The sequence below is a fragment of the Passer domesticus genome, chromosome 10, assembly GCF_036417665.1.
Source record: "Passer domesticus isolate bPasDom1 chromosome 10, bPasDom1.hap1, whole genome shotgun sequence".
NCBI lineage: Eukaryota > Metazoa > Chordata > Aves > Passeriformes > Passeridae > Passer > Passer domesticus.
The window spans coordinates 1,891,084-1,962,128 of NC_087483.1; the positions used below are offsets into that span (position 1 = coordinate 1,891,084).

At 49.9% G+C, this 71,045-nt stretch overlaps 1 protein-coding gene across 1 annotated transcript; it reads right to left on the reverse strand.

Annotated features, from left to right (window-relative positions):
* Positions 1-29,589: 29,589 nt before the first annotated feature.
* On the reverse strand, positions 29,590-42,950 carry LOC135308439 (neurofilament heavy polypeptide-like). Its single transcript, XM_064433340.1, has 9 exons — positions 42,897-42,950; positions 38,533-38,765; positions 37,635-37,735; positions 36,254-36,389; positions 35,643-35,807; positions 34,674-34,765; positions 33,999-34,161; positions 32,479-32,705; positions 29,590-30,616 (listed from the first exon to the last, which is right to left on the reverse strand). The coding sequence occupies exons 2-9, from the start codon at positions 38,695-38,697 to the stop codon at positions 29,776-29,778; spliced, it is 1,890 nt and encodes a 629-aa protein (XP_064289410.1). The 5' UTR covers positions 38,698-38,765; positions 42,897-42,950; the 3' UTR covers positions 29,590-29,775.
* Between the last annotated feature and the right edge of the window lie 28,095 nt (positions 42,951-71,045).

Consider the following 71,045-nt stretch of genomic DNA (forward strand, 5'->3'; position numbering starts at 1 on the left):
TGTGCTGCTGCAGATTTTGGAGACAATTGTGCATAAGAATGGGCACTAGAACCAGACTTGGAGCTGTCATGCTCTGCATTTCCAGGATGGCTCATGGACAGGGTAAGGTGCTATCAGTGCCCTCTGGATCAAGCTGTGATTCTATGGACACTTCAATAAGAGAGGGTTTTTCAGGGTGATTAAACCTTCATCCTTGCTGTGCTTTCTATGACATTTGTATCTCTATTTTGTAAAACTTCAGAAATCCAAATCATCTTTGGCCCTGTGAAATGTTACAAACATCAGCAAAAGTCATCATAGTTTGCATGCGAAAATACATAATTTTTGATATTTGGGAATTGGAAATTCTGATAATTTAAAACTGATTTCTATTGCTGATGATACAGAAAGGGGGCACGTTGGTGCCTTGGGGCTTATGTCTGCTACTGTTGACTGAAAAAAATAATTTGAAGTAGCACCCTATGACTGTGGATGGCCAGAACGGAGGCTTGACTAGGTGTTTACTACTGATTCTTTGACCTTTCCTGCCAAGTAAAAATTATAAATTCTTGGAACTATGTATTTATAAAAGAAAAGTATAAAGGAGAGATGTACACTCTGTGTGTATCCCACCTTGAACATATGACATTATAAAAACACTCTCCAAACATCCATTCTTTTGTATGACTATTATCCATTAGGAAATGCCAGGTAAAAGTGATTTCTTTGTTCAGAAGTATCTCACCTACTGACAACAATTAGAATTGCTTACAGGGCCTCAGTTGCAAATGCAAAACATTCAAAACTCAAACTAACTGGTTACATTAGAAAACACACTTTGCTTTTCTCAAGGGGCTGATTGTGAGCTATTTGATGGGCTGTTCATGAACATATCCTGGGGCTGTTTGCATCAAACACTGGGATTTTGTTAGCAGTAAAAGAGGGAAAGTGCACTATGTGTGGGAAAGTAATTCCTTCCCAAAATATGTGCTTGGAGGCTACTTGGGCCAAAAGAATTTATTTTTAATTCCGTGGGCTGAAGAACTGCCCACCATCTGCTTTTTCAGAAAAAGAGGGTTGAGTCTTTGGCCCCTTGCAGAGCCTTAAATGAGCAAAGCTGAAGGGATTTGCCCCAAAAAGCAGGGGTGTTTGAGGCTCATGGCCATAGCTGTCTGCAGAAGTGAGCATGGGCCAAGGGAAGGTCCTGCTGCCCAGAGCCAGCCCGAGGTGTCCCTGAGGATGTGTCACATCCTCTGCCTCCTCTGGCAGTGCTGCCACAGAGCACAGCAGGAGGGATTGCAGGGATTTGTCAGCACGGGGAGGCAGAGCATGAGCTCCTGCTGACATTTCCATCCAGGGCTGGCACTTTCAGGCCAGCAGTGACAAATTCTGCAGCTCTGGCTGCACAGTTGCTGTTGGCAGTGCTGTGACAGCCTCTGCCACCAAGCCGGAGCCTCTGCAGGGGTTCCCACGATGTGCTTGGCATTTGGTTTCATCTGGGCACAATGCTCCTTCTTCCTTGATGTATCTGTTCGAGGTACCTTGATGGTCTGTCTTGTTCTGGGGACAGTACAGAGTAACTCTGTAAACTGCAGGCCAGGTTGTCCAATTCCCACAGGACAATGTCATGACATCGTTCAGCCAGCAATCCTTTTACAGTTTAGTGGACCCATTTTCTGCAAGGTCAGAGGCTTTTCCTTGTCACAAAAAAAAAAAAAACACAAAAAACCCCCAAAACAACAACAACAACAAAAACAAGAAGCCTAAATAATTAGCTCAAGTAATAATAAAAGAAAAACTACTAAGATTTGGGATTCCTTGAGTCCTTTTGGAATGTCATCAGATACAGATTCTCATTTCAGAGCTGAAACTGCAAAAGTTATGTAAAACACTCCCAGTTAAATGGGACCTACTCAGCCCCTGGAGGTCATTCCCAGCAGCAAGGCTGAGAGAACAAATCAGAGTCTAAAAGCAGAAATGAGTAAAAGTGGCCAGGGAAACACACTGAAATAGCCACCAGTGCTTCCCCTTGCTCTCTTGAGGTTCAGAATTCCAGTGGCTTCTAAAGAAAAAAGTGAGCCCATAGGAAATGCTCTATGGAAGGCACTACAAATTCCAATCCTTTCTAGAGAAAGTCTTATGATAGGAATAATTTCAGTCCCTTTTTATCATCTTTGTGGAAAGTGCTCTCATCTTTCCACAAATTTCTGACCATCCCTAGTGTCTCAGGCACTTCCTCATCAACCTGGGAACAGTGTCTTATGTCAGAAAGCAGAGTAAAAAGGCACTTAAAGAAAAGTGGAAAGGACCATTTGAAGTGTTCCTAAGCACTCCTGCAGCAATAAAAGGGGATGGGATCAATACATTGATACACCTGTCCCCAAGGGAAGCCAGCCCCAACACATAAGGGACTGGAGGGAAAATATAGATGAGAATTTGAAGCCTCAATTTGTTAAGCATGGAAATAAAACTTTCTAATGCAGTGTAGAGTGAGTTAGAAGAAATCCCATCAAGGGAAAGATATGTCATGAAGGGGTAACTATGAAAAGTCCTCAGTGCCAGCCCACCCTGGGCAGCAGCACTCTGGCACGCTCTGTCAAGCAGCAGCAGGCAGCAGGCCCAGGGGAGGCACCCCAGCACAATTCACCCCATGCCCCCCATGGCAGCGCCCCTGGGGCTGCTGCACTGCAGAGCTGGAGGAGCACCCCTGAGCCAGGCAAAAATGGACCCAAGTCTCAGGGTGTAGGAGGTGACATTTCTTGAACTTGGCTTGAAGGAGAGCAGAAGGGCAACAACAGCTCAGGTGTTCAATCACAAAACACCCCAAGGGCTCTCAGGTACAGGGACTCAACATCGTTGGCTTGGAGACAATGGAGGAATTTGTAGAATGCTCTGCAAGGAAGAAAGGGGCATTCCCAGCCACCTTTGACTGTTCCCAAATATTATCCTCTCTCAGACAATTTCATATCTCTCCATAAAACAAGGTTATGGCATTGTTGGTAACATCTTCACCTTGTCTGCTGAATAAATAATTAAATGGCAGGAAACTTAGGAAAAGGACTAGTCTTCAAAATCCCCATAGGTCTGTGCAGGAGTCAACATCTGTATCTCTCTAGAAAGACTGGTGTTACAGACTAGTTTTGAAAGTGCTAAACAAGGGACAGTGTTTACATAGGGACACTTGAACCCAACTTCTCTTTAAAACCCATTGAAGGACCTTGCCTCCAACACTTGTAAATGTGTTTAACATACCACTCGCAAAAGAACTGGATATTCCTCTGCTCACTGGCAAGGGGAGGCCATGATTTACAAGCAGTCCTGGGAGCTGCTTCAGCTGACAGCTTAGAGCAGCCCATGTGAGCTCCTCTGCAACCCTCCACAACAAGGTCATTTGGGGACAGGGTTGTACAAACTTCTAGACTTCCCACCACTTTAGGTAAGGAGTTTGAATTAACAAGATCCATAAAGAATTCTATAATATCATAAAGAATGTCCATTTGCCACAATCTTTTCTTAAAATGAGCACAACTTCATAGTAGAGGTAGTGCCCTCTACTGATCAATTTATTTCAATGAACAAAGTTAGGACTTGAAGAAAACAAGTGACCAGAAGAAACCCAATCCAAATATGATACAAGCAACAATGAGAGAAGGAATTACCAATAGTGACATTTCTTTATTGTTAATAGTCAATACTATCATCTTTCAACTTCTTAAACTTACTAAACTTCTTTGAACTAATCCTACATTTTTAAGAAATAATCTACTCCAAAGTGCTAACATAGCCTATGAATCTGTACTAACTTAAATAATCCTAAAAACCTAATATTCTCATTGAAATAAAAAATCCAGATGTCACAGATTTCACCAGGCTGAAGCAGATGTCTGGTGCCAGTACTCCACTCACTGCTGGTCCAATTCAGAAATGCGGCTCTGAATATGGGCCAGCTTCTTGTGGAGGTACTGGCACCTGCTCCTCATTTCAGAGTAGCTGGGGCTACCCTGTGAAGGAGAAAGCAAAAGAAAATCAGGGCATGCAAACACTTCTGCAGAGTTTAGAATCTGATGTCCTTTGCTTTAAGAAAGCCCTGAGGCAGACTCAGCAGTTGCCATGGCCCTGCAGGTCTGGTGTCACACGTACCTGTTGTAACTGCTGATAATCTGCTAGGATTCGATGACACAGCATCTTCAAGAAAAAAAAAAAAACACAACCAAAAAAACCAATCAGAATGTTTCACTACCACCTTAAAATGCAAACTTTGGTAAAACAGTAAAAGCACACTCAGTCTGACTCTAGAGATTTTCTTCTCTGTGAGCCACCACTCTTCTGGGAGGTTTGCGAAACAAATCTCCATCTCCCAGCATCACCCAAGATCTGTAATTAAGCCTCTCCATAGGCAACAGAAGCAGCCCATGCTCTAAGACTCTGCTTGGGACACCTCTCGTGGACAACTGTTTCTTCATAGACAGCTCAAACCGGGGCTTTTGGGCAGGGTCTTGCCAAAATCAGACCCAGCCCAAGCAGTGTCTGAGCATATTTGCCAGTTCCACAGTTTCCCTCTGTCTCACTGAGCAGCTCCAGGGAATCCAAAACTCTGATATGATAAAGCTTCATGGTTTTATCCTTCTTTACCTGATAAGCTTTGGAGCCTGGAGTCAGAGACTTCCATTGCTCCTGAAATTGTCTGAATTTCTTGATGATCTTGTCAATCTTAAAATATAAATTCCGATATTCCTCATACTCTGCATTGAAGTCGTCCTTGTAGCGCTGGCGTTGCTCCAAGGAGACAATGGCTCCGTATTCTCTAAAGGACAAAATGAGACCATTTTTCTCTGAGTGAACTCTAAGAGAACATTTGAGTGTGTTTCAATTCCATAAAACACACATATAATTTGACACCAAGCACAGGGTAATGTCAAACACAGACACCCAAGCTTTGAGTCAGTGGCTCTGGGACAGACAGTTTCTACTTTCAAGCTCATGTGCATCAAGAGAATGTAGTCAGGTAACTCTGGGAATCTGCCACATTTCTATGTGGCCCATTTCTAGTTACTCATCGCTTATATTGTAGAGGTTTCCTTCATGAGCAGGAGCACATTTAGAAATTATGTGTCCTCATTTCAAATGTCAAAGGAAAAACAAACACAGCAGCTTCATGAAGAGAAGAAACATAACTAAATTATAATCTCTTCCTATGCTGGAAAACCTTAATTAAGTTACATATGACTGCAAAAATTCATCTGCAAAATATTTTTGTAAAGGAATGTATTTATGGAGTTGAGTGCACAGAGTTGGACTTTTGAGCTACATTCTTGCTTGTCTAAGGGCAAGCAGAGTTAATGATAATATTTGATTCTTCTAGTGGACAGCAGTTACATCACTGACCTGGGAACTGAGGCATTTCTAACACACAAAAGAAAACAAAGCCATAAAAACAAACTCTAGACAAGTCAGAAACTACAAGAAGAAATACTCAAAGCACATCAGCTCCTCAGGAGGCCAAAACTCATTAATGCTTAAAGCCACTGATGGGAGTCAAGCCTTCTTCATTCCCTTCTCTCTCAAATCAGCAGGTGTGACGTTTATCAAGCTCATGATAGAAATCCAAGATGAAGTGGCAATGAGAACAATAGATGCCACTTGCCAACACTCTCACACCAATGCTTCTGCTCCTCTGGGCCTGAAGGTCTGGTTCTTATTGGATGACAAAAACTCCCTCCACATCAGAATCAATTCCTTCAAACCACCCTGAGATTAATATTGACAAGCAATAAATTGCTAACAAGTTGAAATTCAGTAGTAGGACAGACAACAACTTGTGCCAAGGATGCATGCCAGGCCTGATACACCTGACTAGCAGGATAATTTTGAAAAGAAAACCACAGATGCCTTTCCCCATTTTGGGCTGTCTCGGAGCAATGTGAGCCGGGGCCCTGCCGCGCCTGCTCCAAAGGCCGCAGCTGCCCCAGAGCCCCAGAGCTGCAGGAGGCCTGGCTGCCCCTGCCAACACCACTGCCCTGACACAAGCTGCCAGCAATTTCCAGGGCTTTATACCACACACACACACGTCTCCCTCCTCTCCTGCAAATGCCATGAGGGGAGGCAGCAGCACTGCTGCAGCTGCGCCTGTGCAGCTGCACTGCAGGAAGAGAGGGCCCGTCCGGGCCTAACCCACCTTGAAATAAATGGGCAGGAGATCTTTCTCTTTTTTAATGCCTTTATTAAGAAGAATCAGCTCAGGTGGGGAGAAATCGACGGGTTGCGCCCTCGCCGCCGTTGCTCCCAGGCGTGGCACGAAGGAGGAGGATGATGCAGCTTTGTCCGCTGGTCTGCAGACAGAGCTGGGGACTCTGTCCTCACGGGAGAGTCGTTGAGTCCTTGGTTTGTTGGTTTAAAACGCCGGGGGGGTCTCTTTAATCAGTTTCTTTTCAGGTTAGGGTGAGAAATAAAAAGGTCCAAGCAGGTACGGGACTATGCTCCCATCTTTAGACGTCACTTAAGTCACTTGTTGGCTCGTGATTTTAGGGGTTTTTCTTGTAAAAACTGTAAAACTGTAAAAACCCAAGGTGCACTGCATTTCTTATTTGCATACTGGATCCGATGTCACTCCTATTTTCTTTACCTCAGAGGGGTCTGTCCTGGTGTCTTTTTTTTTGGCAAGTGGCCAGCATCAGGGAAACAATCAGTTAATCACCGGCCATTAACGGGTGATTAAGGGCTTTTCTTTGGCAGCACACCTAAAGAAGTCTGACCGGTTTGACTTGCTTTTTTTAACTCTGAAACTAAAAAAAAATACAATTTTCTATTCATAACAGCTCCCCCCTTTTTTTTCTTTGATCAGGCTTAAGCTTAAGCTTGCATCAACTTATAATTTTTGGCTCATTAACATAGAATTTCCTATATTTTTTGTATTGATAATACATTTCTTCAGCACTCGGGTGATCATATTTACTAAACTTCATTACCCTTTTTGGTTTTTTCAGGTTAATTCCTTTAGAGATCCTTAGGTTATTCTGTACAGCAGATGTCACTGTTTTTGTTAAACATGGAAATAAGAACAGACTAACAAGTGTACCCACAGTGAAGGTTATAGTTTTCCAACTTTTTTTGAAAATCCATAGATTATCCCACCAACTGGAATCAAGTGTAGGAGTCTTTTGATTTCGTAAATATGCTAGTTCTTTTATTTCATTTAAAGTGTTTCTAATGACTGCTACAATTAATTTGATTTGATAAACTACTGTTTTGGTTTGGTTGAGTTGGTCATTAATATGATTAAGAGCCAATGCGGTCTGATTAGATATTACTTCTAATTCTGATTGTAGTTTCAAAATTTTGTTTAACATATCTTGTTTCTTCAGTTTTGTTTTTCTCAAATCCTCATATATAGGAACTCTTAAACTTGATCCAGATTCTTTGTGTATTATAAAGACAGTTTGTTTTATAATTTTAATGATGCTACCACTAGACCAGCCTCTTGGCAATTCAGTGGATGTTGTGGTACCATTGACCCAAAACAGGTGTTTAGGGGTTTCCTGAAAAATATTAATTTTTGTCGTGCCCTCCCAATATTTAGAAATACTTTTTCTTTTTACTAGATTTACCAGGTTTGCTTCAGTAGCATCACGTTCAAAGCACCACCAGGTTTCTCCTACAGGGTGCTCTCCCAGGAGTGGCTGCCTAAAGGTGGTGGTGTTCCGGGTCATCCAATATATTTTCTTATTCTCTTGATAAAAGATCAATTGGGAGAGGTTAACACAATTGTTGTGGACTCTCAGCAAGGAGCTTACTTCTTTCTCATAGAAAGGTTGGTAGTACTCATTGCACAGCTCTCCTGGGCTCTCCAGAGCACCACCAGCAATCAGAGCCAGCACTACTACCCTTCCCAAGAGTCCGGTATGGGTCATCCTGCACAGCCTGCCCACCCGGCCTTGCCTCTTGAGGATTTTACTGAGAAGAAGTCTCCAAGTTCTTTAGAGTCTCTGGTTCCTCTGGTTAAACCTCTCTTGATCTGTCCCTGCTAATTTGGTCCCTCCTAGGGGAGCACTCTGGAGAAGATTAACCTGGGGTCTTTGGTACCAAGTTGGGCCGACTTAACCAGAATTACTTATTAACAATTTTTAACTTTTACAAATTTCTTAAAACACTTCAAGACATGTTATGATTCTAAACTTTTTTCTTGCGCAGTTCATCAGTCTTTTTGAATGTCTATTTTAAGTCATTTGGTCCTTTTATAATAGTATACTCAGCTGAATTAACTCCTGATGCAGTTGAATCTTGTCCTGAGTTAGAGTGTGAGGGTGGTGTAGAATCTGGTCCAATACCAGAGGGAGACACTGAAGAATCTTGTCCAATACTCGGGGGTGGGACTGGCCCTTTAATTCTCGTAATGTGAGTCCAACCTTTTTCTCTGGTTCGCACGGCCGAATTAGCGATGAGGAGTACCTGAAAGGGGCCTTCAAATTTAGGCATTAATGGTCTATAATTCCAGGATTTTATTAAAACCCAATCTCCTGGGTTGATGTCGTGTGCTTTTGTATCAAGAGGGGAGGTTTGGGGGAGGTATCCTCTTTTTCTAAGTCCTTCTAGAGTTCTTCCAATTACTTCTAAATATTTCCTTGTAGCTTCTTCTCCTTCCAGGTAGTCTCCTGTGCTATAGGGTGTTAACAAGAATGGCAGTCCAAAAATCATTTTATAAGGTGAAATCCTTATATCAGACCGGGGTTTTGTTTTGATGCGCAAGAGCGCTAGGGGTAAACACTTTAGCCAATTTATTTTTGAGAATTTTGTTCATTTGTTCCACCCTCCCAGAACTCTGGGGGTGCCACAGAGTATGCAATATCCACTTTATTCCTGAAGCTTCAATTATAATTTGCAATGTTTGGGCCACAAAATTTGGACCTCAGTCTGAGTCTAAGGTATTCACTATTTCATTCTGGTTCACTTTTTTGGCAAGTTAAACACTCTTTTATAATTGTTTTTGCTACGTCATATCCGCTTATGCACAGGTTATTTCTTAGGAAATAATCACATAGTCCTTGGACTCCCCAGTGGGTTAATTTATGTAGTTCTGTTAGCACCATCCTAGCAAGTGCTTTGTTTAGAAACACCTGTCCGTCAGATATTAACCACTCCCCCATATCCCTTGATGTAACTTTAAATTTCACAAAATATGAGTTCTTTTTTTCTTTTTCCCTACTCGGGTGTGGTTTCTGCTTAAAAAAACTTTTTACCAGATCTTCTGGTCTTAAAGCTGCTTCCTTTGCTATCTTGATCAGCTAGCAAAGGTTTCACAACTTTAGGCTAAACAGTCTGGGGGGGGTCCAGTTGCTCCACAGTAATAGCAGCAGCTTTCACTCAAAGGGACTCGAGGCCTCTCCATGCCTCCTGTCCCTGACAGTACTGGCCTATCCTTGCCTGCTCCTGGTGGTGGACCCCCCCACTCTTTTGTGGCCTCGTACTGTAGGAAAGAGTTTTTTGCTCCCACACTTTCTCTGGCTATAGCAACCATGATCCTAGCTTTGGCCTTTGCTTTTTCGTCTTCTCTATTTTCTCGGGCCGTCAGATAGTTACTCAGCTGCTGACACATCCACTTGTCTTTCGTCCCACACCATGGCCATCCTCCTTGCACTTCTAATTCTGGCCACACTTCTGAACAGTAATGAATCATCTTAACTTTATCTAATCCTTCTGTGCCTTCTATAAAGTCCCATTTCTCTAATAGTTCACCTAGGGGACTGTGGGGAGGTATATTCTTCAATCTTTGGCCACTTTTCTTACTACCGCACCCTCCCATTATTTTCTGCCTCTAAACAAATCACAAGATGTCTTTTTCTCTAAAGGAAATATATCTTATTTAAGAAGTCTCGACCTCCTGCCAAAACTCCAATTTCACTGACCCTTTTCGTCAGGACTTTGTTAAGACCTTGGCTTTCTTGCCAAGACTCAACAAACAACCAAAATACAAAAAAAACATCCTCGAGGTCTTGACCTCTGAGGTTTGCCTGACCTCCTTCGTCAGGACTTAGAGAGACCTTGGCCTTCCCTTGCCAAGGCTCAAACAGTCAAACCTCGAAACCCTGGTTTCTGAGGGGTGCCTGACCTCCTCTGTCAGAGCCAAAGTGCCTGATATCCTAAATCCTAACTTCCTTCGTTAGGACCTGTATCAGAGCCTTTGGGGTGCGTGCCACTCACACAGCTATTTCCTCCGCACGCCCGGAGGGGGGTCCTGTGGGGTGCATGCCACTCACACAGCTATTTCCTCCGCACGCCCGGAGGGGGGTCCTCTTTACCCCTCTGGAGGCGCCTCAATCACCAGTTCCACTCGCTTCCCCCTGTTCCCGGCCGGCCCCCTCGCGGGGGTGCGGAACCGCGGTACTGAGGGGTCCTCACTCGCTTCGAGGGGCCGAGCTGCCGGCTCTCGTCTCACTCACACACACTCGCTCGCCTCCCTCTCCCGCCGCCAGATATTCTCACCTATCCAGCGCTGCTCCGTGTCACTGTCCCAAGCCGATCTTCTCTGGTCCTGATAGCCAGCTGTCCTGCAGGTCCAGGGTGGGCGGCCGTCCCAGTCCTGGTGTCCTCTTCAGGCGTGGCTATCCCGGACGAGTCCCCCAAGCTGAAATAAATGGGCAGGAGATCTTTCTCCTTTTTAATGCCTTTATTAAGAAGAATCAGCTCAGGCGGGGAGAAATCGACGGGTTGCGCCTTCGCCGCCGCTGCTCCCAGGCGTGGCACGAAGGAGGAGGATGATGCAGTTTTGTCCGCTGGTCTGCAGACAGAACTGGGGACTCTGTCCTCACGGGAGAGTCGTTGAGTCCTTGGTTTGTTGGTTTAGAAACCCGGGGGGGTCTCTTTAATCAGTTTCTTTTCAGGTTAGGGTGAGAAATAAAAAGGTTTAAGCAGGTACGGGGCAATGCTCTCATCCTTAGACGTCACTTTAAGTCACTTATTGGCTCGTGATTTTAGGGGTTTTTCTTATAAAAACTGTAAAACTGTAAAAACCCAGGTTGCACTGCATTTCTCATTTGCATGTTGTCTCTGGTGTCACTGTTCATTCTCTTTACCCTGGAGGGTTTCCCTTGGTATCTCCTTGGCATACGGCTAGCATCAGGGAAACAATCAGTTAATCACCGGCCATTAACAGGTATTCGAAGAGCTTTTCTTCGGCAGCACACCTAAAGAAGTCTGACCTGTTTAACTTGCTTTTTTTTTTTTTAACTCTGAAACTAAAAAAATACAATTTTCTATTCATAACACTCCCCGCTCACCTGCGCGATGGGGGCGATGATACCACAGGTGGGGGCTGCGAATGCATGGAAGGCTCGACCGCGTGCTTCCTGCTGCTCAGCCTTGATCTGCCTCTGTCCCTCCTTTTCCTCTTCCTGCCCCTCCTCCTATCCCATCCCCCCGCCTCCTCCTAATCCTTCTCCTCCCTAACCACACCTCCTTCTCCTTCTGTGGCTGCTCTCTCTCCGCCTTCCCCCTCCTCTTCCATCTCCCCTCCCACCCTCCTCCTCCCTAATCCCGCCTCCTCCTCCTCCTTCATCCCTCCCCTTGGCTCCCTCCTCCTCCTCCCGCAGCAGCAGCGACCCCCTCGCTGCCCCGTTCCCGGAGCCCTCGCAGCCCGCGGCAGGAGCGGGGCTGGAGCCGGCACAGCTCGGCACGGGCAGCGCGGGGCTCTCGGCTGCTCCCGGCCGCTGCGGAGAAGGGGGGAAGCCGGCCCGGGCAAAAGGAGAGGCAAACTGCGACAACTGGGGGCCCCACATCCAAACTGGGCCTTGCTGGGGAGCCTGCCTGGGCACTGCCGGCCCTTGGGGCTCCTCTCGGCACAGCCGGGAGCGGGGAACGCACAGAGGGCTGCGGGATCCCAGCGCTGGCAGCACTGCCAGGGACTGGGCTCTGCTGGGACCATACTGGGATCATACTGGGAGTGACTGGGACTCTACTGGGTTTGTTCTGGGACGATGATACTGGAATCATACTTGGACTGTACTGGCTTTGTACTGATATCATTCTGGGATCATACTGGTAGTGAGCAGGAGCCTGCAGAGGCAATTGAGACCATGTTAGGGGCAAATGGGATCTACTGGGAGTGACTGGGATTATGCTGAGGGTGACTGGGAGCAGCTGGGAGCAACTGGGATCATGACAGGAGCAACTGGGAGTGGCTGGCGGCATGCTGGGAGTGACTGGAAACAACTGGGCATCTACTGGGATCAGCTGGGATCACGCTGGAGGTGACTGGGATCATCCTGGCAGTGAGTGCCACTGCACTGAGGCTGACTGGGAGTGCTTGGCAGCAAATGGGATCATACTGGGGAATAATGGGAGGGACTGGCAACATGCTGGAGAGAACTGGGATACACTGGGAGATACTGGGAGTGACTGGAACCAAAGGGAGGGTGAAAGAGAGCCACTGGAACCAGGTGGAGCACAACTGGTTCATACTGGCAGGGACTGGGAGCACACTGGGCTCATCTCTGGATCATACTGGGAGGGACTGGACTAATACTGGGAGAATCTGAGAGTGACTGGGAACACATCCTGCACATCATCCCCCATACTGGGCCTGACTGGGAGCAACTGGGATTATACTGGGACCACACTGGGAGGGCTGGCATGTGACTGGGATCCAACTGGAGCTTACTGGGATCATATTGGGATTGAAAGGGAGTGACTGGGATCACACTTTGGGCTACTGGGAGCACCTGAGAGAAACTGGGATCATGCTGCAAGCAAACTGGAGGAACTGGGCAGGACTGGATGCATGCTGGAGGCAGCTGGGATATTCTGGGCGTGACTGGGGGATCACACTGGGAGAACTGACACCTTCCTGGGGCCACTGGCAGCGCCTGGGAATGACTGCAGACATGCTGGGACAAGGTGGGAAATGTTGAGGGTTTTGTGGATTTTTGGGGGGTTTGGATTTTGGGGGTTTTATTGGCGCTTTGGGGGGGTGTTCTTCTGGGGGTGTTTGGGGGTTTATTGAATTTTTTATTTTTGTATTTTGTAAGGTGTTAGTGGGATTTTCCTTGTTTTTCTGGGATTCTCAGAAATTCTGGAAGTTTTATTGGGATTTCTAGGAGATTTTGAGGCGTTTCACTGGAATTGTGGGGCTTTTAGTGGGATTCATTGGGGATTTGGGTTTTTTCAGAATTTTCGTGGGATTTTTGGGGTTTTTTGGGTTTTTTGGGTATTGCCATGATTTGTTTGGGTGTTGGGGGGAGATTTTATGGGTTTTTTTATTATTTAAGGGACATTTTTAGGGGAATTTGCAGGGTTTCATCGGGATTTTGGGGGTTAGTGAGATTTCAAAAGATTTTTTGAGCTTTTATTTGGATTCTAGGGTGTTCTAATGGGATTTTGTGAGATTTGTTTTGGATTTCATGAGTTTTATTGGGACTTTTGGGGCTTTTAAGGAGATTTTGATGCCTCTCAGCCCTTCCGCAAACCCTGGGACAACCCCAAAGGCCCCAGACGCCCAAATCCCTCACAAATTCCACTAAAAATCCCAAATTCCTCAAGAAATTACAATAAGATCCTCCAAAACCCCAGAAAAACCCACAAAATCCCAGTGAAACCCACCAAAACTCAAAAAACTCCCCAAAATTTCACTAAACCCCCTTAAAAATCAACCCCCCCAACCCCAATAAAACTCCCAAAATCCAAAACTCCCCAAATCCACAAAACTGTCAAAGTCCCATAACCCCCCAAAACCCAATAATTCTCTCCAAAACCTCTATAATTCCCCCTCAACTTCCATCAAATACCCAATAAAGCCCTAAAAAAGCCCCAACATAATCCCCCAAATCCTCCCAAAACTGCCTCAAAACTGCCCCAAAATGCCCCAAATCAGAAAATTCCCCCAAAATTGCCCCCCAGATCCCCCCAGACTCTCTGGGGCTGTCCTGGGTCAGGGGCACCGGCCGGTGGAACAGGAGCCACCTCAGGGGCCCTCGGAGCTCTGTGGGGAGGGGGCACCATGGGAGACCCCCAAAAACGGGAGGGGGGGAGCTGGGAACCCCCAGGATCCCCAGATCTCCCCCGGGAACCCCAAATCCCCCTGAAAAGCCCCCAAGGTTGGCCCAGGACCACCCTGGAACCCCAAAGTGCCCCCAGCACCCCCAGGACCCCCCTCGAGACCCCTCTCAGGACCCCTCCCCACCCCCAGATCCCCCCACAGTGCCCCAGGACCCCTCCCCAGACCCTCCCTGACACCTCACGATCCCCCAGCCAAGACCCCTCCCCAGACCCCGCCCCACACCCCGGAACCCTCCCCAAAGCCCCCCCAGCCCCCCGGACCCTCCCACGCCCCCCCGATCCCCTCTCAGCCCCTCCCGGCCCTGTCCCGGCCGCCTCAGCAGCTCCCGGAGCGCTCCGGCCGCTCCCAGCGCCGCCCCCGCTCTCTGCAGCGCCCGGCACCGGCACCGCCGCTGCGGCTCGCCTCTGATTGGCCGCAGCGCCGCGGGGAGGCGGGCGCTGCTGAGGGGAGCCGCGCTCTCATTGGTTGGTTCGGGGCGGGGCGCGCCGCTATTGGCTGGGGAGCCCGTGCAGGCGGCGGAGGCGGGAGATTCAGAGGCGAGCGCGGCTGAGGAGGGCGCTGAGGGGAAACTGGGGGGGTTTGGGGCGGTCTGAGGAGAAATTGGGGATTTTGGGGAGATCGACGGGAAATAGGGGGGTGTGCCGTGGGTTTGGGGGTCTGAGGGGGCTTTGGTGGGTCTGAGGGGGCTTTGGGGATCTTTGGTGGCAGCTTGAGAGGGTCTGGGTGTTCTCAGGTGGGTTTAGGGGGATCTGAGGGGAATTGGGAGGGTCTGAGGGGATTTTGGGGGGTTGTGAGAGGAGCTGGGGGGCTCTGGAGGGTTCTGAGGTGCATCTGGGGGGCTTTAGCGGAGTGTGAGGGGATTTCCCAGGGTTTGGGGGGGATTGAGGGGTCTGAGGGGGATTTGGGGCAGTCTGATGGATTTGAGGGGGGTCTCAGGTGGGTCTGGGGTCAATTTTGTGGAGAACTGGGGGGTCTGAGGGTCCCGGGAAGGTTTTGGGGGTCCAGGGTGATCCTGGGCCAACCTTGGGGGGGTTTGGGGCTCCCGGAGGGGTCCCGGGGGAGATTTGGGGGTCCCGGGGGGTCCCAGGCCCCCCCTGAACCGGGGTCTGGGGGTTTCGGGGCGAGGGGGCACAACAGGGGTTCCACCCCCCCCTCCCGTTTCTGGGGGTCTCCCATGGTGCCCCCTCCCCACAGAGCTCCGAGGGCCCCTGAGGTGGCTCCTGTTCCACCGGCCGGAGCCCCTGACCCAGGACGGCCCTAGAGAGTCTGGGGGGATTTTGGGGGGCAATTTTGGGATTTTGGGGAATTTTGATGAATTTTAGGAGGGTTTTGGGGGATTATCTTGGGGCTTCTTTAGGGCTTTATTGGGTACTTGATGGAAGTTTAAGGGGAATTATAGAGGTTTTGGAGAGAATTATTGGGTTTTGGGGGGTTATGGGATTTTGGGGATTTTGTGGATTTGGGGAGTTTTGGATTTTGGGGATTTTATTGGGGCTTGGTTTTCAGGGGGTTTAATGAAATTTTGGGGAGTTTTTTTGAGTTTTAGTGGGTTTCCCTGGGATTTTGTGGGATTCTCTGGGCTTTTGGAGGATCTTATTGTAATTTCTTGAGGAATTTGGGATTTTTAGTGGAATTTGTGGGGGATTTGGGCGTCTGGGGCCTTTGGGGTTGTCCCAGGGTTTGCGGAAGGGCTGAGAGGCATTAAAATCTCCTTAAAAGCCCCAAAAGTCCCAATAAAACTAATGAAATCCGAAATAAATATCACAAAATCCCATTAGAACACCCTAGAATCCCAATAACAGCCCACAAAATCTTTTGAAATCCCAATAACCCTGAAAATCCCAATTAAACCCTGCAAATCCCCCCAAAAATGTCCCAAAAACCATAAAAATCCCACAAAATCTCCCCCGAAGACCCAAAGAAATCATGACAACACCCAAAAAACCCCACAAAACCCCAAAAAGGCTACCAAAATTCTCAAAAAAACCCCAAATCCCCAATGAATCCCACTAAAAGCCCCCACAATTCCAGTGAAATGCCTCAAAATCTCCTAGAAATCCCAATAAACCCCCAGAATTACTGAGAATCCCAAAAAAACCCCAACAAAATCTCAGTAAAACCTTCCAAAATAAAAAAAAAAATCAATAAACCCCCAAACACCCCCAGAAGAACACCCCCCCCAAAGCGCCAATAAAACCCCCAAAATCCAAACCCCCCAAAATCCACAAACCCCCCAACATCTCCCACCTTGTCCCAGCATGTCTGCCGTCATTTCCAGGCGCTGCCAGTGCCCCAGGAAGGTGTCAGTTCTCCCAGTGTGATCCCCCAATCACGCCCAGAATATCCCAGCTGCCTCCAGCATGCATCCAGTCCTGCCCAGTTCCTCCAGTTTGCTTGCAGCATGATCCCAGTTTCTCTCAGGTGCTCCCAGTAGCCCACAGTGTGATCCCAGTCACTCCCTTTCGACCCCACTATGATCCCAGTAAGCTCCAGTTGGATCCCAGTCACATGCCAGCCCTCCCAGTGTGGTCCCAGTATAATCCCAGTTGCTCCCAGTCAGGCCCAGTATGGGGGATGATGTGCAGGGTGTGTTCCCAGTCGCTCTCAGATTCTCCCAGTATCGGTCCAGTCCCTCCCAGTATGATCCAGAGATGAGCCCAGTGTGCTCCCAGTCCCTGCCAGTATGAACCAATTGTGCTCCACCTGGTTCCAGTGGCTCTCTTTCACCCTCCCTTTGGTTCCAGTCACTCCCAGTATCTCCCAGTGTATCCCAGTTCTCTCCAGCATGTTGCCAGTCCCTCCCATTATTCCCCAGTATGATCCCATTTGCTGCCAAGCACTCCCAGTCAGCCTCAGTGCAGTGGCACTCACTGCCAGGATGATCCCAGTCACCTCCAGCGTGATCCCAGTTGATCCCAGTAGAAGCCCAGTTGTTTCCAGTCACTCCCAGCATGCAGCCAGCCACTCCCAGTTGCTCCTGTCATGATCCCAGTTGCTCCCAGCTGCTCCCAGTCACCCTCAGCATAATCCCAGTCACTCCCAGTAGATCCCATTTGCCCCTAACATGGTCTCAATTGCCTCTGCAGGCTCCTGCTCACTCCCAGTATGACTCCAGTATGATCCCAGAACAAGCCCAGTACAGTCCCAGTCACTCCCAGTATGATCCCAGTATGATCCCAGCAGAGCCCAGTCCCTGGCAGTGCTGCCAGCGCTGGGATCCCGCAGCCCTCTGTGCGTTCCCCCCTCCCGGCTGTGCCGAGAGGAGCCCCAAGGGCCGGCAGTGCCCAGGCAGGCTCCCCAGCAAGGCCCAGTTTGGATGTGGGGCCCCCAGTTGTCGCAGTTTGCCTCTCCTTTTGCCCGGGCCGGCTTCCCCCCTTCTCCGCAGCGGCCGGGAGCAGCCGAGAGCCTCGCGCTGCCCGTGCCGAGCTGTGCCGGCTCCAGCCCCGCTCCTGCCGCGGCTGCGAGGGCTCCGGGAACGGGGCAGCGAGGGGGTCGCTGCTGATGCGGGAGGAGGAGGAGGGAGCCAAGGGCAGGGATGAAGGAGGAGGCGGGATTAGGGAGGAGGAGGGTGGGAGGGGAGATGGAAGAGGAGGGGGAAGGCGGAGAGAGAGCAGCCACAGAAGGAGAAGGAGGTGTGGTTAGGGAGGAGAAGGATTAGGAGGAGGCGGGGGGATGGAATAGGAGAAGGGGCAGGAAGAGGAAGAGGAGGGACAGAGGCAGATCAAGGCTGAGCAGCAGGAAGCACGCGGTCGAGCCCTCCGTGCATTCGCAGCCCCCACCTGTGGGATCATCGCCCCCCATGGCGCAGGTGAGCGGGGAGGGGGAGCTCGGCCCAGATATCCCGGGGGGTCCCTGGGCTGGGATGTTTTGGGGGGATGTTAGGAGAATGAAGAAGTGCAAGGCTGAGCGGAAAAGGCCCCTCGGGGGGACATCGGGGGGTGGCGGTGGCGGCTGGCGGCAGAGGCAGCCTGGAGGAGCAGAGCCCTGTGTCCCCCAGGAGCCCAAAGTGGGGAGCCCAGAGAGGGGGGAGCGCCGCCATGGGCGGGAGCCTGCAGAGGCTGGAGAGGGGCAGGGGGGACTCCTTGGAGCCCCTGCAGCCCGGAGCAGAGAATGAGGGGAGCAGGGAGCCCAAAAGGGAGCCCAAAAAGCCCCGGCATCCCTGAATGGGGAGCGAAGAGGGGGCAGCTTTTGGGATTGCTGGGACTGCCAGCAGGCTGGGGAGGGCGGGCACCGAGGAGAAGGGGGACCCCCAATGCAAGCGTGACCCCAGCAGCTGGGACAGGGGGAACCCTGAACACCAAAGGGGAGGGAGCAGGGGTGGGGAACTCCTGGGAGGCTTTTTCACGGCTGAATCTTGGTGTTTGGGAGGTTTTTCTGGAGCCTAGGTCGCTGGTGACTTGTAGAGATGGACTTGGGCAGAGAGACCTTCAACCTCAACGTGCTCATCCCTTGTTTTCCCCAAATCAGGATTTCCCATTGCCAGTTCTTGTGAGGCAGTGAGGAAGAGGAAGATGTCCCTGGACACTGAGGCAGGTGAGGAGGAAGTCAGTGCCCCTTCCTCCCTCTCTCCTGCTCCATCTCCCAGCCCAGCACAGCAGAACCTCGTGGCAGAGGCCGTTTTGAGCGGCTCCACGGCGCAGGAACCCAACAGGGAGGAAAAGCCCCGGAGATGCCGCACGAGGAGGGGCTGCAAACGCAGATGGCGGGGATCTGAGGGGGAAAGAGCCAGCCTGGGCCGGGAAGGCGGACGGAGATGGAGCCAGAGCTCGGAGCTGGTGGTCCGTGAGGAGGTTGCTGATGGGGAGAAGCCTCACAAGTGCTTGGAGTGTGGGAAGAGCTTCAGGAGGAACTCCGAACTGATCAGGCACCAGAGGAGCCACACTGGAGAATGGCCCTACGAGTGTGATCAGTGCAGGAAGAGGTTTCCGAGCAGCTCTGATCTCCTCAGGCACTAGCGCACGCACACAGAGGAGAGGCCCTTCCGCTGCCCCGACTGCGGGCAGGGCTTCAGGCAGAACTCCCATCTTGTCAAGCACCGGCACATCCACACTGGGGAGAGGCCCCACGAGTGTGAGGAATGTGGGAAGAGCTTCAGGCAGAGCTCCACCCTGATCCAGCACCAGAGGATCCACACTGGGGAATGGCCCTACGAGTGTGGGGAGTGTGGGAAGAGATTCAGACATCTCTCCAGCCTGATTGTCCACCAAAAGATCCACACTGGGGAGAGGCCCTACGAATGTTCCAAGTGTGGGAAGGGGTTTCGGATCCGCTCCCATCTCCTCCGGCACTATCAGAGTCACACAGAGGAGAGGCCCTTCTGCTGCCCCGACTGCGGGAAGGGATTCAGGCACAACTCCACCCTCGTCAGGCACCGGCGCATCCACACCGGGGAGAGGCCCTACGAGTGTCCCCAGTGTGGGAAGAGCTTCTCCAGGAGCTCTCACTTGACCCAACACCAACAGAGGCACCGGTGAGGGAAGGCCTGCGAGTGCCCCGAGCGCGGGAAGAGCTTCGTGCGCTGCTCCAGCTCCATCCCCCACTGCAGGAGCCATGCTGGGCACAGCCCTGGTGACCCACATTCCCTCTTGGGAACACACCTGGCTGCTTGTCCTTTTGGTTTGGCCTTGATTTTCTTCTGATTCATCTTTATCCCTTAAAAACAGCCCAAACTGGGTTAAATGCAAGAAACTGATTAAAAATGTCTATAGTCCCACCATTGCAGAGGTGTTTGAGGAGCAATTTAGGATTTGGGGACACATGCTGTGTGGAGTGCCCCTGTTGCTAAGAGGCAGGAATTTGATTTCACCCTTCTTGTGTTGCTATGAACTCCTCCCTTGACCTAAACCCCAGCTCCACCTTTGGGATATCCTATAAAACCCCCCCGGCCCTGCCTTCTCCCTGTCTTTTGGGGTAAGAAATGGATTCTGGAGCTTTCTGAAACCAAGACCCGTCTCGTTTGCTCCCGGCACCGGCAGCTGCAGCCTCCCTGGGCACCATGGACTCTGGAGACTGGGGGCAGCCAGTGAGGGCAGGTCCTGGATTGCAAGCTAAGTGTGTGTTCTGTTTGCCATCTGTCAGAGGTGGGGCACTTATCTTCTGTACATTGGGCAGTTTATCTCTTCCACAACCAATCCTCCCTCCAGGAGATAGCTTCTGTCAATAATTATTAATTACCTTCTGTTAATGGGCCATTGAGTGCTACTGCATGGCTGATAAAATGACATCATGCCACTGGGAGATGCTCTGCCCAGCGGGAGGAGCCAAGCATTTCTTCCTGGATAGAATCTGAGTTTGGAACATTGCAGCAGCCTTTTCCCACTGGATTGCCAGAGGATCAACCTTTTCCCACTGGATTGCCAGAGGATCAACCTTTTCCCACTGGATTGCCAGAGGAAGACCAGGCCCTTCTACACCACCACTGCACCTTCAGAGGAAAACTCCACCCTTCTCCAGGATCCCTGCTCCAACAGAGCCACACCTGTCACTGCAGGAGGGCTGCAGCCACCATTCAATGGGACTGCTGCCAACACCCTGACCCACAGGGTGTCAGGTTGTATTCTGACTTTGTCAGTGGTTTTTTTTTTTTTCGGTTTGTGCTATTGCATTTATATTTTTCATTTTTCCTAAAAAGGAACTCGTATTTCCATAGCTTTGCCTGAGAGCCCCTTAAGTCAGAATTATAGCAATTCAGAGGGAGGGGGTTTAGTGTTTCCATTTCAGGGGAGGTTCCTGCCTTCCTTAGCAGACACCTGGCTTTCCAAACCAAGACAGGACAGCACGACCGGCACCCCGTAAGTCACCCCCCGATGGCCACACCTTGTGGGACCCCCATCTTAAAGAGGAAGACCCAAGAGCACCAATTCAAGAGGCCAGGTTTGAAACATAAATTTAAGGAAGTTAGACATTTTAGAGGAGCTAAGATTTTAGTTAGAGATAAGCTTTATTGGAGTTAATGCAAATAAACAGGTAGGTCTTGATGAAGTTAAGAGTTAGTAATTAACTAATAACGGCTTGCTTGTCAACACAATGTTTGGTTAGCTGGGTTTATAATGAAGAATATAGAAACTGACAGATAGCTTTTAGGAACATAAGACAATTGTGGGCCTCCTGTGTTCTGAAACCAATTGAAGACAGAGAATGGGAGTTCTACCAAGGGTTCATTTGTCATATTTGCATTGAAAAGGTAGAAAGGTCAGAATGAGGAAGACTTCATTTACTTCCTCATTTTGGGATCCTCCCCATGAAAGGGATCCCGATCCATTTCAAAGAACACACTACGCATGCTTAATAGATTTTGAACTAATTAGCATATGAAACAGGGAATGGGATGTACCAAAATTATGAATATGTGTTTGTACTTTGGGTATTCAGTAGTTGTATGGATGACAGGACTCTGTAATCACCTGTAAATTGCAGCGTGTATTTGGGAGCTATCCCACACGCCGCCCGGCATCGCAATAAACATACACTTTCTAACTTTAAACTGTTTAGAGAGTTTTTGTCTGTCACAGTTGGATATCGGTGCTAGATCAATATCCATATTTTTTTAATAAATCACTTTGGTGACTGCAGCAGGACATACTGCACTCTCTGGCCGTGTGGCCAGTGGGGGTCCGGGACCCCTCTGGGCGCCCACCCAGGAATTTCTGGGAAGGGGGATGCTGTGATCCTGCTGCCTACGTGGGGAAAGACCAGGACCTGCTGGAACCACGGACAAAAGGTATGTTTCTCTTTAGGGAAAGGTACCTTATGATATCAGCAGTTAATAGGACGCGGGATTCGTCCCGCCTCAGTGGTCTGGTAACCCGTGTGCCGCAGTGGGGACCAGGGCTCTGGTAGTCCGTGTCTCCTAGTGGAGACAATGGCTGTGGTGTTGTGAATTTGGATTGGAGCAGGGGTGGCTCTGGTTTCAGTTTGTAGTTTAAAGGTGCACCTCAGTGACTCATCATTTGGGTGGTTAGTTCAAATTTTTGGGCTGCAAAGGGTCCCATTGTGGGTGGCAGACAATCCTGGTTGTGCCCCCAGCGTTGTGTGTGTGTGTGTGTGTTGTAATCGGATCCGTGTTTGTTTGGTGATTTTGTGTGTTTAGGTTGTAGATGCACTGTATTTGTTGTGGTTTGTGGGAGTTTGTGTTGTGAGCATTATAATTTGAGTGATATGGCCTGTGTTATTAACGTTTGTAAGTCTTTTTGGGAGTTTCGTAAGCTTAAAGTTGTAAAAGATCTTTGAAATCCCTGCCTGCTTGCAGAGGGACACTGACACTTTTGTGTGTGGTAATATTTTAAACTGCTGATGGTTTACCCCCCCCCTAGTTCTTGTGGAGGGATTTGTGCTGTGCCCTGGCCGATGTTTGTGTGATTTTCAGCAGGACCTTCTTAAAACTTTTGTTGAGTGTGTTTGGGGTCGTGAAAAACCCCTGTCTGTTTCTTTTTTGTGAGCCTAAACTATTAGTGTTAGGAGTCAGGTCTCTGCAAGAAAAGGGAAATTCAGTTTAGCGGCTTTGGTTGTATGCAGAAAACAGAGAGCCCAGAAGTAGTGCTGGCAGAGGTAGCCGAGAGACTTCTTTGGTGCCCTGATACGCAGCTGAACTCCATGTTCTGTAACATTTTCCATCAAAGGGTGAGAGAAATTTGGTTAGCAGTCCAAAAAGCTTCGGAATGGGTTATAGTAGTGACTCACACAGCTCTTGGTGCAGCGTGGAATTGTCAGATTTCTGCCAAAACTCGACTGATACTTTGCAAGGTTTCCATCTGTCCTTTGGTTACAGCATGACAAGAGATACGCTTTGCTTTCAGCTGCACATTTGCTATGGTGTATGAAAAGTTGCTTACAATTTTTTAATGTATTTTAATAGTAATATACCCGGAGCAAAGCATAACAGAGGACCTGATTTAATAAATTATTAGTAACCTTCAACTTGGGTGGAGTACCTAACAACATGGTGTGGTTTCATTAGATTGAATCAAAAGGAGTTTTCCCACCCCTTTTTTGTAGAACTACAAGTTCTTTCCCTAACAGCTGCTGCTCTGAACCCTACATTTGAAGGACTGCTAATCCTTTCTTTCTTTAGAGGAAAGAAGAAAATTAATTAACAAGCTGTTTTATCCCTTTTGTTTGCTAGCGCAACTATATGAGCAGGAACAGGAGGCACAGGAATCGAGAACCTGGTTCAGGGGTATTCCCCTGCCCAAGGAAAGATTGCTGCTGTGATCTGTGGATTGTGTTTCGGTGTGCAGTCTGTCAGGACTCGTGGGTCTGGCAAGGGTACAGGTGGTTAATACCTAAGGCTGGAATTTGTCTCTCTGTTATAAAAAGGAACAAAAGGCTACCCAGATAACTATACAAATTTTGTTGGCAATTGGTCAAGAGTTACGGGATAGCAGTAAAATATTTGAGTTGTTGGAAAACGGGGTTTCAGGAACCTTAAAGAAAGCAGTGGAAATTCTTAGATTGAGTGTGGCCAGTATATTTTTGTATACCAATTGAAACTTAAAAATTGGAATAAGATCAAAAGATGTTGTGGAAAAATCCTAAACATGGGGGCAAATGAGAGCAAAGTGATTCCCAGAGGAAGCCCTTTAGGGTGTATCTTAACACTCTGGAAAGAGCTGGTGGGCTGTAGTGGTAGTGAACCTAAAAGGGAACTTGTCAAACTTTCCACTTAGTGGTGGCCACTCTATAGACTTGATGGAGGAGTGAAGTGGCCAGCAAATGGTACACTGGACTATGAGACTCTATTACAGTTCATGCTTTTCCTTAGGCGGGAACAGAAGTGGCAAGAGGTGACTTATGCTGATATGTTTTTCAGCCTTTGAAATCACCCTGGGTGGCAAAGGGATTGTGGGATTAGGCCTCCATTTGATCCACTGGTATTGGCTCTTGAGAAGGATAATAAAGCTAACAGGGAAAAGCTGAAACGGTGTTGTAGCACGTGCTCCATGCAACAGAGATCTTAGAACAAGGGACAGTAGAGGCACTTTTAGCACCCCCTAGAAAGCAGGAAGGAGGCAGGGTAGAGGAACGAGTAAAATTGGAACCCTCACCAACTTTAGCCTCCCCTAACTTCTGGTTCATCTGCCCTGGGAAAAACAGTAATTGAGGGAGGGGTTTCCCCACCAACTCCTGAATTAAGGGAACCATGGAGGCTTTACCCACCGTTGCCTAGTAGTGATAGGGAATGGGATGAATCTGAACCAAGTCCTGAGCCTTCCCTGCAAGGTCCAATAGCATCAAGGGCCAGAAGGTAAACCAGACTTAACCCACCCCCACAAACAACTAGAAAGCAAACTAAAGGAGTCATACAAGCACCCTTAAGGCAGGCTATAACCTCTAACGGGGAACCAAGGGTGATTAAGGTCCCCTTTTTCTCAATGGATTTTGAGGCTTGGGAAAAGACTGCTAAGGGTTATCAGAGTGACCCAACAGGGGTTGCTAAAAGGGTAAAGTTTATGGCTAAGCAGCATTTACCTGATTGGGCAGACATGAAGTTACTACTTGATGCCTTAACAGAAACAGAGAAGCAGTTGGCTTTGAAGGTAGCCAAGGATTTAGCTGAAGATGCTTGTGCACCAGCACAATAGGATATCAGAGATGTATTTCCCCTTCAGGATCCGATGTGGGATCCCAATGAACCCGATGAATGGGCACAGCTTAAGAGATACCAAGACTTTTTAGTGAAAGGACTAGAACGAGCAATTCCTACAACCATAAATTGGTCAGCCTTATATGCTGTTGAAGAAGGTCCCTCTCAAACACCTTCTGAATTTTTGGATCACCTGCGGGACGCGGTGCAGGGATATACCACCCTGGACTCTGGATGGGATGAAGGAATACAACAACTAATAAATTTATTTTTCAGACAATCCACAGGAGATATCAGGTGGAAACTTCAGAAGATCCAGAGCCCAAATAGCTGAGACTTGGAGACTCTATTGGATGAAGCATGGAGAGTGTTTAGTAATCGGGAGGGAGGATATAAACCAGAGATGAAGAAATTAGTAGCAGTAGTAAGGGAGGGAGAAAAGGAGAAACGTGAGCAAGACCTGCCAAGACAAGGACCACCCCGACTGGGAAAAGATCAATGTGCAATTTGCAAGAAATTTGGACACTGGAAAAACCAGTGCCCAGAATGAAGAAGAGGTGATGAACAGAGAAAAAGCAGTTGGGGGTGGAGGGAAAGGGTGGTTGCTCATGTGAAGGAGGACTGAGGAGGACAGGAGGGCCCTACCCTAGGGGACCCTCTGGTTGTAGTTAAACTGGGGAACAAGGAAAAGGAAGTGGAATTTGTAGTGGAGACAGGGGCAACATTGTTAGTGTTGAATAAAGCCCTAATACCTCTAACAAATGATTATGTTATGGTAAAGGGGGCTACTGGTCAATCTGAAAGAGCATATTTCTGCAAACCATTAAAGTATTAATTGGGAAAGCAATGGGAGATTCATCGATTTTATATATGCCGAATGCTCCATCTGCACTTTTGGGCAGGGATCTGCTAGAGCAGCTGGATGCAAAAACAATATTGAAAAATGGAGAAATTAGTTTGGAGGTAAAGGACCAACAACATGTGGAGCTGTTGAGCCTAATGTTAATAACCAAAGAAATTGAAACTGTAAGTGAAGAAGAGAAAAACTTCAAGAAGATAATGGATCAAGTATTCCCTGGGGTATGGGCTTCTAATATACCAGGGAGAGCAAAGAATGCATTGCCCATACAAATTAAGCTCAAGGAAGGGGAACGACCAGTAAGGGTTAAAAGATACCTCCTAAAGAAGGAAGACAGAGAAGGGACTAGCAAAAACATAGAAAACTTTTTGCAAATAGGACTGTTAAGAGAGTGTCAGTCTGATTTCAATACCCCCATTTTGCCAGTAAAGAAGCCTGATGGGTCATAGAGGTTAGTACAAGACCTAAGGCTGTTCACAAAGTAACTGAAGAATTGTATCCAGTAGTTGCTAACCCTTATACCTTTTTAACTCATTTTTCACCTGAACTAACCTGGTTTACCATTTTAGATTTGAAGGATGCCTTCTTTTGCCTCCCTCTCCATGAAGCCAGAAAGAAAATTTTTGCATTCAAATGGGAGAACCCCAAACTGGATGGAGGAAGCAGCTCACATGGTGTGTATTACCACAGGGGTACAAGAACTCCCCCACTGTATCTGGGGAGCAACTTGCCAAGGATTTAAAGTGTTGGGAACCTCCACCAGGAGAAGGGCAGTTGCTCCAGCACGTGGATGACCTCCTAACAGCCACCCAGACCCAGGAGACACGCGTGCACTGGACGGTAAGCCTCCTAAACTGTTTGGGCCTGCAGGGCTATGGAGTATCCCAGAAGAAAGGCCAGATGGTGAGGCAAACAGTCATTTACCTGGGTTATGAGGTGAGTGCTGGTCAAAGGACCTTGGGGCAGGGTGGCAAAGAAGCAATATGCCAGACCCCGAGACCTCAGACAGTGAAGGAACTGAGAACCTTTTCAGGCATGACAGGGTGGTGCAGCCTATGGATTTCTAACTATGGGTTACTTGTTAAACCTCTATATGCCCTGATCAGGGAAGGGAGCAGAGATCTTCAGTGGACAAAAGAAGCAACCCAAGCCTCCGACCAACTAAAGAAGGCCCTCATGTCATCTCCAGCTCTAGGACTTCCAGACGTGAGTGAACCATTTTTCCTGTTTTCCCACGAAAAACAAGGGATTGCTCTGGGAATATTAGCACAGAACTTAGGCCCGTATCAGAGAGCAGTGGCCTATCTCTCCAAACAGCTGGACACGGCAGCTAAAGGATGGCCAGGGTGTCTCAGAGCTGTTGCAGCAGTGGCAGTGAACATCCAGGAAGCACACAAATTCACCCTGGGCCAGAAAATGACTGTGCTGGTATCCCACACGGTGTCTGCAGTCCTTGAGGCAAAAGGGGGACATTGGCTCTCCCCACAGAGGTTTCTGATGTACCAAGCTATACTAGTAGAACAAGATGATGTTGAAATTGTGGTAACTCACATTGTGAATTCAGCTTCCTTCCTCAGTGGGAGTATGGGAGAGCCAGTGATCCATGACTGTCTGGAGACCATTGAAGCTACTTTCTCCAGCAGACCATCATGCTGTTATTTCACTTACAACTTCTTCACCTTTAAGTTGTCTTTTTGTGTTAATAACCTTAGACTGAGTTAAATCATGTCATATCTATAACTTTTAAGAATGTTCATTTGAATTCTGTTAAATTAAGGCCCAAATATTGTAATGCTCAGTTACCTTCTTGAATAAGGCTAAGTTTTATTAAGTAAATTTTGGTAGATTTTATAAATGTTAAGTTTCAGTTTTACTTAGTTTGAACAATGATCTATTCCAGCTTTTTATGGATCCAGTTATGTTCAGTATTAATAGTGATTGAGTTCTCTTGAGAGTGCTTTTTGTTCTACTAAGGTGATAATGAAATTATGTTTATTAATTTGAAATCCTTTTAGGGCTGGGTTTTATTGAGTGCATCTTGTTAAGTTCTATTGATGTTGAAAGGAATTTATATCAGGTTTGAGTGTTATTTAATCTGAGATATCATAAATTTTATGAGTGAGCTGTTCAGTGTTTCCTTTGTTGCATTTTTTGTGTCATAAATACATTCATGTTTGTATTCCTGTTTTTATAGCCAGCTTTTCATATGTTTTACCATCTTTTGGTGTAATTATCTACAAGACAGGTGTCATTTCAGGATCCTTCTTTTGTTCTCCAGCTGCTCATGTATCTCTTAGACCAGACTACCCCTCTAGCTGGGCTCTGCACTGGGGCTCCATGGTTTGACCCAGTGCTGCCTCATGATTTTCAAGTATTTTTCAGAGTTCCAGGAAATGATATCTCAGCTTTGTCAGAAGTCTTCTCTAAACTGATGGTATTGTGACATCTACTCTAAGCAATCAGATGCAGTCCCAATTATTATTACAGAACCACTCCAACAGTTTGCTGTGTTTAAAGCATCTCCATGCTGAGGAAATTCTGGAGGAGACAGCTATTGGATGGTTCATTAGTCTTTCACCCCTAGACCTTTACTCCTAAGTGCTATTCTTAGGAGCCTTGTTTAAAATTACATTTAGGGAATTCTCTCCCACTTAGAGCTTGGGTGGTGGCCAGGCCTTAGCTCTGCCTAGACGGGAATTTGCCAACAGACCCAGATGTTTTCTGCATCAAAACTAGATTTGAGTTGCTTTGACGTTGCAATTTGACCCTCTATACATGACAGTAGAACTATTTTTAAAGGGAGCTTGGGAATTATGATCTGGAAATAATTATCCAAGTCCCCACTGAATCGAGGTTTGTCAGCTGTTTGCAGACTCTGGGATGATGGTACATTATTTCAGAGATTTCTATTTATTTCATTCCACCTATGTTGTTAGTTTTGTCTGCTATTAGAAATATTCCTGATCGTTGTATCCAAATTATTCCTAATTGCTGTAAGTTTCTTGTCCACTACATGTATTATTTTGCTACGATGTTTCCTCATACTCATAACAAAAGACATACATCTCATTAAAAAAAAAAAAAAAGGAATGAATGCCTTAAGAACATTCAAATAATGCAATATGTACATGAGAAATTTGGATGACTAATCATTTTGAATCATGCAATATTTACATTAGAAACTTGGAAAAAAGATCATCCCATCTAAATCCCAATGGAGTGTCCCACAGGGAAGCCTAATTGATTCATTAACTTCAGGAGAAGAGATGCCTGTGTTTTATCAGCAACAGCTCAAAGCAGTCACCTGTTCATTCCATCAGATACTGATCAGCTCTGAAGCAATGAGGCCCAGTGGAAAGAGAAATAACCTCATCCCCTTGCAGCCTTTGTGGCCAGAACAGGAACAGGAGTAGGACTGCCAAGACACAGCTGTGCCTGGAAACTGACAGAGGCAATTGGCCAACAAAAGCCTCATGGCATCATCATGGGACAGTGCTCCTCCCAACCTTCTTCAGTCCTTCCCTGTTCCAGCTCCAGGAAGACATTCAGTGATGTCCAAGATCAACATTTCCAGCTAATGGACCTTCTCCTACTTCTCAGCTAATTGGAAACAATGGCCATTTCTTTCCAGTTCCCTAAGAGATATTGGACATTATTCTTTTGTTTGCTCATGCTGCAAAACCCTGTGTCAATGACTTGACAGAATTGGGTAAGTTTTGTTGATTGTAATTGCTCTTTCATGTATCTTATCTCACATCTAACAGATAACCAGTGATAACCTTCATGAGATCATACCCTCCCAAGAGTGAGCTGTTTCAACATCAGAACATAGGAGCCTTTTTTAAATGAACAAAAAGGGGGAGATGTCAGAGACAGGTAGAATAATGATAAAAGAAAGGCCTGATGAAACCAGGCCTTGTTCTGCTATATTAACAACTGGCCTGTCATCTCTTCTAAGGGCAGCTAAGCAGTCACAAGTTCCCATGTGAAGTTATTTTGAGAATGAGACTTGGTGAACAATCTGTTCTGAGGGTGAAAAACAAATGCACCTGCAAGAACAAGGGATTTGTCCCATGAGAATCAGTGAAGAGAATAGGTAACAATACAAACAATACAACAGAGAGATTTGATGCACAAGTAGAATATATTTTATTATCCAACAGAATAACTGGCATAACTAATAATAAGAAATCTATTAACTAAAGTGGCACATTAGGTTTGTCAAACTGTATAAAATAAGTTGTGTGAATAAAAAAAAGAGTTCTTCTCCAGCTCAGCTGGGTTCTCTGGGATTTTGGTTCCTCCCTTCTTTCAGGCTTTGGCTTCCCCCTTCTTTGGGGCTTTGGGTTCCTTCTTCTTTGGGGCTTTGGTCTCTCTCTTCTCTGGCACTTTGGCTTCCCCCTTCTTTGGGGCTTTGGGTTCCTTCTTTTTTGGTGCCTTGCTTTCCTTCTCTGGGATTTTGATTTCCTTCCTCTCTGGGCATTTGGTTTCCTTCTTTTCTGGAGGTTTGCTTCTCTTCTCTGGAGATTTGCTTTCCTTCTTTAGGATTTTCACTTCCTTCCTCTCTGGTGCTTTGCTTTCCTTCCTCTCTGGGATTTTGATTTCCCTCTTTTCTGGAGGTTTGTATTTCTTTTCTGGTAGTTTGTTTTCAATCTTCTCTGGAGCTTTGGTTTCCTTCTTCTCTGGGAATTTGGATTCCCTCTTTTCTGGAGGTTTGTATTTCTTTTCTGGGAGTTTGTTTTCAATCTTCTCTGGAGCTTTGGTTTCCTTCTTCTCTAGGAATTTATTTTCCTTCTTCTCTAATAATGCTTTGGTGTCCTTCTTCTCTGGGGCCTTGCTTTCCTTCCTCTCTGGGAATTTAGTTTCCTTCTTTTCTGGATGTTTGTTTTTCTTTTCTGGGAGTTTGGTTTCTATCTTGTCTGGGGCTTTGGTTTCCATCCGCTCTGGGATTTTGGTATCCTTCTTCTCTGGGGCCTTGCTTTCCTTCTTCTCTGGGGGTTTGGTTTTCCCCTTCTCTGCTTTTGGAGGTTCCTTCCCCACAGAGACACCCTTCTTTGCTTTCTTCTGCTTCTCTTTCTCCTTCTGCCTCTCTTCCTCCTCCAAGGCTTTTGTCTCCTCCTCAAGCTTTGGAGCCGGCCGCTTCAGCTCCCTTCTGCAGACAAAACAGAAAACATGGCTGAGAGTCACCACCAGAACCTTGGGCTCACTCGTCCTGGCTGGCCCTGCACTTCATTCCTTGACCCTGAGGCCAGGCAGCAGCGCTAGACCATTTCCGTGAATTCTCCTCAACCCACAGAGGTTGGGAACATCCCAAGGGAGGGCAGTGGTGGAAGGGCACCTCCAGGACCAGCCAAGCCTGAGCCTTGCCATCAGAAGGGCTTGACTGTGCAAGCTCCCTCTCCAGGCACAGCCAGACACCTCCAGCCCACTGCCAAAGGCTGATCCACCAGCTCTCTGCGCTGTGCCTGAAAACGCCCTTTGTCTCTGGACTTCCCAGTTTCAAGCAGAGCACAGAGTGCCAACGTCTGCTGATCTCTCCTGCAATTCTTACTCAGCTCATTCAGCTCCCTTCTCCCTGGGCAGAGCTGAAGCAGGATTTCAATGAGTTTGGATTTCACCTGAGGCTTAGAAGCAATTCACATTGATCAGGATGTCAGTTAGACAGGTAGACCATAGGTTAATGATGATGAGATGCTTCAGCCAGAGCTGATTGTTGTATTGCTTACCATGATGAGCTTCTTGATAGAAGGAAGTGGAGTAAGTGAACTGTTAGAAGAACATCTTGAAACCAGCAGAACAATGGTTAGCACCTGGGCTTGATGTCAATCAGTCACTAAGCAGGGGACCTTGGATGGTGCCAGAGGGTCACAGAGACCTGATGAAGACATTCCTGACTTCATCCCTTGAGACCACTGGCCCAATTGGAGACCACCGACCCAATTCCAGAGAAGAATTGCACAGGTGTGAAGGACTAATGACCTCATTTTAATACAGAGTGGGGAGGGGAGGTGCTGGGGTTGTGCACATGTATTGTGTGTAAGATCCTGGGAAATAAAGAGAGGGCAAAGAACCTTGTACAGCGCGGTCACGCCTTGTAGGGACGACTCTGGTGCCGCCCGCCGGGGTTAATAAACATACCACTTTCTAACTTTAATGAGTTAGAGAGTCACTGTTCGTGAGCCTCGGTTTTAACAACTCATAGCCTGATCCTAAATGAGAATAATCCCATCAGTCAGAAAGTAAAGGCTGCAGGAACTGCTCTCCTGCAAGACAGGCTCTTGTCAGCCAGATTTCCTGCTGGAAGCCAGCTGTGACCAAGCCAGCTGCTGCTGTCTGCCGTGGAAACCATCTGAAGCAGCCTCGTCCCTCTCCTCCCCATGAAACCAACTTCAGCCTGGCCTGAAGGAAGTCCTGATGCACAGGCTTGCTTTAAGCAGCCTCCACTCCCAGCTCACACTTTGCCTGTGTGTCCTGAGCTGGGCTGCCCTGCTGGAGCAGAGCTTCTCCTGTGCTTGCCCACTGCTGCAGCTGAAGGGGAGCCTCAAGGACAGGAGCTTTTATGGCTGCTGCTCCACCATCAGGAGAACCCTGGCAGATCAGCACTGCAAGGACTTCATCTGTGGCAGCACCAGCACCCAAACCAAGGTTTGGTCTGTGCCCCACTCCTGCCCATACCACAATCCCACTGTTTTGGTGAAGAAGGGAGATGATGAAGAAGAAGCAGCTCAACACCATGGAGCTAAAGACACCAGTGCCAAGGCAGGGCCAGAGCCCGGCTCCCTGAAGGCAGCATCTGAGGCAGGAGGGCTCACCACTAAACTAGAGAAGAAGATGCTCTGTCCCAACAGAAGAAGGTGCTTCCTCTCTTGGGAGCCAGGGAGCCAAGAGTGGCCATCCCTGTGCTGCTTCTGGCCTTTGCTATGCAGCACCTCTGAGCTCAGAGTCCTTGGAGCAGGGAAGCCCTGCAGGGACAGTAAGCCATGGAGAGCAGGAACCCATGGAAGGCTTACTCACCTCTCCCTGAGAGGTGCCCCAGAGCCACAGCTGATCTCCTGGGGGCTCGGGGAGCAGCTGGCACGTGAGGCCTCCCCGGGCACCAGCACCTCGGAGCTGGGGCCTCCCTCCACGTGGCACAGCGCCGTGGCACTGGAGATGCTGTTGAGGTGGCCAGAGAAGGGCAAGGAGACCTGCTGGCTCTCTCCTGGCTGCAGCACACCTGACACTGGCAGGATACTGGAAGCCTGCATGGAAGACAGGAGAGATGGAGGTGTTGAGCATGGAAATGGATGCAGAAGAGCAGCTTGGAGCAAAGTGCAGCTGCAGCCAGAGGGGCCTATTCCCCAAACACTGCCAGAATCACCCTGATCTCATCCTGCATCCATGTCACTGACCAGTGCAGTGACCATGGGGAAAATCTTCTCCCATCCTCACGGCTCAATGCATTCATTAGTACATGACATGAAAGTGAACTGGGATGTCTCCTGGCACTAGAAATTCTCTCTGATGCACAACTTGCCTTGAAAAAGTTTCAAAACTTACTGCTTTTAGAAAAGGAGGAGACTCAGAGTGAGAGCACTTGGAGCTGAGCAAAGGACTCCCATCCCAGCTCATCTGACTCCTGAGGCTCTTCCCCTCTCTCTCTGATTTAAATGCTGCTCCCTCAAGGTGCTACAGCAAAAGCTCCTGCAAAACCTTCCTCTGGACCACCTGAGGAGTTGCAGGGGGAGCAGTGCCCTCCATAGGTGCTGCACAGCGTCCTTGGGCAGCCCCACAACGTGTCCTGCACGGCCTCTCCAACACCCAGCTGCTCCAGCAGCACTTTGTGCTGGGCCTGCAGGGATGGGAGGCCCCTCTGTGGCCAATGCTCAGGGCCACCAGTGGCACTGGCAGCTCCAGCCCTGCTTGCCACACTGACAGTGTGCAAGGGAGACAGATTCCCTCTTCCCTTCTCCGCTTCCAGGGCAGTGTGCGGTGCGTCCACGCAGCACCTGAATCCCTCCAGGCCTGCTGGGAGGTGAGGGTTTGCAGGAGCTTGTGATGGCACCTGAAAAACAAGCCATGCCCTATGCCTGCAGGAAGAGACAGCCACTTTGCCAAGTCCCAGTTTGTAAGACAGCTTCAGGGCCAGCAGTGCAAGAGCAGCTCTCGGGTGACAGCAGAGAGCTGCAAACAGGGAGTCTGGCTGGGCTGGGAAGAGGGCACATGGAGATCAGGACTCATCCCAGCTTGCTCTGCCAAGGAAGCTGCAGCTCTTCCCATCATGATGCAGATGAAAGCCTCATCTTGCATTGGGAAGGCAACAAGGCAAAAAATGCCACACTCAACACAGGCCTGTAGGATCTGAGTGAGCTTCTCCAAGGAAAACTCTCCTATTTCTCCCTCCCACTCCCCCATGTCCAGCCACTGGCCCTGCTGCCCAGCCACTGTCAGGGCACAGGACAGCAGGGCAGCAAAAAGGGAGCTCAGCAGGAGCATGACTTGCTGGTGGCAGGCTGGGGAGGCAGCACAAGCAGTAGGTGTACAAGAAAATCTACCTCTACTCCTGAAGACTGGGTCAAATCCTGCTCTTCAGTCAGGGCTGTGGCTGCCTCCTGCTTTCCAGCCTTGAAGTGCCTCCATCGAGACGCTGGGCAATCCAAACATGTTCTCATCTCCTTTGGTGGATGGGGAGTGAATTGAGGTGGGTGAAGCTCATCTCTGGAAAAGAAGATAACTGTGAACCTGTAGTGGGACCTGTAGTGGGAGGGAGGGACACCTGCACCAGCAGCTCCTGGTCAGGATGCAGCCCCTGGCTGGCTGCTGGCACCTTGAACTGAGAAATGCTTGGATCCAGCCCTTCCCAATCCAGGCTGGAGCAGGTCTGCTCTAAAGGCAGCCCAGGGATGACACTGAGCTGCTGCAGCAGCTGCAACTGCTTGCACTGAGGAACTGCTGAGGGCAGGGATGAACACCCTGTGGGCATGCAAAAAGCACAGTGGGAGAGGAAAAGACAGAGAAGGCAAGCAAAAAGGGCAGATTTGAGACATCCAGGGGCAGACCCAGGCAGTGACAGCCAGCACAGCTCCCCCAGGGCCCAACAGCAGAAACTCTGCAGCTCCACCAGGTATTTATCAGGAATGTTTCCCTGACACTGCTGGGGGCTTGGCTGACATTTTCCAACACTCCCAGGGGACTCAGGTGGCATTCTCCATGCATCCAGACATACATACATGGGCTGTAGTGCTGGGATCCTGCCAGACTCCATCAGCCTTGGGCTTGGGGAGGTTTCTGCCAGCTGTCCAGAGCTCCATAACTGTTTTCTCTGTCCCAGGAAGCAGGCAAGAAACATTTTTAAAAAAACCCAAAGCAAACCACTACAGGGAAACCTAAAAATCCTTAAACAGCTCAACCCTGCTCTAGTTATTTCTTTAGGGACAGCTACCACTCTCCAGCTGAAATGCTGGGCTTTTGGAGAAAAAAGAAAAAGCAAATTACATGTTCACCTCCAAATTTAAAAGGATCAAGGTAGGAGAACCTTTCAAACTACAAATTATTGGCCCAAAGGTAAAAGCTTTGCAAGAAATCTCGAATTCAGACCAGGCTGACAGTTAAACAACTGGTTCCTCTGGTGGGGAGAAGCCCTCCTCTTTATGGTAAGCAGTCTGAGAGTTGAAAGCAACTGTTCTGTCAAACCTCAGGCTCCCTGGCACAGCCTGCCTTGCCTGTCCTTCCTCTTCACTGATTTACATGCAGTGCCACAATGGCCCAGGTTCAGATGTTTGGTGCCATTCAGGCAATTTGGCATTGTCATTTCCTTATGTTTTAATGTAAGTTTCAATCCTTGCAACCACTCTTCAAATGCCAGCTTTCCTTTCGTTGACAGAAAGCTCAAGGTTCCCAGAAGTATTCTGACATCCCCTTTTGTGCTCAGAGAGATGCCATTTCCAAACAGATGTTTCCAAAGTTAACAGCATTTTCAAGAGTAATGCACTAAAGTGACCCTGGATTCCAGCTCAGACCAACGACATTCTGTGCCAGACACTGAGATTACCACCCGTGAGGCACGAGCTGTTTGTGCCACCCATCCCTCCTGGCCTTCTCCACAGCAGCCTGTGCCTGTTTTCCCCGGCAGAATCCCTGTGCCCTTTGCAGCCTGCCAGGAGCAGCTGCACAGAGGCACACATCTCCCCTGCACTCACCAGTGGGTTTCTCTCATCCCCGAACACGCCGATGAGAACATTGGTGCGATGCGTGCCCAGCGCCTGCACTTCCACCAGCACTGGGATCTCTGCAGTGCTGTGAGGCTGGACAATCCCACAGGGCCTGGGGCTGGAGTAGAGCACAGCAGCGTCCTCCTTGCGTTTCTGCAAGAGACACAATGAAATGCAGCTTCAGAGGCACCTCTGAAGAAACTTTACACTCCCTAACATCCACCGCAACAGCAACTGACACACGTGTTTAAAAATGCCCAGGACAAAGGTAAAAGGCACAAACAAGATGCAAGAATTGTAGGTTTAGCATTCCCAGGGGATCCTGCAAGGAGGCTGCCAGCACAGGCACTGGTGTCTGTGGATGCAGCAGCTTTCACAACCCTCTAAGATCTCCCACAAGAAAACACCCTGAAGACTAGAACATAAGCTGTTCCCTCAGCAGGTTAAACTGCATCCTCAAGTTTACATTCAGCTAGGATCCTGTTCTCAGCAAATCTTTAAGACTGAATAGAAACCAGCAAGGTCATGTCCAAATCCTTTTTTCCCCTAATAAGCTCCTCAATAATATTTGACAGGGGGAGGTGGATGGGATGCCAAACCTGTTCAATGAGCCCGTAGCAGCCAGGCAGGTGGCTGGGATTCCTAATCAGGAACTTCTTCTCATATGGCACCTTCAGGAGGCACTCATCATACTGCAGCACGTGGGGGGACACTTGCAGCTTGGGAACAAGACATCTGGACAAAGAGATGAGCCCAGGGGAATTAGAGATACTGAGAGAATGGAGAACATTTACCCTCAAAGATTGTGAGATGGAGCATAACACACTGGTCACTGTCAAATGGACATTGAACAGCCCTGCAGTGATAAATTGCCTTCTACATCTTCCCACTCCAACAGGTCTTGTCAAGGAGGGGCAAACCCTGAGAGGCAGCACCCAGAGGCTGCCAAGTGCCCCAGGCAGAGCACTTTGTCCCACAGCTGCCTCAGCCCCTCCTTTCCCCAGGAAGGCTTGCAAGGACTCCTGTAACAGTCCCAGTGATCCATGAGCTCTAGGGGAGCCTTCCCAACAAGGAACAGAGCTCACTAAGGCTCAAGGAACACACAACTCCAGTGCCCAGGAAAAATGACTCCCTTCTCTGCCATGGTGCTGTTGCCCTGCCTGGGAACTCAGCTGCTTGCCCCAGCCTTGGAGGGCACGAGACACCAGCTGCCCTCCAGAGTGGCTGATCAGCCCCTCCCAGGCCCTACAGCTCCCTGGCTCCTTCCCTCCACAGCTCCAGGCACTGACTGTCCCCAGCCCACCTGCTTGACAAAATGGCAGCCCAGGCACTGCCTGGATGGCTCTGCCTGGGAGAGGGAACAGTCCCAGGGAACTGCATCCCTCCTGGCATTCCACTGACACCCACAGCAGCACAGCAGGATGGAATTCTGCTGCAGCAACAACCACTTTTGCTCTCAACCCTGAGAACATTCAAGCTCAGAGTGGGAAGCAGAGGGAAGGAGAAAATCTAGAGCTGAGCTGCCACATCAAGGGCTGCTTTCCCCTCCTGAGACCTTGCCCTCAGCACTCTTGCTGGCAGCCACTTCCCCCCTGCCACGTGCCCTCATGAACAGAACCAGAGCCTGGCTCTCAGCAGGCTGCTTGCTGTGTCCCAAACCAATGCACGGTGCTCGCACCCAGCACAACTCCACCTCTTGCAGCAAGAAGGAGAGGAGGCCCTGGGGAAATTTGTTCCACCTCAAGCACCAAAAGCCAGGCCAAGAAATGATCTCATTCCTGGTGCCTTCAGAAAAGGGCCCAGGACCCTGCTGGGCTGGGAGCAGGGCTGCTTTTCACCACAGGCTGCTGTCCAAGCTTGGCTCTTCTCATGCCCAGCTGGCACAACATGAGCTCATGAACCAGCACTTCTCCTTGGCAGCTGCAGCCAGCAAAGCCTGGGCAAGGCAGGGGCTGGGGGAGGCCAGGGAAGGGCTGGTACCTGGCTGTGATGACCAATGATGCCACTCCCTTGCCAAAACCCTCCAGATCCACCAGCATCTTCCTGTAGAACTCCATCACCGAGTTGGAACACAGGGTCACCTGGTGGAAGAGAAGAACAGGAAATTCTTCCTTACAAAAGCTCATTATCCACGTGTGATATCCTCCAGTCCTTGAGGGAAGATTTTGTCTTAATTCTGCTGCTGCTCCATGTGTAGAGCACAGTCTCAAAGCAACAAAAGCCTTCTGGCAATAGCAGATGTGTTAAACACACCTTGCTATCAGGGCATAGCTCAGCTACATTAAAACATTAGACTAAAGCTCTACACACCACTGTATTCAAATTAAGGCCCCAATTTCTCATCTGACTACAATGACATAAATGCAGAAGAAATCTGACTTGAACACAACAAGTTCAGCTTTACAGCAGGAAGCTGAGGGCAAAGTGTGGCCCAGCAGGTGCTGGGCAGTTCATGGCTGCAGAGTTTTTTGTCTCCACTGGAGATTCCTGCAGTGAACACAAATCCTTCTGCTCCCCAGGAGAGGGGAAATCACACCAAGAAGAAAAGCTAACTGCTTTCTACAATGACATCCCTCTAACAACCACCTTCTGCCCTCATCTTTGCTCTGCCCACTTGCAATCAAATAAATGGCTCTCAAGAACACAAGAGTGACTTCTGGCCTTGACCATATGGTATGTGACCTCAGCATATGATTTTGGAAAGAAAACAGTGCTCCTTGAGGAACACCCCGAGTAAGGCAGCTGGCAGAGGCCTCAGAGCAGTGCAGATCTCTCACTCACACCATGCTCAAAGCTGCAGCAGAGCTAAAGCCCTCCCACACTGCAGTGCAGCTGCAGCCCTGGTGCTGAAGCGTCTCTGGCTGCACTCTGCCCGTACCTGGATGTCCTGGTGTCCCTGGGGCAGGATGGTCCCTCTGCTGGGAGTGATTGTAAACTCCCGGGGCTCCACATAGAAGTGAATGCCCTTCCTCCAGGCTGGGTCACTGTGGCAGCGGATCTGATCGACGCTGTCCACGGCCGGCTGCGTGCCATCGAACGACATGCGGAGCTGGAACGTCACGGGCACCGGGGAGCTGTTAGTGAGCCGGCAGCGCTGGGTGTAGGGAAAGCCTAGGAAAGGACACCAACATCCATTGAGGCTCCCACTGTGGCATGACTCCTGCTGGGAATGGCCTGGCACGATGAAAGTGGGACTGGAGTTTAGCTCTGGATTATCTGAACTACAGCTCAGCCAGAAGCTGCATGAGGAATGAATCGTCACTCAGTTCCCTCTGACACAGATTGCAGACTGCAGCCTTGAAAATGCCCACTCCTAGCCCTGCTGAACACTGCAAGCTTCTCTCTTGGCGATGGGGAGGAGCTGCCTCACCTGCCCCAAACCAGCACCAGTGATCTCCCAGTGATGAGTGTGCACCCAGACCGAGCATTTCCTCTGAGAATTCAAGCTGTCAAATTCCCTGTTCAGCCTGCCAACACTCCCACCCTTTTCAAGATAGATAAACAGTGAGTCAGCATTGAGAAGAAGCTACAGCAAAAGAAAGTGAGGATGGAATCAGGAACTAGAACGTGAGGCAAAGCAGCCCAATGCAGCTTCTCTCTGCAGGATCTTTAAGGCATCTCTTGGTTTGGGCCAAACAGACTGAGCACGAGACAGCTCAGAGCCCACTCAACAGGGGGCACGCCAAGCCTTGCTTGGAGATTGGCAATGAGGAACCAGGTCCCACCTCACCCAACAAACGGGAACATCACACCCATGCTGCTCACTGGGATTGCTGCCTGCAAGGCTTTACCCCACTGGAGCTCTGGGATTTGCTTTCCATGCTGGAAAGCCAGAGATGCAGCCACTCATGGTGGGGATGTCCTGCAGAGCCCGGAGAGCAGCCACAAGCTGCTCTGCAGTGGACATCTGGCTGGGCTGGCAGCTCTGTGGGGAGGAGATTTCTCCCCAGGCCTGCTCACCAAGAGGCACTGGAACACAGATGGGGAGAAAAAACAACTGCAGGTGCAGCCCAGAGCTGCTCTGTGCCCATCCCATGAGCACTGCCAGCTCCAGCAGTGACTCCAGCAGGGAGGCAAGAGAGGCACAACAAGGACAAACGCAGATGGCAAAACCTCCAATGAGACTGAGCTCACGGCATGCAGACAACAGTCAACAGTTCCAAAGAAGCAAAGATACAACAGCTGTCTTCAGCTGAAGAGACCTTAGGAATGAAAGCAGATCCAGCAGGATCAATCTCCTGGTTCAGAACCATAGTTCCATTGGTTGCCTTTCTTGTTTCGTTTCTTCAAGAAGGCAACTTGACAAGTGCCTCCATGGTGATGCAGGGGGGGACAGAAGCAGCTCAGGAAAGGCAAGTAGTTTCCTTAAAAAGTCCATGACCTTCCTTGTTCTGGGTTCAGGCTTGGTAGTGAATGCTCCCCTTGGTCTGGGAAGGGGGATAGGGGTTTTGGGGGTTTTGGCCCTGGGGGTGGGCTTTTCCCTTGGGGGTTTTTGGCAGCTGTGGCGTGATGCCGTGGGCGCTGTGCAGTGGGAGCTGACGCTGGGCAGGGAGCGGAGCTTCCCTTCCTCCCGCTCGGGGATGGGAGCTCGGCCACGTGCTGCTGCGGGAGGTTGTGTGCTTGGCCCCGGCACTGCCCTGGTTGCAACTCAGCCTGGCACCCACCCTGCCTGCCTTCCCCGCTGCTGCCTGCTGCTCTCAGGCACTGCCCACATCCCCCTGCCCTCTGTCCCTCTGCAAAAGGAGCATTTCCCTCCTTCCCTCCTTCCCTGCCGCTGCCGGCTGGCAGGGGATCACTGCCCTGCCAGAGCCCACAGCTCCTCCTGCTGGGATCCTCACTGCACCAAAGGGAAAAAACGGGACTTGGCAGCTGGCAAACATCTGCTCTTGTTCTCTGGGCTCTCCTGATATAGTCTAGGAAAGAACTGTTATTCCTTTCCCCATCGTTTGAGCTCTGTAATTTCAAAGGTATCATCATTTGGAGGGAGGGGCTCATCTTTCCATTCCAGGAAGATTCCCACCTTCCTTGGCAGACATCTGTCTTTTCAAGCAGGACAGACACCAGAAAATCCTGACTTTCTATGCCTTGCTTCTGTTTGATCTGACAATGGCCAAATGCTCCCTGCAGCACCAGCAGCCCTGCAGTTCCCACCCTGAAGAGGCTGCTGGTGCAGAGCAGGAGGGAGGGATGCTTTTCCCTTGGAAGGCACAGAACCCTCCCGCTGTGTCCCAGCCCAGGCAGCACTCACCAAAGGAGATGTCCCCAAAGTCGAGCTCAGGGAGGTCGAAGTGCAAACTGGGTCCAGTGACGCTGCCCCTGCATGGCGAGGACAGAGCAGGAAATGCCTTGGTTCAAGGAATTGCAAAGCTCCGGCTGTCGTGGCTCGGGGGCACAAACCTGGTGTCAGGGCACCGTGCCTTTCAAACCAGCACACACCATGTGCTCAGCACAGTGCCCCTGGGCACAGGAGGCAGCTAAAGCCAAGTGGCCAGCAGCCAGCAGCCACTGATGGGCTCTGGGCACAGGGCAGGCAGGAAAAGCCCCCGGGATGCTGCTGGTCCCATGAAGGACCCTGAACACACAGCCAGACATGGCTCCGGGCCTCAGTTTCCCCATCTGCAATGGCATGGACATCAAGGTGTCCCCACAAACTTCTGTAACCAGCCCTGCCAGACACAGGTTCCTGCTTTGCTACTTCTTAGCTGGAACTGCTGTTCCCATGGAGGAGCTTTCTCAGCAGAGTTTGACCCACACCATCATTACAGACACAGTTCTGAGCCATGAACCCAGGGCAGCCCCAAACATCCTCTGAAAAGAGCAGCAACACTTCTACACAGGGGACAGATGAATCCTAGAGGAAAGGACCAGCTTGCCAGCAGTGCACCAGCTGGCACAGCCAAGAGCAACAGCTTCAACAACCAAACAAGGGGGTCCTGAATCTAGCACAGCACCTCACCTGTCCTTGAAATCAGCAGACACACTGCAAAAGTCACCAACACCCACTGAAAGCAGCACTTGAAGCTGCACAACACTCCCCAGTTGATTTCATGGCTGATGCCAATTCATGCCCACTCTGCCTTGTGGTTAAAAATCCAGGCCCAGTGACCTGTGCCTTCTGTTGGATTCACAGCACTGCCCCTGGCTCTGCTCCACACATCTCAACAAGAGACACCTGCCCTTGCTCAAGGAGAAAGCTGCTGATGCACAAACATCCCATCACCAGTTAGGGGAGGGACAGAGGAGAATCAATTATTGGATGGTGGAAGGTTCCCTCTTGATCTCCAAAATAAAAAAGCAGCACTTTTCCTCCAAGAACAAAGCCATCATCATTCTTTCTCCACTGGGGGCAGACCTACTCACCACTTTGCTCTTGCTAAGTAATAACTTCCTTGTTCTTGTTCATCCATCTCCCTTATCTTATTGTCATAATCCAGTGCAGATTGCTTTCATTTCTTCACTGCCTTGCCCCAGTGCCTCCCAAGAGCAGCAGCCCAGATCCAAAGCTGCAGAGCAGCCAGCATCAGCTCTCCTGCTCCCACTGCATTATCCTAGCAGCACATGGCTCAGGCTGGCAGGGACAGGGCCTCGCGCTGCTGTGGTGCTGAGCACTGAGCTCTGCCTCCCCTATCATCACCCCTTGTCCCTTGTGCTGGGCCAGGATGATCTCTTGCCATGGCACCAGCCCAGGGGATGATGCCCAAGTCCTTGGCACAGTTCCTGCTGCACAGTTCCCTGATTCCCACATCAGCCCTTTCCTGGCTGTGCACAGGAGGCACCAGAGCCCTCTGGGCACAGCAGCAGGGAGCACAGCTTGTCCCCCACAGCATGGCCATGAGAGGGGAGGTGAGGCTGCTGCTGCCCATTTGGGATGGATTATTAACAGAAGTTTTTAAAAGCACTGCTGCTGCTGCAGAATGCCCCAGGCTGGCCCATCTCCAAAGCCCTGGGGGCCTTGCTGGCTGTTCAGCTGGGACATCCCAGAGCAGCTGCTGCCCAAAGCTGATCCATCCCACTGCCTGCCATGGCCCAGGGCAGAGGGAGATCCCTGCAGGGAGGAGTCATTCCAGCTCCAGGTACCACACAGGGCAGGAGGCATCCTCCCACTAAAGCAATGCCAGCATCAGAGCTGAGATGAAGACCTCAGCAAACACCTTTTCTCTCTGCTCCACCCCAACAGGAGGCAGGTGGGGCATGTCCCAGAGACAGCTGCAGATGTGCCCACCAAGCTCCCAGGGTCCTTACTTGATGGTCAGGATGGCAGGCGTAGGAGATCCAGCCAGACTGAACCGGAATTCTTCCTCAAACCTCCCCAACACCGTGGCACTGAAGGAGATCTGGAGAGTCTGGCTCCCACCTGCTGCAATGATGCCCTCCTGGGGTGCCAACTTGAAGCCCAAGCCCACCTTTGTGGCCAAAGGGATGTAGCTGAAGGGAGCATCAAGAGCTCCTTGGTTGATCAGGTTCACCTGCAGCAGCAAGAAAGCAAAGTGGAAATTCGTGTGGAATCTTCCCTTCTTGGGAGTTATTGTCTAAGGATGCAATGAACAGCCACAAAAGGCAGAAGATGCTTTGTGCTGCTGAATGGCAGAAGTCAGAAGATACAAGAGGACAAGTTCTGCCTTTGGGTTTTCATGCAAAGCAGTGGCAGCTGCACAGACCTGCAGTCACCCTGGGGTTATCCCATGGACACAGAGCAGTGCACCTCTGGGCAGCATCACCCAGCTCATGGAGACCTGGCCCTGAGAGCAACGTGGGGTGATTGCAGCTGCCTGGTGAATCAGCACTGAGCTGCTGCTGCCCCAGCCTGCACAGCTCCAACAGCACCATCACCTCAGTCACCTTTTCCCACACCATGGAAACAAGACATTTATAATGAGGCATCAGCAGCAAAATGTACACACAGCACCATCTTTTGGTATAGAAAACTCGTGGTGTCTTTCTCTTCTACAGTCAAGCTTTTGAAAGTGTTTGCCCTGATGCAGTGCCTCATTTCCTGCCTCTTTTCAGTTGCTCTTTCATGAGTTTTTTACAAGCTTGACACTATTGGGGGGTGGACGCAAATAGGTAGAAAAATCCTTTGCTTTTTTCCCAGGAACACTTTTCTCTTTCCAGAGCCAGAGATGCACCAAGGCTGAAGTGTGGGACTGGTCAGCAAGGGACAGAACTCCCAAGGCTTTCCTGGGACTTCCAGGAATGAGCAGGAGACCCTTGACTGGAAGCTGTTGGCAGTGGACTGAAGCTCAAAGGCAGCCAGTTGGTTCCAGCTGCTTCTGCAGAGCCCAGTCCAAAGGTGCCTCGTGTCTGGCACTGCCACAAAAGCCTCTGGACATGCAGCTTTTGCACCCAGTGCTGGTTGCACCTGCCAAGGGCTTGTTTTGCAGGAAGCCTCCCAGCTGATCCCTAAGGAAGGCTGCCCAAAAGCAGGGGCTGGGCCTTCATGAACAACAGACACACCTTTCTGACCCCCCAGACTGGACTAGCACATCAAATATTCCCTGCTCACAACTGCCCAGCTTGGCAGGAATTCCACAGCTCCACCAGGCTTGCTGCTGCCTCAGGAGCCATCAGCATCCATCCTAAGCCCTGCTGCTCACCTCACAGACATGGGGGGTGTTGACAAAAATGTCCCCAAGGTCCAGAGTGTCACAGCTGAGCTCAACCAAGGGTCCTTGGCCTTCCCCTCTGAGCTGCAGGGGCAGCCTATTCTCACGGCCTGGGGAGAGATGTCCATTTCAGTACAAGCATTCCCTCTGTTACACTGTCTTTTCCAGGCTGCCTCAGTGCTAGTCCCTGACTCTGAGCTGGATGCCACCAGCTCCTGATGCTGCAGGACAAGATATGGACCCTTCTCTTCCCTCAACAGATATCCCTTGGGGCTGACTTCTAATTCCTAACCCATTCCTCGGGCTGGTTTCCAATTGGAGCCACCAGTTTGCTGAGTTTCAAACATCTCAGGGGTCCTGGAGGGGCAGACCAAGCAGTAATGGGTAGAAATTGAAGGAAAGGAAATTTAGGTTAGATATTTGGGATGATATTTTTTCCTGTGAGGGTGGTGAGACACTGGAGCAGGTTCCCCAGGGAAGTTGTGCAAGTCCCAGCCCTGCAAGTGTTCAAAGCCAGGCTGGATGGGGCTTGCAGCTACCTGCTCTAGGGGGAGGTGTCCCTGCCCATGGCAGGGGCCTTGGCACTAGATGATCTTTAAGGTCCACTCCATCCTTAACATCCTAGGATTCTGTGCTTTCCTTCCCATGCACCTAGAGGAGCTTGGAAATCCATTCAGTGAAGGCACAAAGCTCATCCAGAGCTGGGCAATTACCAAACTACCTGGCCCAGCAGCACAGGACTTTGTTGCCCAAGTCCTCACCTTCTGACCCTCAGCACTGGGCTCTGTTTCCACAGACTGAGAGCTGCAAGGTGACAGCTCCCACACAGGGAGAGAAGCAGCTGCTGGCCAAGGCTGCTCCTTCTACCAACAGCCTGGGCTCAGTGGGGCTCAGCCACCTCTGCTCTGCTGGTGTCTGGCCAGTGGGAGCTGATCCAGGCTCAGGGAGCACATTTCTAACCCAGCTCCTGCCACCTGATGATGGATCCATGTCCAGTGGAGCCATCCTGGAGGCCAGGGGCCTGCAGGGGCTTAGTGCTTGTTCACTAAAGCTGCTCTGCTCTGCAGCTCTCTGGCCTTTGAGGAAATGCCAGCAAAGGCATGGCATGAAAACCTCTCCCTGCACTGCCTGGGCTGTGCTGGGATCAGGAACCCAGACACAGCACTCTGAGCCCTGGCCTTGCACGGAACACTCCCTGGGAGCTGCAGGGCCACTGGGGATGTGCCAGCACTGCTCTGCTGGCCAGGGACTCTTCCCAGCACTGCCAGGGCAGCCCAGTGGGCTCAGGCTTGCACCATGGCTGCACTGAGGGGGAGAGAAGCAGGGCAAAGGAGCTGCACCTGAGATGCTGCAACAAGCCACACTTTGATACTCCACTGCTTCCAGGGGTTTGAAAGTCATCTTAATTTTGGCCAAACCATCCGGCTCGATTTCTCCCTCCTACAACAGAAACAGCAAAACATTTATCTTCAAACTTCACATTTCTTGTTTTCAATCATAGTCCTGTCAGCCTTTGTTTAGAGCATCAGTGATGAGTGAACAACACAAGGAGCCCAAGGAAACCCTGCAAAGGCAGCTCAACACAGTGCTGGAAGCTCTCAATGCTGGTCAGGTCCCACTCTCCACAATTTCCTACTGCTCTGACACAAGCTCTTGCTCACATCATGCTGCTGTCAGCTGCAGTGGGAAGTAACTGCCAATGTGCACTGGTGGCTCTTCACAAGGAGAGATCATGATCCCCTCCCCCAGAAATAAAAATATTAGTTTAACCTGTTTTGAAAGAAAGCAGAGGTTGGGATTATTCTGGGCTTTACTCCAAGGGGAGAAGGGATTTTGCACTGTGCAGACACCAGGCATTCATCATCTCTCACAATGCCAGTGCTCAGAATCAGGGCTCTGGCTGCTGGCAGCACGTGGCAGTTTGCTTGCACAAACAGAAAAGGAAAAGGTTTTCTGTCCCTGTGTTCAGGAGAACTCAAAAGGCCCAGTGAAACCTTCCAGCCTTGTGTCCAGGCTCACAGATGGCACTGGAAGGCAGACTCAGAAATAGTGCAAGGCTGGTTACAGGAGGCCATTGGCATTTCTGGGATTAACCTTGGGCTGAGTTTGGCCTCCTTTTCCCAGCCAGCCATTGCCAGCTTCAGGTCAGTGTGTGAGCTGGCAGTGCTGCAACAGCCTCTGCTGAGCCCCACGTGTGGGGGCAGCCCCTCCCTACAAGAACTGCTCCCTGTGACACTGCAAGGACACGCACGGAGTGCCCTGAGCTCCAGCCCTGGCAGCAGAGCTCGGCTTTGTCAGGCTCCCAGCCCTGCCTTGACCCTCCAGGCCAGAAATGCTTTGAGCATTTTAGCATTTTTAGGTGAGCTCTGCAGCTGCACCAGAAACTTGATGCCCTCCCTCCCAGCATGTGGGGCCAGCTGAGGATCTGCCAAGTGACCACAGCCAGGGTTGGAGTGGGTGGGAGGAGAAAGAGGGAGAGGAGGAAGAGGAGGAAAATGAGGTTCTCAGCTATCACTTACCATTGGCTTAATGAAAGAAACGTCATCAGAGAACATGGGGTCCTGGTGCACCTTTGCCATCTCCCCTGGGGCTCTCAGGAGGGCAGCACGATCTTCACAAGAGGCCTTCTCCTTCCCTGTTTCTTTCTCCTCCATTAATTTTTCCAGGCACAGCTCTCTCTGTGACTGCCCAAAAAGACTCTGCCTGCAGCCAGAGGAGAGACAAAGCCAGCAGGTCATTTAATAAGCCACAGATTTGCAGAGAGAAGTGTGAGTGCAGGAGAGCAAAGCACCTGGGGAGGAGCAGCAGTGTGACAGATGAGCAATGCCACGACTGACTCTCACCACTAACAGACAAATATCATGTCTATAGGTTAAGAAAAGGTTTTTTACCCCCTGAGTTGTTATCAAGGGACAGCTGGGGTTGGGATATTTGGGAGGGTCGGCTTGTCACCATGGTGACATCTGACCTCCAATCAAGATTGGAGGAAGTGAACTCCACCACAGGACAGCGAAGAAGGGGTCAATGGACAGAATTTTGGGAGAGGCTAAAGGGTTAAAAGGCAAAACCTCCATTGTGTGGGCGAGCACACCTGGGGAAAATCCTTCCATAACATCTTCTCCATCCAGTCTTCTGTTGTATTTTTGATAAGGTTTAATCAACCTTTCTAAACTGAGGAAAAGTGAGTGGCTATTTCTCACAAGCAGCTGCTCCCCAGCAAGGGCTGACCCCAAGCCCTGCGGGTCTCAGAGGGATCACAGGATAACTTGCTGTTCACTGGCACAGCAGGTAGTTTTACTCCACACCTGCAGGCTCAGGAGAGGTTTCCAAAGCCAGAATCCCTCAAGGGAACCTCCTGGCTCAAAGCCTCTGCTAAAACTGAAGAGAATCCACCAGCCACTTCAAGTGGCTTTTCCTCCCACTGAGCTGCTGGGGGAGGCAGATAAAGATTATGGAGCAGGACTTCCCTGGGAAGGGGAGACAGAGCTGGGTTGCAGCTCCGTGTTACCAGCACTGTGAAAAATGCCTATTATATTATTGGCTTTTTGCAAATAGTAAAATTAATACTATATGTGTAATGTTGGAAAGTGATGTTGTATTAGTCCTTTTTTACAGACCAAGGAATAATAACTGTTGAATTTGCAGTGTGGTTCTTTGGTGTGTTTTACCTTGAAAACATCCTGATTGAGCCTAAAAAGGGCACATTTTAGCAGTACTTCAATGAAAGCTACGCTAAGAAAGGGAGCAGTCAAAACTCTGAAAGAGTGCAAATGCACATTAGAGCAATACAGTGACATGGAAACCCAAAAGGAGGATGCCATTTCCAGTCTGAAGGATCCAATCCCAGCTCAATGAAGCACCATGAACAGGAGCACATCAAGGAAGCAGAACAGGAGGTTTCTATGTATTTACCAGCAATGCAGTCTGGACTATGGGTTGTCGCCCACACTGGTAACTGTTTGCTTGGCCCAGCAGAGAAACTCTGTGCAATGTGTTGGAAATAATTATGCAGATGTGTTGGTGCACTTTGGATTTAACAGCAGCAATCAGGATTGGTCACCAGGTGAAGAGCTCTTGCCTGACAAACACAAGACTCTCTGCTTTGATGCTCAGGGAGAGCTCAGGGGAAATGTGCTTCTGCCCAGCAGCTGCTGGCCTTTGTGCTTTTGTACAGCCCCACTGAGGAAACAAAAGTTCCTGGCCTTGGTGCTTTGCTGCTGCTCAATCTGTCACTTCCAAGTGTCTTCTGGGGACTTTGGTGATGAATGCATCACACACAAAAATAAAGAGAACATCTGCCAAGCTGAACTTTGTTCACGTCAGCAGTGATGAACTTGCTTCAGGTTCAGCTCATGAAGGACCTATTGCTGCAATGATGGGCCTGACCAGTTCCCATTACCACTGGTGAGAACATCCCTGCTGGCTGAGGGAGAAGCCTTAGGACAGCAGTGCTTATGTGCTGGATGTGAGGCTTTGGAGAGAGGGGTGGAAAGACAAGGCCCCAGCAGCCCCAGAGCTCCTGCATGTGCTCCAGGGCTGATGCCAGGGCTGCTGCAGCTCTCTGCTGGGGCTCGGGGATCAGTGCCTGCTCTGGGCAAGGCACAGCATTCTGTTCTTATTCTTCTGCCAAAAATTCCACTGGAACAGAGAAGCTGCCAGTTAAGGGAATCCCTGGCCACACTTCAGCACTACATTCCATCCCATTCCATTCCATTCCATTCCATTCCATTCCATTCCATTCCATTCCATTCCATTCCATTCCATTCCATTCCATTCCCACTGCTGCCCCATGTTACATGCTCCTGCCCTCAGATGTCAGGATGGCAATAACACTCCTGGGGGAGACTTCAGGGGTTGCCTGAGAAAGAAGGGATCTTCTTCTTTTCAAATTATCATGAGAAGAGGATCCAGCCCAGTTCAGGACTCAGTTTTCAGGACTGAAAAACCAAGTGCAAATCAGCCCCTGCATCTCCTACATCTCACCCCGGGCTGTACCCACCAGACTCCTCTGTTCCTGCTGTAGCAGTCATCTCTCACACAGACCTGGCTCCCCAAGACCCAAGGACACAAGCTCTACAGCTGAACTTAACTCCTCTGAATTTCAGCCAACATCACTAAGCTGTTGCCTGAGCCCACAGATAGAAGAGCCGTGAAGGAGACATCCCTGACATTGTAATAACCAAATGAAAATACCAGTGCCAATAGATGGGGCTGGCAAGCTAAATTTTTGGCCTTTTATCTGTGAATTGTGAGCTGTTCCTTAAGATAGTTCTCATCCTGTTACATCTACCCTTTCAATGAATCACTACTGCACCCTGACAGGCACTACCGCACTACTGACAGGCAAAAAAGATAAGGTATGGAGAGGGGTTTAATAGGTTGTTTTCTTCTGCTGTTTAACTAGGGCCCTTTGTATGTTTGTTTCCTTGCACGGCATCTAAAGGCAGGTCCAGATCTCCCAATGGCACCTGGCAATCCCCAGACACTGCTCTTGCTTTGAGCAGTGTGTCTGCTCAGATGATTGCCAGAGGTCCCCTCCAAAAGTTATTCTATACTTTTATCTTCTAAATCAGCCCAATTGCTTTTCAAATATTCACTAAATGTCTCATATTTCCTACACACCATGTGCAAGTACCCATGGGCATGTGGTATATTGATAGGCATTAGAGGAGCTCGACCTTCATGAAAGTTCCCAAGGAAGAATTCATGATCTTTTGGCAAACACTTAAACCAAAATGAAAAAACCAGCAGAAACACAGGAACTTCAGAGTATTCAAAAAGAAATCTCAAGGAAAAGGGGGCACAACCTTATTCAGAGATTTAAATCTCTGTTTGAAATTTTAAACTGGCTTTCAAAGGTTCATCATGGAACACAAGAGGTGACTGATGCCCTCCGCTGACAAGGGAAATCAGATCAGCTTCAGGAACAGGAACTGCACGGGCTGCCTGCAGCACAGCTCATGTTGGGCATCTGATGCAGGGACCCCTGCAAGGCCACGTGCCTGTGGCCTCCCAGAGAATGGCTCTGTTTGGCTGACAGTGCTGAGAAAGCATTTCAGGAGCTGCTTGTGCTCAGCAGGGTGCAAGCCAGCTGCCAACATGTTCCAGCAGCCTCCAGGAAAGCTGGGACAGAGAAAGCTCAAAGGCTGCATCCTGCTAAGAACACTGAAGGCAAGAGCAGCTGCCATCCATCCTGCTCCCTTCCAGCCAGGGCTGCAGGGATGCTCAGGCTCCTTTTGTTGCTCTTTCCCAGCCCTGTTATCACTCAAAGGTGTTTTGCACAAGGACAGATCCTCACCTCTGGGTGCTCAGCTGGAAACGAGCTTCCAGGTTCCCAGAGTTGTGGAGCAGCAGAGTCTTCTGGCTGCTGCTCTTGACTGGACACCTGGAGAAGTCCAGCTGCTCAGGGAAGTCCAGGACAGCTCGGGCAGCAATGGCCCGAATTGGCACCACTATCCTTCCCCTTGTAGTGATGCAGGTGAGCTCGTGGGAATAATCCTGCAGGAAAAGAAACTGCCTCAGCACAGGGCATTTAGTGCCGTCCCCATGGCAGAAGAAAAACCATTTCCTATAACTCTTCAAGGGCATCAATTTACCTATCCCACCCTAAATGAACATTAAGCTCTACTAATATGTCACATTTTAGAGGCACTAGCGCACTTTGCAAAACCTGTCTCAGTGGCATTAAGCTCTTCTGTCACTTGGTCATCCAGAGAACTGCCCTAGGCCACCATCATTTTTACTCTAAATTTTAATGATGTTCAGTAATTCCTAAGTCCCTTCTAAGGAACATGGAGCTAGGGAACACAGGACATTCCTCTTTAGCTTTCTATATTCCCACTGTTTGAGAATAGGACAAAGTTAAACTGACTCAAAGCAGCAAAAAAAAAAAGATGAGAAAACAGCTGCACCCAAAGAGCTCCTGCACCTCTGGCTTGGTGTAGAAACATAGTTGGCTCAGAACTCCCCTCCAACTTTGCCTCTCCAACCAAGTCAGGAGGAGAACAGTGGTAACAGTGCTAACATTGCTTTCTAGCATGCTGTTGGAAAGAGCCTGTCTTTGTTTCCCTGCAAGGCTTCCTCCCTTCCATGCCATGTCCTCAACCCTTCTGTATGAACAAGCCCCCAGATCACAACACTGACCCCCCAGATCCCAGCACTGAGATCAGACTTGCCAGGGCCTCAGCACTGCTGTTCAAACCTGCACACAAAAGCACCTTTGGCACGCAATGGGTGCCAGCTGACAGAGCAAGCACAGGGACAGGCATGAAGACAAAGGCACAGCAGTGTCACTGCCATGGGCTCTGGGCTCACAGCTCTGCCTGCAGCTTGGACCTGCCCTACACCAGCTCCTGCAGGCAGGTGTCCAAGTCCCCTGCAGCTCAGCAACCTCCTGCTGACCAAGGGCACCCAGCAAAAAAAAAACCTGGCAAAAACCTACTAAAAACTTGGCAAAATATTCAGAAAACCTGCCAAAAACCTTCTAAAAACCAACCAAAAACCTTCTAAAAACCCGCCAAAAACCTTCTACAAACCTGCCAAAAACCTTCTAAAAACCTGGCAACAGTGTGCCTGTGCCTGTGCCAGGCCGGGCTCACGGGCACAGCACATCCTCTGCCCTGGCCCTGCAGCTGCACCATGCTCACTTGCGCTCTGGCACAGCACAGCTGCAAGGCTGCAGAGCAGAGGCTGGGAAAAAGCACCGTCCTTGCTCCAGCCCAGGGGGAGGCAGGGAAGCTCTTGCCAGCCGGGAAGGAGGAAAGCTCTCTGACCTCTTTGTTCCTCATCATCATGAACCCCCTTCCGCTGTACCTAGAGATGGCCCAACATCTATCAACAGCCCTCTGTCATTTTCATCCTGTTCCCTGTGCATCTTCCCTTGGCAATGCTCAGGGATGTGCAGGGAGGGGAAGCAGAGCCTGTCAGGCCTGGCTGCAGTGCCTGGCAGCCCGTGCCAAGCTGGGACTGGCTGCAGGCTGCCTGCCCACGGCCTGGAGCCAAGCTCCCAGCATGGAATGGGCTGCACCCAGAGTGCAGGGAAAACAATGGCTTTGCAGAGAATTCTATGCTCGGGCTCCTCCAGGCTCACCTTGTTCTCCTCGGGGCTGAAGTGGATGCGCACGGGGCAGAGGCGCCTGCTGGCACCGTGTGGTACACACCCCTGGGGCACGCCAGCTGGAAATAAGGGCAGCTCTCCATGCACACCTTCACCAGCCGAGGAATCTGCAGCAAAGACATCAAATGATGATTTTGACACTTGTGCAAACAGGACGACAGGAGACCTGTCCCTGCCCTGCTGACATCCCTCCTTGACCCCTTTTCCAAAGCCCTTCCAGCTGTGCAGGTGCAGGCACATCATTCACAAGGGTCAGCTGGAGTCCCTTCTCTCTGGCTCCAGCATTTTGGCCAGGGCCAGCGGGGCAGGGCCTGGTGGCAAGGAAGGGCCAAGCAGGTCAGCACCAGCAGGATGGAGACAGAGCACCTGAACCAAGTCATCTGTACATTCAACAAGGCCAAAAAACCTGCTGGCTCCTGCCTGCACTCAGCCATGCAGTCATGTTCCAGAGGGGGAATGTGCTCCCTGAAAGCAAACCAGCACATTCTCCTGGGGGAAGGAAGAAATTCCCTTCTAGCAGATCACGTTTGGGTAGGCACATTCTGGGGATACAGTCATGCAGGCACACCAGCAAGAGAGGAGACCAAACACTGTGGCCTTACTGGGAATAAAAGCAAACCTGAAAAGCCAAAGGAACAACAAGACAATCCCTAAAACAAGGAGATGGCAAAGAGAATTTAAATGGGCAGTAAAGCAGCAAGGAAGAGTCATAAAACCATGAGAGCAATCATCTTGTCAAAAGTGACAGAAACACAGACAGGCTGTGCCTATGGACTGTGGGCTTCAAAGGCATTTTCTGCCTGGAGAAACATGACCAGCACTGACTGACACTGTGCTTCCAGTATGAAAAGCCAATCTTGGCTCTCCAGGGCTTCTTGCTGCCTGTGCAGGCAAGCTGGGCTGCTGGGCATTGCTGCCTGCAGCCACAGGCCAGGGTCTGCCCTCTGGCATTCACAGACACAGCAAACATGCATTTTCTAGCACACTGAGCACCAAAATAATCTCAACAAGTCTAAACCAGATGATTTGGACTCCCTCCTTTCTGTTCCCACCAGCCTACCCTTGGCACAAGGCTCATCTAAGAAAAAGTTGCCCTGACTGAAATTCCAATGGTCTCTGTTTTCCTCGTTACACTGGAACACAACTGCTGACATTTTTCAACTTTTCCCCTCTCAACTCTCTTGGGAAATTGCAAAACCATCACAATTTCTTCAAGTGAAGGTGGAAACCTCCAGGAGCACATGGCTTTGCATGTGCTGTGGCTCTCCAAAGGGAAAGCAGAGCACCGTGTTGCTCTTGGAAAAGCTGAGCAGAGCGGGATGAAGCTTAGCAGGAGCCTCAAGTGGCACCTAAAGGGCTCCCACTGCTTCTGCTACATCACTCTGATTCCAGGGCTGTTCCAGAACACGTTTCCTGCAGTGCCAATGCCCTTAATGAGAAGTGATTCCAGCATCAAGTGGAGCAGACTCAGCCCCTGAGCTTTGACTGTGAGCTGCACAAAGGGAGCCCAACAGGCTGAGAGCAGCAGAGATTCCTACCAGGAGCCAAGATTAACCAAGGAGACACAGGAGGTGCTATAGACTCAAGGCAAAGCTTGAGAGCAGGTCAGAACTGTACAGGCCTCAACATTCCTATCAATCCACAGCTTTCAAAAGAAGGAAACTCCTTTGGGATAGACACCATCAATGCATGGACAAAATCAGGGCACAATTCCCAGCACACGAAGATTCCCATCATCTTGCAGAACAAGGGGCTGAGACATTTTCTCCTGCATGTGCTACAGCAGATAACTTGCTTTGCTGCCCACTTGGGCAATGACAGCACTCTCCTCTTCTAGCACAGGATTCAAGCTCCAGGTGCCAGCACTTACCTTGTCCTTATTCGTCACAGACAGCACCATTTCAGAGACCTCCCGAGCCACGAAGTTCTGAAACACCATCTCTGGTGGGGAAACCTGAAACAAGCTCTGTTTCGGGGCAGCTGACGGCAGCTGGAGAGGCGAGAGAGAGCAGGGACAGCTTCAGCTGCTGGGAGGAAGGCTCATGAAGGACAATCTTACACTGACCCCCAGTGAAGTGCAGACTCTGGGGGAGCACATCTGCCCAGGACACACTGGGCAAACAGTGGCTCACCCACCTCTGCTCTGAGCTGATCAAGAACTGCTTGGTCAGCTTCCAGCAGGTTCAAGCCAAGCTACTCTTTTGATTTCTCCAGCTTTCCTTCTCCACAATGCCAGGCAGCACTTTCCTTAAGCACAGCCCTGTGCCCCCTGGGGCACGGCCTGAGCACTCATGCAGTAAGTAAAACCCACAAATTTACATCAGACTCTAGGAGAAACAATTCTGGGATGTCCTTTACTCTGAGACAGGGAAACTGAGGCCCACACAACTGAAAATTTCTGTTTGGATCTAGAACTTAGGCCTCAGGATGACGAGAACAGTACCAGAGGAGGTGTCAGAGATGAGGTGACATTTGGATGAAGCCAAAAGGTTATGAAGTGAAAGGATGGAATTTGTTGGTTCTGTGTGTTGTTTGTGGGTTGGATTTGTTCAGGTTGGTTTGTTGGGTGTTGCTGTGAGCTGGCAGAGGGACGGGGTTGAAGACCTGACCAAAAGGAAGGAGGATGAGAGGGGAGGGGACACAAAAGTTGGTGGTCAGAGAGAAGGGAAGTTCCTGAGTGCCTCTCCAAGGGGAAAGGGGACAGGGACTGTCCCGGCCGGGTACAAAGGGGATACAAAGATTGCCATTTTGTTGGAGGCTGTGTTTGCTCCTCTCCAGGGGCAAGGAGACACACACGGCTCAAGTGAATTGTTACTAATAAACAGTTTTCTTTTGCTTTGATGATTTTTTCCTCTTTCTGTGCATTTAAAAGTTACTGCCTTTCTAACAGAGGTAAAGGCAAAAACAAAGTACAACAGAAGTCAGGAAAAGGACAAATTAGGTGAATGCTGAATGTGGATAAGGTTCAGTTATTTCCTCAGCAACTTGGGTAAAAGTGGAGTTGGTATCTCCTTTTCCCATGAGCTTTAACTGGGTGCTTTCTTGTCATTCTTGCTATCTTATTTAATGCCATTGTAGAGGCACGTCTGGAATGACACAACAGCAGCAAATGCTTCTGGAGCAGAGACACTGCTTGGAGAAGACTCTGCCCTGCTTTGTCTGCCTTCTGCAGCCACACTGCTGTCACTGCAGAGACACCAGCAGCTCTCCTGTGACTCCAGGGCAGACACAGCCTGCTGAAGGGAGTGCCTGCAGCACACTGTCCCTTACTTGTGCCCTTCCCTGGGGTGTTCCCAAGGCCCCTCTCCAGGCCAGTCCTGAACCAGTGTGTTCCATGTCTCTTGCTGCCAATTTCCTGCTCAACAGCCCACCTGGCTCACCTGCCCCTTTGGACTGTGCTTTCTACTGAGCCAGTCCTGCCACAAAAGCAGCTTGAAACACACCTCTAAGTAGGCACTGAGCACAGAAAGCACATCCACTCCCCTCTGCCCAGGGCTACTCCCCTGCACATCTGGCAGCCTGCAAAATCTAACACCCTGTCAGGGTCCAGCACATTGTTCCAACCCAAAGCAGGAATGCAATTGGTTCTGCTAAATCTGAAGGAATTCCTGCAGGTGCTTGGCCTTCCAAGGCCAACGCTGCCACTGTGCAGGGAATCCTGTGACCCCGAGCGTTTGATGGTGACCACACCAAAGCAAGAGGTGGCTCCTTCAGCAGGAGAATGGCACATGCCAATGTTGTGCTTTGTGTCCCCAGCCTTCCCCCATTGTTTTAGCAATGGCAGCCACACTCCAGCACAGCCCAGCAGCTGCAGCAGAGGTTATCTGTGTTGGCTCAGTGCACATCAGGACTCCCAGTCCACCACTGCCAGCAGCTTGCAATGACAACAGCACCTGGACACTGAGGTGTTTTGCTGGAGGCAAGCCTGTCACAAGCACACACCCTCTTCAAACTTGCTATCAAACAGAAAGGAAAAGAGCAGGAAAAGGCTACCTTTGGACCATTCTTGCTCAGGTCTATCCATGGGCCAATTCTGGGCAGAATACTCCCCCCAGTGCTGGCCTCCTTCTTTGTGCTGAGAAACTTCTCCTGCTGGAACTTAGAGGGAAGCAGCTGAAAGGAAACAAACAAAAAAAAAAACAAACAAAAAACCAAACCAAAAACAATAACAAAAACAAAAAACAGCAAGAAGTGTTGCCAGGATTTTTAGTGAAAAAGCATCTGCTAGGATTTTTCCTGTCCTGAGGAGCTGAGGGCCTCAGGAAAGAAATGTAAACAATGGCTATCTGCTGCTGTGGATTGCCGCGGGTGCATCTTCCATTGGTTCATGTAGATTGTTTTCAATCAGTGACCGATCACAGCCACCTGTGCCGGGGCTGTGAGAGTCACAGGATTTTTGTTATTCATTCCTATTCTATTCTTGTCTTTGTAGCCTTCTGATCTTCTTCTCTCTGTTCTTTTAGTATAGTTGTAATGTAGTATTTTAGTATAATATACAACATAATAAATCAGCCTTCTGATGAAAATGGAGTCAAGCCTCGTGTCCTCGTCCAAGGGGTTGCAGTTTAAGCAAGAAAGAAGCTCAGAAATGTGCTTGTTCAGAGGGGTTTATCTTGAGCAAGTGGTTCTGGTGAATTAATTTGCGATCACAGCCACTTGGGCAGTTCTGGAAGCCCTGGAAGTTACTTGCTGAAATACTTAGTACCAATCAATTAATAATACAGGGTGCAATACACACACTCCAACCACATGGCTGTGTCCCATTAGACTCTTTGTGATCTGATGTGACATGTTTGGGGATTTCTGCTCTTTGGCCATTTGTTTCCTCTTACGTTTCTCTGCATTGAGGCAATGCCCTTTTCAGAGAGTGGGAAGGAGCTCTCAGAACTGCCCCAAGTCCATCCCTGCACAACACTCATAACTCACAGCCAGGAGACAGCACTGCTGGCTGAGTCCAAGAGAAGCAAGAAAGAAAAGCTGTACCAAGAGGGAGGTGCACAGGAATGTGTCCAAGTTTTTCCTCTCTCCGTTAATGAGCATTTGTTTTCTCTGTCTGGGCTGACAGAGCCCTCCAGAGAAGAAAACACAGGGATCTCCTTGCCAGAGCCTCAGCACTGGGGCATCTTCAGCCCAGTGAGCTCCAGACATCAAGGGACCTTTGTGGCCCTGACTGCAGTGCTGCCTGCAGGGCTGGAGCTGTACCCACCCAGGAGCTCAGAGAGAACTGCTGCTTTGGGAGCTCTTCTGGCTGGGAGCAGCCATGGCTCTCAAGGCTTTGGGCAGAGTTTGAGCTCTCCCCCCACATGCCCAGGTGCCCAAGGGCAGGTTGGTCACAGCAGCACAGGGCAGTGCCCAGCCTGACAGAAGGAATTCCAGTGGCAAAGGGCAGGCACAGAAGCACATGCTGAGGGCTTCAGCTGCACATTGGTTTCACTTGGCTCCTGTGGCACAGCCAGGCAAGGCGCTGGGCTGTCCCTGAAACATCACACAGTGTTCCCTACTGCACCAGGACAGCCCCCACCAATAGCAGCACGGCACAAAGAGCTGGGCAGGGGCTCTGCAGCTTCCCAGCGCTGCTGGACAACAGGGCACTTGCCAGCCTGAGCACAGCCCCACTGGCTACTCACAGTGCTAGGCTGCAGTCTTTCCCTCAGCAAAAGATGAGGTGTCGGTGTCTTTTTCGGGAATCCAGAAGCCATTCTGAAGGGAGGGTGTCACAGAGGAGCAACAAGGCCTCAGCAAAACTGGAAGGAGCAACAATGGAACTCTGAAAATCCAGAACCCAATTCGTGGCAGACTCAAGGCATACACTGCTGCTAAACATTTTATATCATTTGAAAGTAGCTAAGTGCTTGCTTGGCATAAGTAGCTAGTATTGTTAGGCCTCTAGTTGGACTTTATTTGGACTAGATGGCTCCCTTGTGCAATTCAAAAATGGATCTTGCTGAAATCTGGAGCTAAAAAGCTGAACATTAATAATACTTAGAACAGACAAAGCTGTAGCTTAAATATTACTTAAAACCAGCTTGAGTGGACCTCCTCTTCTTTAGGCTAAACAACCCCTGCTCTCTCAGCTGCTCCTCACTGGACTTGGGAGAGACTGCAATGTTATGGCTCATGGCTTAAATATTGCTACAAAGGACTTTTTTCCAATTCTGACAAAACTGTACAAAGAAGCTGAGAGCACCCAAGCCCACCCTTCCCTGAAAATGCCTCCTGACTGGAACTTGGGACTGGGAGTTAAGGCCCACATGGGAACTTGAGGCAAGATAAAGGTGACACTATTGCCCCATTAGCTCAGGTCTCGGGAGAAGTGAACAAGGCCAAGGGAGAAAAATAGATCCACACCATAGCCACAGCCAGCAGCTGTCCTGAAAATCAGCTCTGTCTGCCTTCAGGCTGGGCAAGTCACAGCCACAGACTCCTCTGCTGAGGCCAGGTTTGCACACACACCTCCCATCAACAGAGGGGCAGGAGGAAATTTTGGGTCTGTGGCACAACCTCTGGTAAGGGGCAGTGGACACCCATCCTCCCTCACACAAACTGGCTCAGCTCTACAACCCCCACCCCCAGAAGGCCACATCCAGGGGACATTCCCATCAGGGGCAGCTCAGGGGGTGTCATAGCCCATCAAAGACCCCCAAAGTGCCCCCAGAGCCATTTCTGAGGCCTTGCACCAGATGACTGCATGGCATGCAAAGTAACACAACAGATCCGAAAATCCACTGCCCAATTCGTGGCAGACTCAAAGGATATACTGGTGCTAACAATGTATATTATTTGAAAGTAGCAAAAGACAGAGCCCAACTTGCCCTTCCCCAGGGAGGTACCTGGGCTGTCCCACCTTGCCCAAATCCGCATTCATCCATTGGAGTCTTACATTTTGCGAAACCTCACCACAGAGAAGACCAGAAGAGGATTGAATGGGATGGGATGGGATCCATGGAATGGTGATCTTTTCTACTAAATCTGTCTCTGTCACTCTCTTTCATGCCCCCTTCCCATCAACCTCCATCCCCCCCTCCTTTTTCTATTTCTTTCTCCCTCTCTCTTCCTCACATTTACTGTTACATAAAATCCAGACTATCCACTTTGGCAGATGGTCTCATTTTGCACCTTAATTCAGGGGCACCTCCTTAAACATTTTAATAACCAGATCATAACAACCGACTGAAATTTGAACAGAACTCACTCACCTATAAGTAGTTTAAATAAATACTACAGGAAAAACTCTATAAACTAGTGTACTTAGGAAATGTTGCATTTGTTCAGTGAGCAAAAAGCACCATCAGTAGACCATCTATTGTTCATCCCCTCAGCTGTACATGCCACCATCCTGTATCTCCCTGTGGCATTCTCTTTCAGAGCACAGATGGGACAAAACCAGAAAGTACAATTTGAGTCAATCTTTACCTTCAAAGGAAATTCAGGACTCCCTCGCAAAGACCAATGCTTTGCGAGTTCCGGAGTCCCTGGCACAAACCAATGTTCTGAGAGTTCCGGAGTCCCTCGCAAAAAGACCAATGCTTTGCGAGTTCAGGAGTCGCTCACAGAGACCAATTCTCTGCCAATTGACAGCAGTGGCTGACAGAAACCAATGCTGTGCCAACAATTGCCGTAGCAATGACCGAGTGCAGCCGCCTAAAGGCGCCGAGGCTGCGAACGAGCAGCCAGGGCCGAGCTCTGGCGCTGAGGCCGCGGCGCCGGCACAGACGCTGAGGGCCCGGGCGCGGTTACCAGGCAACCGCGGCACCGAGCGCGGGGCCGGGCCGGGCCGCACGCATTGCCAAAGGACATTGGCACTGTCCCTGCTGACTTGACTCGTGTGTTTGCTGCAGAGCCTTTCTGTAGCCAGGAAAGTTTAAAATGTGCTGACAAAGGCACCTATGGCAGGTCTGTACACTAATCTTTGTACAGCACCAGGATTCTATCCTGGCTGGAGCCCCAGGAGGGGCTGAGGCAGCTGCAAAGGGGCTCAGCCTGGAGAAAAGGAGGCTCAGGGGGCCCTTCTGCCTCTGCACAACTCCCTGACAGGAGGGACAGCTGGGTTTCGGGCTGTGCTCCCAGGAAAAGGCACAGGAGCAGAGGGAACGGCCACAGGCTGGGCCAGGGCAGGCTCAGCGTGGATGCTCCCCATGCCCTGCCCACAGACACAGTGGCTGCCCTGACGCCAGGCTGGGGCTGGGCTGGATGGCCCCGCTCAGGGACACGCTGCCCGCAGGGGGCCTGGATTGTGCTGCCACAAGCACCAGCCCTGGCCTGCCCTGCACTTGCCTGGGGCCACACCAGCCCTGCCAGTCCTGTCCCAGCTCCTGGGGCCCTGCTGTTAGCACAGCTGGTTTTAGTGCTAGCAGCAGAATCCAGCTTTGCTGCTTCCTTTCTTCCAGGACTGATGCCGATGATGGTCACCGATGTGACGCCTCTGTAAATATGTTTGAAACAGTAGAAGAATTCTGTAAATATGTTCTGCGGTTAGAAGTTCTCTGTAATTATGTTTCAAGGATTGTTAGTCCATAGGATCCCATGTAAATATGTTCTGTAGATTGTTATTGTTGTTGTTATAAGGATTGTTGTAATGAAAGATGTTCTGTAAATACTCGTGTTTGCCGATCTTTGGCAAATAAATACTGCTTCTTTTTAAAACCTCACTTCTCTTTGTCATTCCTTTGGGTACAGGCAGCATTTGCAGAGTTGGGATTTCCACTTGTTCCGGGATCCCGGGGCTGGAGCTCCCTGGGGCTGCTGCCACGGCCACCCCGCGGCTGGGGGTCCCTGTGCACAGGGGGTCCCACTGACACCACTGCTGCCGCTGGCCACTGCTGCTGCTCCTGGGCTGGGGCACAGCCGCGTCCCCAAGAGCTGAGCTGTCACCAGCACAGAGGGGGCTCTCACTGCACTGGCCCCTGCAGCCATGCCACCAAAGCAAGGCAGGAAACTTTCAGCCACCCTTCCTGCTGCAGCCACAGCCACTCCTGGCTCCAGAGCCGCCATCAGCCCACAGGGATGCAAAATCCACCTGCCCGCTCTCAAGGCCTTGACAGCCTTGGCAACTGTGGCACCTGCATCTGGGCTGCTGCAGGGGCTGATGTTTAAGCCTTGCAGCCTCCAAAGGCTCCGGGCTCTGCTTCCCACCCTGCTCTGCACTGCCCTGGCTCCGCATTGCTCAAGAGACAAAAGCCAAGACAGGGCATCCTCACCCTGCCCAAATTCCTGAATTGACTGCAGTCCTTAGGACCTTCTCCACTTTCAAAGAACCTATTCCTTTGATCACTGATTCGGCAGATGTCTATGGCCTAGTGCAGCGGGCCGAAAATTCCATTTTCAAAGACATTTCTAACCCCAACTAGAGCATTTGCTTTCAGCATTCATTTCTCTTTTGTCCCACAGACAACACCCACGCTATATCATGCACACAAGGCCTCATACCACCCTTCCTGGGTTCATAGTAGGCAATGTTAGAGCAGATGCCCCAGCAAGGGTTGTCCAAACCTCCCCACAGAATGTTTTTGAACAGGCTAGGATCCGCCACCACTTCCACCATCAAAACATTCCTGCACCGCTCAGCATCTTTAAAATTACCCAAGATCAGGCAAGATCCATGGCAAACACCTGCCCAAATTGTCAAGAACGTGCCTTTGCTTCTGTCAGAGCTGCACTCAATCCAAGAGGACTAAAGACTCTCCAGATCGGGCAATCACACATCACACACCAAGCCCCTTTTGGGAGACTAAAATACATCCCCGTCTCAATCCACACCGACAACGCTGCGGTTTTCGCCTTTGCCCATGCTGGTGAGAAATCAAAAGATGCTATAAAACGTTCCTTTTTAGCCTTTTCCACCTTCCCTGTTCCACAGGAAATTAAAACTGATCATGGTCCTGCTTATACCTTGGACTGATTCCAACCCTTTTCTGACCAGTGGGCTACAAAACATGTCACAGCCATACCACACTCTGCCACAGGACAGTCCATAGTCCAGAGGGCCCACTCTTCCATCCAAAGGATCCTTGATCAACAGAGACAGGGAGTCCACATATTATCTCCCATTGAGAGCCTGGCCAAGGCCCTTGATGTGCTCAACTTTTTGAACAACTCCCCCAGTCATCAGGCATTTTATATTTAATTGGCAGCCCAATAAAAAGAAAAGCCACCTGTGTTGAACAAAGACCCTGAATCCAAAGAAATTATGGGCCCTTTCCCATTCATTACTTGGGAGGGAGGATATGCTTGTATCTCTACAGCAGCAGGCCCAAGACGCATCCCAGCAAAAAACATCAAACCCTTCTGCCAATGGCGAGGCAAACACCAGAGCCACCATAAGAAAAACAGAACAAAAGCCTAAGAGAGACAGCAGCAGCCTGGAAAAGAAGAAGAAGGACAGCAGAAGATCTCCTAAGCAGTGTGGACCACACAGACCAACACCGAGAGAGCTCAGACACCACTAACTGCGATATCCCGCTTAACAATTGGAAAAACTGTATTCTAGACTTGATATTTGATTCTCCTAATAAGCTGACTTCAAACCCTTGCATTACAGAAGAGAAAGTTTAGTGGGACCAGAATTTCAGTTTCACATTGCAATCTCCCTATCTCTTTACTTTCAGGCCACCCAAGCCTCCACCCAATACTAAATTAGCTAAAGTCAAAAGATGCTGTCTTTTGTTGCCACTGCAGCAGGAAGCTGGATGCTCCTCACTATGCCACATGCCTTCAGCTGGCTGGTTCCACAGCCAAGCCACAATTTCTTGCCCATGGCCACGCTTGTCAACCTCTTCTCACATAAGGACTCAGTATACCAGAGCGGCCAGCTGCTCACAGATCAAATCAACAAGATCCAGACGAAAGACAACAACGACTGGCTCACTGGACTTTTGAAAGACTGGGGCATGAAAGGCTGGCTTTCACCTTTAGCCAAGACTGTTTTGTGGGCTTTGTTTCTGGTATTCATTGTCTTGGTTATTCTATCCATTTTTGCTCAACGCATGCAAAAGTCCATGGCAGAAGCCTTCATTCCTGAAAACAAAATGGGGGCAGTTGTGGAGGCCCAGGGGCCTGCCATTGAACTGTAATACCTTAGGGCAAAGGGGACCAAGGTGAAACAGAGAAACCCCTCTGAATGCAAGGCTCTCACCCATGGCCACTTGCAGCCTCTTGCAATCTGCAGGTTTTGTTGCTATCACCCACTTCAACTGCCATTTTTTCCTTATATCTACTCTCCAGAGAATGTTCTCCTCTCTCTTCTCCCCTGCTGGTCCTGGCTTCACCCCTTCTCCCCCCCGAATGAAACCCTCAGACCCCAGCCTCATTTTCTCTCTGGCCCTGGACCCTCTTCATGGCAATGCACAGCGTTTGGGGTTCCACACAAAGACCCATCTCTGGCCTCATTCATCAGCACTTGAAGCAAGTGTGCTCCGGCCTCTGGGAGTGCAGCTCGCTCACACGGGCTCACTGTGGACACGCCGCAATCACACAGTCATTGAGTGCACCAGAGAACCTGGCCTCTAATAAAAGGCATGAATGCCACAAATCACCCAACCCAATGCCTTGCATGTCTCTACTTTTTCCTTCTTCTCTCATCTCTCATGTCACTTTCCCCATTGCCTCTCTCTGGCAGCTTGGCTTCTCTCTCTCCTGGCTGCAGCTTCAGCCACATGTGTGACACTGCAGGAACAGCCTGACCCACAGGGAAGTGGGAGAGGACTCTTTGTCAGCAACTGAAGTGACAGAACAAGGGGGAATGGGACGAAACTGCAAGAGCTGGAATCCATTCCATGATGGCAAGAAGTTCTTTCCTGTCAGGGTGCTTGTCCCTGGCACAGGGACCAGCGCAGAGAGGCTGTGCATACCCCATGCCCACCAACATCCAAGGCCAGCTTGGACAGGGGCCGCAGCAACCTGCTGTGCTGCGAGGCTGCTCAGCTTGGAACCAGATGATCTTTAGGGTCCCTTCCAGGCCAAACCATTCAAGGATTTCATCATTCCACCATGCCCACCTCCCAGTGTGGAGCGGCCCTGAAACTTCTGTGACATCACAGCTCCCACAGTGTTCCAGGTGGAACGTCCAGCACCTGGAAACCACCACAGCAGACACTCTGCCTGCTGCCAGCGCTCAGTTGGTGCTCGCTCTGCGCTCTGCCCGTCAGCACTCAGCTGTTGCTGCTGCTGCCTGGCCTTTTCCTGCTGCCTGCTCTGGAGCACCAATCCCAGCAGGATGAGCACTGCTGCGCCAGTGGAGGTACTGTGCCATTCCAGGGAGGGGGCAGCCTGCTTGAGCAGGCTGCAGCCACGTAGCAATGGATGGTGTGGGACAGGAACCCCACTCTGAGATTGTGCGGTCTCTTGCAGACTGCCAGAGACATTGTGGAGGAGATGGAAGTGGACATGGTGCTGAATGAGGAAGAAATGATGGAGGTGGACATGGAAGAGCAGGTTGAGGAGATGGAAGTAGATGTGGAGGATGACATCGAGAAGATGGAAGTGGATGAGAAGGATGAGGAGGAGCCCATGGTCCTTGGATGAAGATGGAGCCCCACAAGTAAGACAGGCAGATGCTCCCCATGCCCTGCCCACAGACACAGTGGCTGCCCTGACGCCAGGCTGGGGCTGGGCTGGATGGCCCCGCTCAGGGACACGCTGCCCGCAGGGGGCCTGGATTGTGCTGCCACAAGCACCAGCCCTGGCCTGCCCTGCACTTGCCTGGGGCCACACCAGCCCTGCCAGCCCTGTCCCAGCTCCTGGGGCCCAGCTGGGCCCAGTGCTGGCAGCTGACTCCAGCTTTGCTTCTTTCTTCCTTCCAGGACTGATGCAGATGATGGCTGTAGATATTACGGCGGTGTAGATATGTTTGAAAAGTTAGAATTTTTATTGTAAATATGTTCTTAGGTTAGTAGTTCTTTGTAAATATGTTTTGAAGATTGTTACTCCATAGGATCCCATGGAAATATGTGCAGTAGATTCTTGTTGTTGTTGTCATAAGGATTGTTGTAATGAAATGTGTTCTGGAAATCCTCGTGTTTGCCAATGTTCAGCAAATAAATAATGATTCTTTATAAAACTTCACTTCTCCTTCTCATTCCTTTGGGCACTGTCAGAACCCCGGACCTCCCCCTGACCATCCTAAATGATCCCAGCCCTAGCCAGGGGGCTTTAAATCCCTGGCAGGGGGTTCAGAGACCCTGGCATGTAGCCAAAGACCTCTGTGCCTTTGAATTTAACCCATAAAGCATGTTACCACCTTTATGTCAAGAATTAAAAGTCACAAAAATTTAGATAGTCTAGTAATAGTAATCACAAAGTGAACGGAAAACATTTAGAGCACTGTACACAGAGGTTTTGAACCTTGTACCAAAGAGTTTGGTATTATCTACATAGATAGAAAAATGTGGGCGTACCCTGTCCTTCCTCTTTCTTCTCCCTAGCATCCATATGAAAGACGATATTACCATTCACAAATTGGTTTCTAGTTGAAAGTCACTATCTAACTTAAGTAATAGGTATTAAAACATTCTTGCAAACATAGTATAGGCAGGTTTTAATATAAAAGATAACACCAACCCAAGAGGCAAAAAGAGTACCTTAAGCTGACCTGCTGAACAAACCTCAGCAGGCCAGCAAAAAATGTTTTAGACAAAACATAAAAATCAACCTTCAGAGAGTGAACCACATACTTCTCAACTCTTCCTTCGACAGCTAAGTTAGAGAAAAAGAGACTTTTAACATACCTCGAAATCCCCTCAACCAAAGAAAACCCAAGAGGCACAGGCAGCATTTGCACAGTTGGGATTTCCACTTGTTCCGGGATCCGGGGGCTGGAGCTCCCTGGGGCTGCTGCCACGGCCACCCCGCGGCTGGGGGTCCCTGTGCACAGGGGGTCCCACTGACACCACTGCTGCCGCTGGCCACTGCTGCTGCTCCTGGGCTGGGGCACAGCCGCATCCCCAAGAGCTGAGCTGTCACCAGCACAGAGGGGGCTCTCACTGCACTGGCCCCTGCAGCCATGCCACCAAAGCAAGGCAGCAAACTTTCAGCCACCCTTCCTGCTGCAGCCACAGCCACTCCTGGCTCCAGAGCCGCCATCAGCCCACAGGGATGCAAAATCCACCTGCCCGCTCTCAAGGCCTTGACAGCCTTGGCAACTGTGGCACCTGCATCTGGGCTGCTGCAGGGGCTGATGTTTAAGCCTTGCAGCCTCCAAAGGCTCCGGGCTCTGCTTCCCACCCTGCTCTGCACTGCCCTGGCTCCGCATTGCTCAAGAGACAAAAGCCAAGACAGGGCATCCTCACCCTGCCCAAATTGCTGAATTGACTGCAGTCCTTAGGACCTTCTCCACTTTCAAAGAACCTCTTCATTTGATCACTGATTCGGCAGATGTCTATGGCCTAGTGCAGCGGGCTGAAAATTCCATTTTCAAAGACATTTCTAACCCCAACTAGAGCATTTGCTTTCAGCATTCATTTCTCTTTTGTCCCACAGACAACACCCACGCTATATCATGCACACAAGGCCTCATACCACCCTTCCTGGGTTCATAGTAGGCAATGTTAGAGCAGATGCCCCAGCAAGGGTTGTCCAAACCTCCCCACAGAATGTTTTTGAACAGGCTAGGATCCGCCACCACTTCCACCATCAAAACATTCCTGCACCGCTCAGCATCTTTAAAATTACCCAAGATCAGGCAAGATCCATGGCAAACACCTGCCCAAATTGTCAGCAACATGCCTTTGCTTCTGTCAGAGCTGCACTCAATCCAAGAGGACTAAAGACTCTCCAGATCGGGCAATCTCACATCACACACCAAGCCCCTTTTGGGAGACTAAAATACATCCCCGTCTCAATCCACACCGACAACGCTGCGGTTTTCGCCTTTGCCCATGCTGGTGAGAAATCAAAAGATGCTATAAAACGTTCCTTTTTAGCCTTTTCCACCTTCCCTGTTCCACAGGAAATTAAAACTGATCATGGTCCTGCTAATACCTCCCACTGATTCCAACCATTTTCTGACCAGTGGGCTACAAAACATGTCACAGCCATACCACACTCTGCCACAGGACAGTCCATAGTCCAGAGGGCCCACTCTTCCATCCAAAGGATCCTTGATCAACAGAGACAGGGAGTCCACATATCATCTCACATTGACAGCCTGGCCAAGGCCCTTGATGTGCTCAACTTTTTGAACACCTCATTTATGGAGCCAACTCCCCCAGTCATCAGGCATCAGGCATTTCATGTGACTGCAGGCCAGTGAAAATAAAAGCCACCTGTCTTGATCAAAGACCCTGAATCCAAAGAAATTATGGGCCCTTTCCCATTCATTACTTGGGGGAGAGGATATGCTTGTGTCTCTACAGCAGCAGGCCCAAGATGGATCCCAGCAAAAAACATCAAACCCTTCTGCCAATGGCCAGGCAAACACCAGGGCCACCTTCAGAAGAACAGAATGAAAGCCTAAGAGAGACAGCAGCAGCCTGGAAAAGAAGAAGAAGAAGGACAGAAGAAGATCTCCTAAGCAGTATGGACCACACAGACCAACACCAAGAGAGCTCAGACACCACTATCCGGGATATATCGCTTAACAATTGGAAAAACTCTATTCCAGCCTTGATATTTGATTCTTCTAATAAGCTGACTTCAAACCCTTGCCTTACAGAAGAGAAAGTTTAGTGGGACCAGAATTTCAGTTTCACATTGCAATCTCCCTATCTCTTTACTTTCAGGCCACTCAAGCCTCCACCCACTACTAAATTAGCTAAAGTCAAAGGATGCTGTCTTTTGTTGCCACTGCAGCAGGAAGCTGGATGCTCCTCACTATGCCACATGCCTTCAGCTGGCTGGTTCCACAGCCAAGCCACAATTTCTTGCCCATGGCCACGCTTGTCAACCTCTTCTCACATAAGGACTCAGTATACCAGAGCGGCCAGCTGCTCACAGATCAAATCAACAAGATCCAGACGAAAGACAACAACGACTGGCTCACTGGACTTTTGAAAGACTGGGGCAGGAAAGGCTGGCTTTCACCTTTAGTTAAGACTGTTTTGTGGGCTTTGTTTCTGGTATTCATTGTCTTGGTTATTCTATCCAGTTTTGCTCAACGCATGCAGAAGTCCATGGCAGAAGCCTTCATTCCTGAAAACAAAAAGGGGGCAGTTGTGGAGACCCAGGGGCCTGCCATTGAACTGTAATACCTTAGGGCAAAGGGGACCAAGGTGAAACAGAGAAACCCCTCTGAATGCAAGGCTCTCACCCATGGCCACTTGCAGCCTCTTGCAATCCGCAGGTTTTGTTGCTATCACCCAGTTCAAATGCCATTTTTTCCTTATATCTACTCCCCAGAGAATGTTCTCCTCTCTCTTCTCCCCTCCTTCGCCCCTTCGCCCTCCAATATAAAACCCTCATTCCCCAGCCTCATTTTCTCTCTGGCCCTGGACCCACTTCATGGCAATGCACAGCGTTTGGAGTTCCACACAAAGACCCATCTCTGGCCTCATTCATCAGCATTTGAAGCAAGTGTGCTCCGGCCTCTGGGAGTGCAGCTCGCTCACACGGGCTCACTGTGGACTAGCCGCAATCACACAGTCATTGAGTGCACCAGAGAACCTGGCCTCTAATAAAAGGCATGAATGCCACAAATCACCCAACCCAATGCCTTGCATGTCTCTACTTTTTCCTTCTTCTCTCATCTCTCATGTCACTTTCCCCATTGCCTCTCTCTGGCAGCTTGGCTTCTCTCTCTCCTGGCTGCAGCTTCAGCCACATGTGTGACACTGCAGGAACAGCCTGACCCACAGGGAAGTGGGAGAGGACTCTTTGTCAGCAACTGAAGTCACAGAACAAGGGGGAATGGGATGAAACTGCAAGAGCTGGAATCCATTCCATGATGGGAAGAAGTTCTTTCCTGTCAGGGTGCTTGTCCCTGGCACAGGGACCAGCGCAGAGAGGCTGTGCATACCCCATGCCCACCAACATCCAAGGCCAGCTTGGACAGGGGCCGCAGCAACCTGCTGTGCTGGGAGGCTGCTCAGCTTGGAACCAGACGATCTTTAGGGTCCCTTCCAAGCCAAATCATTCAAGGATTTCATCATTCCACCATGCCCACCTCCCAGTGTGGAGCGGCCCTGAAACTTCTGTGACATCACAGCTCCCACAGTGTTCCAGGTGGAACGTCCAGCACCTGGAAACCACCACAGCAGACACTCTGCCTGCTGCCAGTGCTCAGTTGGCGCTCGCTCTGCGCTCTGCCCGTCAGCACTCAGCTGTTGCTGCTACTGCCTGGCCTTTTCCTGCTGCCTGCTCTGGAGCACCAATCCCAGCAGGATGAGCACTGCTGCGCCAGTGGAGGTACTGTGCCATTCCAGGGAGGGGGCAGCCTGCTTGAGCAGGCTGCAGCCATGTGGGAATGGATGGTGTGGGACAGGAACCCCACTGTGACATTGTGCTGTCTCTTGCAGACTAACAGAGACACTGTGGAGGAGATGCAAGTGGACATGGTGCAGGCTGAGGAAGAAAGGATGCAGGTGGATGTGGAAGACCAGGTTGAGGAGATGGAAGTAGATGAGGAGGATGACATCGAGGAGATGGAAGTGGATGAGAAGGATGAGGAGGAGCCCATGGTCCTTGGATGAAGATGGAGTCCCACAAGTAAGACAGGCAGATGCTCCCCATGCCCTGCCCACAGACACAGTGGCTGCCCTGACGCCAGGCTGGGGCTGGGCTGGATGGCCCCGCTCAGGGACACGCCGCCCGCAGGGGGCCTGGATTGTGCTGCCACAAGCACCAGCCCTGGCCTGCCCTGCACTTGCCTGGGGCCACACCAGCCCTGCCAGCCCTGTCCCAGCTCCTGGGGCCCAGCTGGGCCCAGTGCTGGCAGCTGACTCCAGCTTTGCTTCTTTCTTCCTTCCAGGACTGATGCAGATGATGGCTGTAGATATTACGGCGGTGTAGATATGTTTGAAAAGTTAGAATTTTTATTGTAAATATGTTCTTAGGTTAGTAGTTCTTTGTAAATATGTTTTGAAGATTGTTACTCCATAGGATCCCATGGAAATATGTGCAGTAGATTCTTGTTGTTGTTGTTATAAGGATTGTTGTAATGAAATGTGTTCTGTATATCCTCGTGTTTGCCAATGTTCAGCAAATAAATAATGATTCTTTATAAAACTTCACTTCTCCTTCTCATTCCTTTGGGCACTGTCAGAACCCCGGACCTCCCCCTGACCATCCTAAATGATCCCAGCCCCAGCCAGGGGGCTTTAAATCCCTGGCAGGGGGTTCGGAGACCCTGGCATGTAGCCAAAGACCCCTGGGCCTTTGAATTTAACCCATAAAGCATGTTACCACCTTTATGTCAAGAATTAAAAGTCACAACAATTTAGATAGTCTAGTAATAGTAATCACAAAGTGAACGGAAAACATTTAGAGCACTGTACACAGAGGTTTTGAACCTTGTACGAAAGAGTTTGGTATTATCTACATAGATAGAAAAATTTGGGTGTACCCAGTCCTTCCTCTTTCTTCTCGCTAGCATCCATATGAAAGACGATATTACCATTCACATATTGGTTTCAAGTAGAAAGTCACTATCTAACTTAAGTAATAGGTATTAAAACATTCTTGTAAACATAGTATAGTCAGGTTTTAATATAAAAGATAACACCAACCCGAGAGGCAAAAAGAGTG

Excerpts from the sequence above, each read along its gene's own strand:
- LOC135308439 (XM_064433340.1), bottom strand. The coding sequence starts at position 38,697 with ATGTCGTTCGATGGCACGCAGCCGGCCGTGGACAGCGTCGATCAGATC. Across the intron at positions 35,808-36,253 it reads GCTACGGGCTCATTGAACAG|AAACGCAAGGAGGACGCTGC; the intron begins GTTTGGCATCCC and ends TGTCTCTTGCAG. Across the intron at positions 30,617-32,478 it reads GGGGCACCTCTCAGGGAGAG|AAGGGAGCTGAAGCGGCCGG; the intron begins GTGAGTAAGCCT and ends TTTTGTCTGCAG.